Genomic DNA, 72,089 nt, shown 5'->3' on the forward strand with positions numbered 1-72,089 from the left:
CTTCGAAGAAGTTCACTACTGTCGCGCAAAACGGCCCAAGAGCAAAAAAACTCTCGAACACTCAGGGACTGTCTTCGACAGTCAGCTCATCGAGTCGTCAAAAACTCGAAATTGTAAGACCTTGATCAGGCAACCTCGAGCTCATAAGCCCTCACTAAGGCAACATCAAATCTGTAAGTCCTCAACAAGGCATGCTCAAATCTATAAGACCTTAAAAAGGCATAACCCCCGACATCAAGGCCAAGGCTATATATTCGAACTTGTAAGACCCCTAAAAAGGCATATCCTCGGTATAGACGCCAAGGTCACCGCACACGAGGACTAAAGGCAACAGCCAAACATAAAGACTACGGTCGAACTAAAAGGCTACGGCCGAATTAACGCGGCTCAGAGACGTCCGACTGCCGCCATAAAACTAAAGGCCTCCAAATACTTCGAAAGTACTTCGAAAAGAACCGGTTAATCAGGCTACCCTCGGCAAGAGCAAAAGGAGCTTCGATAATATCTGCCCCTGAACAATAAAAAGGCTTCGAAAGCAATCAGCCTTCGATGGAAAAGTTTCGAAAACTCAACCTTGGAGCGGACCTCCCGAGGTGCTCAGCTATCGTCACCTTCATAATTGAGGTTCTCATTTGAGCCGTCAAAGAGTCGGATGAACATAAAACATGCCAAGGCATAATCAAAACTTCAAAAGTCTTTAGCCAAAATGAGGGAAAACCATAGCCATATTAGAGGTCGCATCGACCCAATCAAAAAAAAGCCTAAGGGCCAATGCGTAAGAGCCCAAGGGCCAACCTAAGAGCCTAAGGGCCAATGCGTAAGAGCCCAAGGGCCAGCCTAAAGAGCCTAAGGGCCAATGCGTAAGAGCCCAAGGGCCAGCCTAAAGAGCCTAAGGTCCAATACGTAAGAGCCCAAGGGCCAGCCTAAAGAGCCTAAGGTCCAATACGTAAGAGCCCAAGGGCCAGCTCAAAGAGCCTAAGGGCCGATCTAAAAGGGGGCAGTATGTTCAAAACCCAAGGGGTTTATACTATAAGTCGAATCGACATCAAACCAGGCAAAGGCAAGACAAGAAATGGTGAAAAGCAAAGATCTTTTTATATATATAAAATAAAAGTCCACAAAGATATATTTGCAAGGCTCGTGTCTGGAACCCTCATACAAAAAGGAACGAATAAAAAACCTAATCTACCGTCGGGGTCACTCGACCGGTCGGAGCTCCCTCAGAAAATATGCCTTCAATGGCTTGGTGCTCGACCCCCAGAACATCAACGGCCTCTTCCCCCTCGGGGACTTCGCCTTCATCTTCATCATCCTCCGAGTCGCTGGACGAGCCACCGGCTGAACCATCATTGGAAAAATGCAGGGTTGCCGATTCCTTTAGGGGTGTTCAAAACCGAACCGAAGCCGAAAACCGAATCGAAATCGAAATCGAAGCTTAATGGCTTATTGGTATCGGGTTAACGGTTTAACGGACGGGGAACATATTGAAATTTTTTTATTAACGGCTTATCGGTTTTGGGGGCAGATTATTCAATTTTCTTAACGAATAATCTGTTAACCCGTTAAGAATATTAAATAATCAAAAACCCTTTCCAGTAGTCTATCAAAAATAAATTTCCCACTTCAATATGTATTATAAAGACCATATTGACTCATCTGTAATTTCCTATTTTGAATTTGTACGCTAGGTGGTCAGCAAACAATTAATGCACGCAATATAGATTGAATTAGGCCGATAAACCGCTCGATAACCGCCCGATAAGAGCTAAATCGATACCAATCCGCCCGATATCTTATTGGGTGGCTAGCGGATTAATACATTTAAAAGCCGATAATCGATAAGCCAAACCGTTAAGAGTAAATAACTGCCCAATCCGCCCGATAAGCAGCCCTAGATTCCTCCTCTAGGGCCTTCACCCTCTCTATCTCAGCTGACAAATCGATGCCCCCTGCGTACACATCCTCGAGCGCCTGTCTCCGAGATTTCAATCGGGCATGCTCCAGGGCTCGGGTCCGTCCGAGCTCGGCCTCTTAAGACACCTTCTTGGCCCGAGCATTTGCAGCAGCAACATCTTTTCTGTACGAGGACATGAGCTCATCAGCTTCAGACTTGGATACAGATAGCGCGGCGACCGATTCAGCATAAAGATCCTTATACTTACTACTATCCGCCCTCGCATCTTGAAGATAACTCAGTGGAGATCAACTTCCCCTAAAAGGCGTCTCTCTCGGAGGCTATCTCGTCCACACGCTGCTTGAGTCCGAGAATCTCAATATCCCTGGCTCCAAGTCCCTCCCTCATCAGGATATCTTTCTTCTCAAGCTGCAAAGATCAACCCAAAGGCGTTAAGTGCCGAAGTCGGACAAACACGAAAATAAAAACATACGAAAATTATATTACCTACTCAGCAAAGTCAGTCCCCTCTCGAGACATCACCTCCAAACGAATCCGAAGGTTATGAAGATCTTCCTCCCTTTTAGTTGAAAGGGCTCTGAGCTCGTCAACCTCATATGAGAGCCTCCTACACTCTTCCTCATAGCGGATTGACTCAACGTGGGACTTAGCAACGACCCGATTGTAAAGCACTACAGCCTGAAAGCATAAAAGAACAAAATCAGTAAAGATGAGGATTGAAGCTCGAAGCGCAGTCAACGACGGATCACCTATTTGCATAGCCTCTCGACTTCCTCGAGGATGAGCGACGCGTTAAGTTCGGGATTTTCTTCGACCCCAATAAAGAATCCTTCAAACAAGTCATTCTTCCCGAGGGATGCCCCGGCATCAGAAGTCTTTCTATCATGGACATCCCGTATCTCCCTCGGATATAATGCCGGATCCAACGAAGAACCACCCACGTCAATAACTCCGGTTGGATCGATCGGGGCCTTCTCTTGCCTTCGGGGAGCCTCTGAGCTGGGATCCCTTAACTCATCTACCAAAAGCCCCTCGGCTTGGGGAATGTCTTGGTCATCGAGTGGCTTAGGGGCATTATCTGATCCATCCTCGAGAGCCTCTTCGGCTTGAGGTTGGACAATATCAGCAACTTTTGGTTTGGAAACCTTTGGTTCAACAGCCATTGGCCCAGCAAGACCAGAGGCAGGCACGCTTCCTCTTCCCCCGGGCGCATGCAAGGAGTCATCCTCCTCTTCGCCCCAGCTCGAGGACTCTCTGTTGCTTCCGAAGTTAGGGTCACTGAATCAACCTTAGGCTTTTGAGCTTTTGCCTTCTTTGGTTTCAAGGATTTAGTCGGCGATTTTCTTATTCTGTTCTTCTCCTTGGCAAGATTTGAGGTACCTGCCTCCCCGGAGGAGTTTTCCCTCATCAAAGAGGCATCTCCCAGGCCTACAAAAACACAAAAGGGCGGGTCGAAAATTGAGAATACGGCTAAAGGATACCTCATGTACCGAGCTCAAGTACGATAGAAGGAAAAACTTACCATGGTTTTTAGCTTCCCATCGGGCCCTGGACAGACCGTGCCACACGCGATTAGCATACAGGCAAGTCAAATCAAGCTGGAGAACCCAGCCCGAAAGATCCTTAACTGCACCAGGGTACCACTCAGCAGCTACACCATCGAGGGAAGTTAGTTCAAAAGCGCCGCCTCTAACTCCTCTCTTCTCTCAAATGCTCTCGAGCTCTCTCGAAACCATAATCGCTCTCTGCCACCTCCAACCCCAAATCCACCGGAATCTATGGTTGTTCTAACCATGGACGACCTATCCTCATCCCCTACTGCTCTCACGTGCTTGATACCTGAAGGTTCGAGGCCAGACCTCGAAGGTCCTCGCTCAGACCTTCATCGATTCGAAGTTTCTAGCCATCTCCGGCCTTGCTCCGGCGTGTCTTAGCCTCCTGAGCCTGATTCCGACCTTATCGACTCCGGATCTGATCTTGTCTCTTCCAAGCCTTTCTCGTTTCTAGAGTTCTCAGAAACCCTAGCCTATTCGAGGTTCTTTTTCGTTTATTTGCTCGATCTGTGATATATGTGATGTTTTAAACGTTTTCCCCGATTTTCCTTTTTAAAATCTTTTGATTTCAAACTAGGGTTTCTGAGTCTGTTTGTTAATATTTTGTTCGATTCATTTGTTCATCATCTCTAAGTTTGATTGGTGTTGAAAACCTAATTTTTGGAGATTTGTTTGAGTTTCTGAGTCTATCTGTTTGATTTACTTTGTTTGCACCTGATTAGTGTCGAACACCCTAATTTTGGGGGTTTATTCGAGCTTTTGAGACTGTTCGTTTGTTTTACTCGTTTATCGCCTCTAAACTCGATTGATTTCGAAAAACCCTAGTTTCTTCGGGGTTTACTCAAGTTCCTCAAGTTTACTTGTGCGATTCTCCTATTTGAAATTGTTCTACTTTATTTGAAGGTTCCAGCATCTCTTTGTGTGACTCTTTTGATTCTGCTTTCTTACTATCTGTCAAACTCGATTATGTTTTCAGAAAGGTTTTCACCTAACCTTTTGCATGCTTCTGATCTTTTCTCTCTTACTAAGCCAACGAAATTTGACCTACATGACTATCATGCTATTACTGTATGCTACCTCTCCTTGCCATAGCTTGGCCTCACATGTCTATTACTTGTGCACCTCATTTATATACTGAGTCCCTTCTGTGATTGATTTTCAAATTCGTGATTGATTTTCAAAACTTTTCCTTGTGCAGTTCTGATTTTTTACTCGCCCGTTAAGGGTTAATTGATTCTCCTTCTTTGTTTGGCCTTACCAGATCCTTTCCAAAATAAGTACACTCCTGTATTTAGACTTAATCACCTACTATATGGTTTTACCGCTCCTTTTATGGCAACAATCATTCTGCTTACAAATTGATTTTTTTTCCTTATATTAATCCTGTTAAGTGCCCGTTGAGCAGTAATCCCTTGATTAAAGGGAAAACCTGTGTTAATTGATTTTGACTGTGATTATTTCCATGTTTGTGTTGAAACTGTATTTGTTACCTTGTTTTCTACTCGTTTTCAAAACTATAAATACATGTACTTCTTCCCTTTCAAGGGAGTTGGAACATGAACTAGTCATCACTTCTTCTCTCAAAATACACTCAGATTTTCTTTAAAAAATATTCGAGTTCTCTGTACTCCTAAGCTTAAGGTTCTTTTGATTGTGGCTTGGTTTGAAAGTATCCTGCTTCTCTTTGCTTGCTTCTTCTGCAACTGGTATGTTACCTTTGTTTAATTTCTGCCACTCCCCTATGTGTTTATTCTCCAGTTCATTCTTTATTGGGTTTACTGCTTCCATAATGTAAATTTTGCAAGTTGGTTTGTCTCTTTGCTATGCTCCTACATGAATCCCTATCCCCCAATCCCTTTTGTATGTTGAGTTATGGTTCAGAAACATGACAACACTTGACATTGTTGTTCATGTATATGGACTAGACTCCCTGAGTCCTAAACTCTTTCAATTCCCATTCCCCTTTCCCCTTTATATGTATCTTGAGCTTAAGACCTTGGTCTGGCAGTGTCCTAATCACTGTCTAGACCATAGTCTGACCTTCAATAGGTCTGTGCTCTTATTTGCTGGTTGAACAGGCTTGGTTAGGGGTGTGCCAGCCTACCTCATGGTTAGGTATGACCACCAGCTTGCCTTGGCATTCTCCCCCCCTCTATTGCACTTGCACTCATTCTTAGAATTTAAGTTCTGCCCCTCTCTTGTGAGCCTTGCTTTGGGATCCCTGAGCTCCCTCTGAACTTGGACACCTCAGGGTTGGCTCTTCCACACTGCACTATAACTCATTCTAATTAATATCTTGGGTGTAAGCATTGCCTGGGGTTCCTGAAACTCCTTGGATCTCTGAAACACCCTAGATAAGAGAAGGCTTTGGAAATCTTGATCTCGGAAGTGGTTCAATCTCATATTATTAGACACTAAGTCTGAATTAGGCTGCTCGGATGTAGCTGATAGCTTCTGATGTACTTTTAATTTCAGTCTTGTTCTACTGGTCTGTAATGATTTGTATAAACTCATGGGGATTTAGTGAAATAGGGAGGGGTTACTTTTATGCACAAAGGGTAGAAAATATACCTATAGGATTTTGTCTCTAATTTGTGCAATTTCATACGTAGAAAGCATGTCTATAGGATTTAACTTCTGAATTCTGCAACTACGCATGTAGATACCATGCCTATAGGGGTTTGCATCTCTGCATATAATAGCATCATTAGGCAAACAGATAGGTTTAATAATAAAATGGCATATGTAGATATCTTGGTTTACAAGGCTTCCATTAGTATTTAAAAAGGTATCACGTATAGAAAGCATGCCTATAGGGATTTCGAAACCAAAAATTGTCTCACTTATTCAAAACAGTGTTGATTTTACTAAAGCAAACAACTTTTCTTTCTAAACCTACTCGCATGAACTCTGGTAAACATTTCCCAACCGATCTGCATTCTGGAACTCGTTTAGTTGTTAAACCACGTACCCTTTTCTGAAACTTTTTGTTACTCTGAAATTTTCGTTTAAAATCAGCTTGTGTTTTTAAAATCAGTAGTTCTATCCAACACATTGACAAAAAAGGTTAACTAATCAACTGGATCAGTCCTAGACAACTGCATTCGAGTAAGCCTAATGCAGACTTCCTATCTAAAAATATGTGTTGAACCAGCCCGCTCATCGCTTTAATTTAATTTAAGACTAAACTAGTACGTGCAAGACATGCTAAACTCTATGGCTTTATATGATTTTAGGAGGCTTATGTGAGCCCTACTTGCTTATTTGCTTTCCCCTTTACTTGCATTATGTGTTTTGATTGACGCCTTAGTATTTTGTCCTTTGAAAACTCTCCAAAAGGCCCCAAACTCCTCTCCCATTAGGACTAGTTAGTCCAAATGCCTCCGGGACTGATAGGATTGGGACGGGTAGTAGCATGCAATAAGTAACGAGACATTCCGCGCTTTAATACCTTAATGGGGTGGGAAGGGTAGATATGGATATGATGACCACGCGATAACACCACGTGTATAAACGATTATCGGGTGTTGTGTGGGGTGATCCATATTATTTATAAACATAGGACCCCCCTCCCTTTATCTGTTTATTTTTATTTCGGAAACTACTTTCTTCTCAAATTTCAGCCTCTTTAACTTCGTTTAATTTCAAATCATTTGCAACTATTATATGAAAATCCCCTCGTATTTGTAATTCTTGCTTGTTTACTTGTTGTTTGCACTTAAAGTCACAACTGTAACATGGCCGGAAACCACAATAGTGGATCTTGAGGGGTGCCTAACACCTTCCCCTCGAGATAATTTCTAGCCCTTACCCAAACTCTGGTTCTTCATCTCAAATTCTTTTAAAGTGTCCTAATGCACTATAATCATTAGGTGGCGACTCTTCAATTCTAAAACCCAATTCCCAAACGGGAATAGAGTTGTCTTTTCCAAAAAATGTCGTAAACCTGATTTCTTGGGAAAAAGGGGGCGTCGACAACCGCTCGCGTGACGTAACTGACATAATGATGGATGCATTGAAGAGTTGAAGAATTCAAATCGTTCCTTGATATTTCATTTGGTTATAATTAGGGAAAGCCGATTTTAAGGCTTCGATGGCGTTTTCGAGCTCGGCCTCGGTAGGATCGAAGCACAGTTCAAGGCTCATCCTCAAAGCACTCGCCTTGGCAGAGCACATCGAAGACTCATCGTGACGTACCTCGAGGCAGCATGAAAATCGACGATCGTCATAAAGAGGCAGGAGGCTCCCGAGAGCACATGATGAGGACTGACAGAGTCAGCAAAAAAAAGTATACATCCATACTGAGCCGTTGCACAGCTGTACTAGTAGCATTTATTATTTATTTATTAGATATGTACTATGTTGGGATTCACCCCTCCTATATAAGGGTGACCCTTGTCGTCTTGTAAGGATATGACATATTGAATAACATACAACATTCTCTGTTCTCTTTGCAAAAACAACTATTCTTCACATTTATTGCTTATTCTTACATTGTTCATTTATTGTTCTTCATTAATTGCTCATTATTAATCGTAAAAGGCCATCTTTAAGGCCCTCATTACCATTGATTCTTTATCAATAGTTCATAGTTATTAGCCCCATCTAGACCTTGAGGTCCTGCTTCAGCCAGCTCGAGGCCCAGCTTTGTGACCCCATTGGTTTGCATATCTTATTCTCTTTACTTATACCTAGCATCTATTGCTTAACAACTAGTATTAAAATAAATTACGTATTTTTAGAACCACAAAATCAAATATAATTATAGTTACCATTTTCAAGGTAAACACTACTCAAGGTGTCAAACCACCAAACGAAATGCTAAAACACAAAACAATCAGTCGGATCGTTACACCCATGAGTCATGGAACCCAAATCTGTTATCAAAATTCCATTTTGATGTCATTAGCGTGCTTAACTCAACAATTATTCATTTCTAGGTTTCTTACATTCTCTCTTGACTTGTCCCAAATCCTTGATTTTATATTAAAATAAATGATAGGTCCTTAACTTGATGATAAAGTGAGTTAGAATCACATACCCTAACATGGTTGATAAAGAAATAGGTCAAAAACCCTAACACTGAGCTTCCATGCTCCAGAATTGAAGAAAAATGCCAAAACAACGAAATGGGCTTTATTTATAGTGCGAAAAACCATCTGGCAGTAAAAATGAACTGCCACGGTGCCCCCGACGTTGCCCCTCATATTGCGGTAATGTTGCAACCTGCAACATTCTGTTGACAAAAAAATTACTCTGCAACCCTTCAGTAAAACGATCATAACTTCGTGCTCAAATTTCGGAATATCAAATGGTTTGAACCACAAGAAACTAGACTCAAAGAGCTACAATATCATCAAACCTCATCCTAGAGTTATTTATATATTGGGATATATGCGCTCCGAAGTTAAGCCAACTATAGAAAAGCCCTATTTCAGCAACTCAATTCTACCGAAACTTTCCCCAAATGCGCCAAAACTTACCCGAGCCTCGCAGGACTCCATCTAATCATTCCTAAAAGTCCAAATACGCTATATGAAATTGTCCAAAGGCTCAAAACACCAATGGGAACATCACAACAAAGAATCGGGGCTCAAACCTAATAGAATTTCTCTCAAGTTCTTAATCCACATTCTTTTAAAAGAGTGTCCGAATCACACTTATAGCCTGTTTGGCCAAGTTTTTCCAAATCCAAAAGCACTTTTTTCAAAAGAGGTGCTTTTTTTAAAAAGTTGAAGTGTTAGGCTAAACTTTTAGAAGAAAAAACATGCTTTTGAGTAGAAGCAGAACCAGTTTTGGAGAAGTAGAAAAAAGTAGCTTCTCTCCAAAAGCACTTTTTTAAAAAGCATATTTGAGAAAAATACACTTAAATCACTTTTTAAAAGCTTGAAAAAATATTAATCGCTGCCCAGAAGTGCTTTTCAAATTGATTAGCAAAACATAAACTATTTCTCACCAAAAGTACTTTTGAGAAAAGCACTTTTGAGAAAAAACACTTCTCAAAATAAGCTGATTTTTGCAGCTTGGCCAAACAGGCTATTAGACACTTTGGATTACTTCCAAACTTTGCACACAAGTTCAATTCAACTATATAGACCTATCTGAAGTCTCTGAACATCAAAGTCAACTCTTGGTCAAACATATGAACTTTTAAGTTGTTCAAATTGTCAACTTTCAACAAATGGCGTCGAATTCTTCTAGGAACCCCCAAAATCAAATACGAACATATGTACAAGTCCAAAATCATCATAAGAACCTATTGGAATCATCAAAACCCGATTTCGTGTCCGTTTACCCAAAAGTCAAACCTTGGTCAATTCTTCCAACTTAAAGCTTCGATTTAAGGACTAAGTGTTCCAAATCATTTTCAAACCTCTTGGGACCAAAATCACTCATACCCAAATCACTCATACCCACAAGTCATAAAAACATCAAATGGACCTATAGGAAGTCTCAAATCATGGAACGAGATGCCAGAACTCTAAATAACCGGTTGGATCATTACAATTGTAGTGTGTCGCACAAATATTACTTTGACAACATCATAAGACTAGGATTTAAGTTACATACACTAAAATCATAGTAATGTTTTTATACAGTTGTAATTTAATTTATTATAGAATTTTACTTATCATTTAATCTAGGTTATTAGTGCATGCTATAAATGAACGTCTAAACAATGACAAGGTCTTTTTTGTTAAATAAAAATAAAAATTTTTGACAAAAAAGGATGAAATGAACAATTTTAAAATATTTAGGGGTATATTTGAACTTTTGTCTCTTTAAACAAACCAAACTAGGAAAAAGAGAAGTTACTAGCAAATCTTTCCCTTCCTTGCGTGGAGGTTTGTTTGCAGTCGGCTGTCCAGTCGAATCTGTACTAGGAGAGATGGCGAATCAGCTCTACGGCTATAACCCTAGCAGCAATGCGGGAATAGCAGCAGGGAGCAACCTGTCTAGGACGACGACGAGATCCATGGACGACTATCTCTCTATGGATAATAATAAGACATTACTTGGTTCCTCAAGTTATTTTGGTTCTTCCGGCTATTCCTTCTCTTCACCCACTATGCTATTCAATCAAAGTGATAGTTATAACCCCTCTGCGAGTAAGATTCCAGGTTTGGCGGCTTATCAGTCCTCGTGGACTGCACCTCCTGGAGTCGATGTTGCGCAACCTCCTGCTGCCGACTCTTATTTTTCTAGCTTGAAGCGCTCCTCTTCTGATGGTAAGGGACAATTTTCTCTTTATCTCTCCTTCTATTTATCCATTTTGTGCTTGTACTTCTTAATGAACTATAGCTGCATCTGACTAATATAAACTTTTGATTTTTTCTATTAACTTCTCGAATGCACCATGTATCGGCCGTTTTTATCTGCTATTATCTTGAGATTTAGAAGAATGGAACACTTACTTTTCATTTTCTGTATTAGTTGAGAATATGTTTTAGACATGTTAGCACTTTTACTGGGAGTGGTTTAACCTTTCAGAGATTCATACATTATACTTCTAATACTTTCTAGTTGTATTTGCATAATATTGATGTGTTTAAATGAAGTAATGTGGTTCAGTGACATATAGCTGACCCCAACTTGTTTAGGATTGGGGCATAGTTGTTGCTGCACCTCCTATATTGGCAATTGCAAGGAGGGGAGGTTGTTTTGAGGTAGGGCTTAGTGCGATGATATGAAAGTATCGGTTGGCGGTTTGCCTTTGTTGTGTGAGACTGTGAGGTTGGGGGTTTCGTTCAGCACTTAACTTAACAATTTACTCCAAATAAATAATGCTGCCTCCAGCACAGTGCATTTGAGTTGCTCTCTTGGTATAGCTTTAAGATATTAAGATATATCTCTACTATTTTAACAATTAACAACAAATAATTTTTGTATAAGTCCAGTAATGTTTTCTGCTCTTTATGAGTTAGATATATTCCATGTAATGGGCAAGTTTTGATAAATCTTACTGGTGTTTAAAGCTTTTGTAAACACCACTAGTTTCTATGTCCTTTTTTTATACCAAGATATCTGTTTTCCCATGTGTAATTAGTGCATAAAAGCATTATTTAAGTTTTATTAGTTATTTGAATTCTTGTTGCACATATTTACTAGTACTACCTTATGTAAATATAAAATTGTATACTTCTATGTATAATAACAGACACATCTGTGTTTTTGTGTTTATGTATATATTACGTACCATAGCACTGTATCATCGGACACTTTTGGGTGCACGTAATACAATTGGGCAAGCTGAAGCTTGGTTTTCAGCCAATCCTTTAGCCAAGCGCCCTAGATTCGAGAGTGCAAGCAATTTGTCTATATATCCCCAGAGGCCTGGAGAGAAGGATTGTGCCCATTATATGCAAACAAGAACCTGTAAATTTGGAGATAGCTGCAAGTTTGACCATCCTATTTGGGTTCCGGAGGGTGGAATCCCAGATTGGAAAGAGGTGATCATTTATTGCTATTTATTCTTAATAGAAAAAAACACAATAGGTTATCAAATAAGTCATTCTTATTTCACTTAATGTATTACATTGCTTTCCCGTGTATATCTATATTAAGTCTTTACTTATGAAAATGCTGGGTAAGTTTCCATGTCATTTAAGCAATAGCTTTTATGAAATGTGTAGTTTTAATCTGGATATCTTTTTATTTTAATATGCCACTACAATATCTAGTTAGTATATCTTGCATATATATTTGTTTTACTCCGCGTACTATATCTAGAAAATGCAATGTTGATGTATGTGGAACATTGACGTCTTGATCAGGTCTTTAATCTCTATAATGATGACGTACTTCATAAAAAAAAATCTCTATACTGATGAGCTTGTATCTTGTACAAGTTTCTTTAGCCCTCCATTTGAAGTTATTAAGAGAAAAACTGTACTCCACTATTCCACTTGTTCTGGGAATTTTTTTGAGTGGTATCTATACCCAGGTTTGAATCCTAGCTGCAATACTTAGTTTGAGCCGAACAGGTTGTCCGGTGAATTAGTCTAGCTGTGTGCTAGCGCGGACTGTTGCCGTCAAATGATCTCATGTGGACAGTACTCTTTATTCTGCAACAGAATACACACAATTGCTCCTTACTAGTCCGAATAAAGGTTAACCTTATCTTTCATTTGCTCCTCACTATGATCAATCCTCTTTTAATACCCATTTTCTTGGTTTCTTATAGACAAACCCACATATGATTTCCATTTGTGTAATTACTTTTATTATTCGCTCCCCAAGATTGTTCAAACCTCTCACGTTCCAAGACAATATATTCATATGCATAATAGTTGGTTACTATTGCCTACTCTTCCTTTTCCTCAACTATACTCTCCCCCCAAATTCGTCTTTCTACTTTCATGAAATATATCACACACTCAACCCTGAACCTTGGCTGCCTTTCTTCATGAATAGCTAATTGTAGTGCATGGTGTACCCTATTCCCCTATCTTCTTTTGCTTCCATTTTCTCTCAGCTATTGACAGGACCGTATCCCCCGTTTGAACCACTGGTATAATATTCCAGGTAACTTCCCAAAGGCACTAGGTTTCCCTGTAAACCCATACAGATTAGCCTCTTCCTGACATTCTGAACAGTGTGAGGGAGTCACTTTGACAACTTTCAAGGGAAAGCAAGACACCTAAGTCACTTTGACAGCTTCAACCGATGTGTCTTACTTTCCTTTTAGCCCGTTTCAAATAATATACCTCCTTTCTATGTTAATTCTAACATTCCTATTTTATCCGTAATGACATTCCATTATAGAAATGACATGACATATTGAAGGCCACAAGATTCAAAGTGTACTTTGGGTATGTTAAGTGTGTTTGGTATGAAGGAAAATATTTTTCAATTTTCCCATGTTTGGTTGGCTTAAATACTTTGGAAAACACTTTTCATTTGAACTCATTTTCCTCCAATTGGAAGAATATGATTTCTCTACCAAGAGGAGGAAAAATAATTTTCAAAATTCTCTTTCAACCTTCCCACTCCCACCCCAACCCCTAATCCACATCCTCGCCACCTCGACCCCATAGCCCGACCTACCATCTTGCACCCCGATCTCACCCCGACTTACTCAACCACGCACCCTCCGTCCACCCTCCAAACCCGCCCCGACAAATCTCCCCCTCCCAAACCAACACCCGCCCTAGCACACCACCCACTTCTCCCTCGGCCCCTTTCCTCTGCCCTTGTCCTACCCCCTCACCTCATCTCCCATAGTTTTTGCCTAGATTATATATTTTTCAAAAAATAATTTCTGTTAACCAACCAAACGCTAGAAAATAAATAAGAAAATCACTTAATTTCAAGAAAATATTTTCCAGGAAAACATTTTTCGTGGAACATATTTTACTTTGTACAAAACATATCCTTAGTTTAAAATCACATGATTTAGAAGTTTTGTTTACATTTTTATGCTTCGTAGTTGATTCAAACTAAGACCCATAAAATGAAACACAGGGAGTGCTTTATACTTTAGTAAAGTGTTTTCGCTTTAGTAGCACTAATAAATCCTAGACGCTTGACTTATCACAAATAAAAAATAAAATAAAAATAAAGCCTAGAGGTTTGTCCCAATAATGGCTTTGGCGATACTCCCTTACAAAAATGCCACGACATTTGTAAGACTACAAGATTCAAAGTGTATTTTTGGTATGTTATGCTCACCTTTAGTTTAGAATCACAAGATTTAAAAGTTTTCTTCACATTCTTAAACTTCGTGCCAATTCAAATTAAGACACTTAAAATGAAGAAGGATTAACCTAATTAGCTGTTTATTCACCCAACTGCTTAAACTAAAAATAGCCGGCACATCATATGTATAATTCATGTATAGTAGGTGTATAACCATGTATAATCAATGTACAATATACGTATACCGACGATGAAAAGTAAACAGTGGATTCGGCTGGCTAGTTGTGTAAAGATCCCTAAAATGAAACTAAGGGGGTGCTTTATTTTTCAGTAAAGTGATTTCCCTTTGCTAGCACTAATAAAACCTAGTTGACTTATCAAAAATTTAAAAATAAAAAGAAAAACAAAACACTAGAGGTTTGTCCTAGTAATGGCTTTGGTATCAGTAACACGGGTTAGAGGTATATGAAGGGTGTTCCTTGTTTTATTATGGTGGAAGTTATGCTTTGTTCACATAATGGCTTTAAAAGAACATCAAAGAGATTGAACCCAGCTCTTTGTTTAAGTTTTGTATTACTCAGGAGAGAGGGATATTTGGTCCTCCACCATATTAGTTTATCATTTTATCATTAATTGTTCTCTAAAGAGACTTGGGGGCCCTCTTCATTGAAAGTTTTGTATTACTTGCAAGACAGCAATATCTGGTCCTCCACAATTGTAGTTTATTGTTTTATTGATGAATCGTTTTCTTATTTATAGAACATCAACTTGTTTTCCAGTGGTTTAGTTGGTTGATGAGAATTTCTATGGCCCAAGGTTTTTTGAGTGTCGTTTTTCTGTGCGGGCAGTTTCAATTGACAGAATCTTTCACGTATTGTTACTATCTTTGCTTCAGATAGTCTATGGTATTATTTTGCAAGGATAAATGGGTAAGAGATAATTTACAAAGTAGTTACCGCTCGAGAGAGCTCATATTTTCCAAATTCTTCTGTAATATCTATGTTTTCACGCTTAGACGATAACATAATATTGTGATACACCAATTTTCCAAAGTGTGAATTAACTCCTTTGTCATTTTTGAAATCTGGCTTTCACATTAATATCTTCTTTAAAAACTTGCGGATTTTTGCTTTAGCAAGTACTCAGCTTCGTTTTCTGTATTGTTTTGTCAATTGGTGAAGGACAATTTAAACGTTATGAAAACAGAACTATTGAAATGCTATCCATCTAATTCGTGCTTGTTCCTTGTTGGTGTGGGAGGCATTAGTCATGTATTTGTAAATTCATTTGGTTTTTAGGAGTTGGTATATCTTTCTTTGCTTCCAACTTCGAGGTGGTGTGTTTGGTTGAAAAGGATTTGTTATTACATTGACAAAGATTGGTAGCTATTTGTTTTTTAGGCCTTCATCTATAATTACATGTTCATGTCCTACTCCCTTTGTCCCATTTTATGTGGCACACTTTCCTTTTTACTTTGCCCCAAAAGGATGATACTTTCTATATTTAGAACCAACTCAATTTTAAACTTCTCATTTTATCCTTAATGAGATCATTTATAGCCACACAAATGTTTATAGTTTGTTTTATATCACAAGCTTCGGAAGCGTTTCTCTCATTCTTTAACTCTGTAACCAGTCAAACACCATTATGTAAAATGGGATGGAGGGAGTATTTTTTTGGGTGACCTACATGATAATGTCATACATATAATACTAGTCCCCCCTTTCCATAAACTTGTTGTGATTTCATTTTTTGACATTCTCAAAATACTTTTAATTCTTGAAATGAACTGTTTTTCAACTTCTCTATTTAGTTATTTATATACCTTAATACCTTTTATACTTTCTTACACTTAAAGATGCTAGATGTACAAGGTAGCTGAAATTCTCTTTCCCACTAGTTTCAAAATTCATGCTTGATACTCATGCTCATCATTTACAAATTGAATTATGATAATGTAAAGCATTTTAGGGTTTTCACAGTCCCCGATTAATTCTAAACTCTCACTTACAAAAAAAATCCTAGACTAGCACTTGCAGCTTGCTAATTGCTAAAGATTCAGAGGCAAAATGTCTATTCCTTCTAGCTGGTATATAGTCGAGCTCTTGGCCTCACGCAGGCTGGTTCATGCATTGCACTTTTGACAGTTCTTAACATTAATTACATTATCATGGACGCTCATTCCCTGTGGAAAGTTGGAGGCATCGCCCTTTTGTCTGGTGGAAGATCCTTTTAAACTGTTTCATATTTGCATCCACTTGTCTGTAAAATCTGTCACCACATCTTATGTTTCAAGCTGTTTTCCTCCACTTCATCTATGCAGGTTCCAGTTATAACTGAATCTCTTCCTGAAAGACCTGGAGAGCCTGATTGTCCAGTAAGAAAAACTCTTTGACGTGTTTGCAGCTATGTGTGTTGTTAATATGCCTAATTGTATGTTGACATGTTTCCAGTATTTTATGAAGACTCAAAAATGCAAGTTCGGTAATAGATGCAAATTCAACCACCCCAAAGATAATACAGCTCATTTGGTAGGTTCACAGGCTCAACTTCTATATTCTTATTATGAAGATAAAGTTTCATTTATTTCAACTGTTAATTTGGCTTCGGTCTCAGGGTTCTGTACAAAATTCTGATGTTCCTGTCTTGCCTGAGAGACCTTCTGAACCCTCATGCGCGGTATGCGAATATTTGTGCTCATTTTAGCACTACGTATTACCTAAGATTGTGTGAGTATGCATGTAATGTGTTGCTGGTTCATAGTTACTTAAAATCATACTGTGGCAGTTTTACATGAAGACGGGGACATGTAAATTTGGTGCTACCTGCAAATTTCACCATCCAAGAGATATACAATTGCCATCTCCAAAGCAAGAAAGTGGCTCTGCGGAAAACCCTGGATCTGCTAATAATGAGATGACTGAGGATGTGAATCTCGTCAAGCCGCTTTCTGTTCCAGCTTTATTGCACAACTCCAAAGGCCTTCCTATTAGACCGGTACTTCATATATTTTATCGTTTATCTTCATTGAGTAAGAATGTATTACATGCTTTTTTCTTGTTTTGTTTACTTTTTGGTTTGTCTTTTTCTTTTCCTTTTGTGCTGTCACAGGATAGCTATTAATAGACTGCAGTTTTTGTCTACTTCATTTGACAATTGTTAACATGATTTTACTATAGCAAAAGAATTATGATATTGTGATACTTCGATCCTGGCACCGCAATTTGACTTTGAGGATTTATTGTGATGAAGAGCGTGTTGTTCTTAAGACAATCTAGCTAACTAATTTTTCACCTACTGCTGACCCAAGGATCTTAAAGCATCTCATGTCTTTTCATTACCTGAGTAATGGGTGCCACTGCCATCGTAGTGATGCTAGGCTACATTGAAGTTTGATTCTTTTCTTCAGGTATTTGTCTACAGTATGTTTCCATTTTGTAGATCCAGGTACTTCCTATTTGGAGAAATTAGCAAATAGAAATTTTTAAGAAGAAAATTAGCAAATAGAGATTTTAACCTCTAGAAAGAGAAAGCAGAAGAGAATATGAGTATTCATCCGTAAGGACCATGGCTTTTCTTTTTGATAAAATAACCATAACTTAGCTACTTGAAGCTGGCTGTTTTTGTTAAGCTTAATTAGATATGCTAAGAGGTGTATTTTCAGAGACCCACAGGAAGTAGTTCATTCGTCTGGTTTTTATCTTTTACAGGGTGAAGTTGATTGTCCTTTCTACCTAAAAACTGGCAGGTTAGTCTGTTTTTGTTGGTAAACATGGGAGTTTTTCTACTTTTTGTTCTTCTGCTAACAGTTTAAATACTCAAAAAGTTGGACTACTCATTGGTTTACAACGCATCTTTTTTTTTTTGTTTGTTTTTGGGGGTAAATATCAAACAGCTGCAAGTATGGAGGCACTTGCCGTTACAACCATCCTGAAAGAAGTAAGGATATTAATAAGTTCTGTTGGATCATTGCTAAAATATTTTTCTCGGTCTTAAGCTTCTTGTTTGCCATACCTATTAAAAAAAGGTTCTTGTTTGCCTTCTGTTTGTTTTGAATTTTATAGGTTTTGGTCTGATATGTAATTATGTGTGAAACACATCTCTGTTGAATCTAATCTAGTGTCAGCATACTTCATGTGAATTTTTAGGATTAGAAAATGTGTTATGTTCTCAGATTTTTTTTTAATAAATGTCAATATATCTTGCAAATTATTAAATAACGGGATTGCTGGGACAAAAGTTATCAAGTAGTACTTGCGCCCAGTGTCCCTTGGGTATGTTCTAAAGGTTGATGAAGTTGGAATGTAGACAGTATGAGACTAGGGTTCGAATACCGGTAGAGTCAAAAAGTTAGGTGATTGCTTCTCATATTTTTGGGTCTTGGTAGTTAGAGCTAACCAGTACTTGCAGGCATCTGATGGAATAGTCGAGGTGCTTGCAAGCAGGCCATGACACCACCATTGTAAAAAAGTGATAAAGTAGTACTCATCAGTGTCATTGGATTTAAAGACGCTCACTAGATTTCAGTTTAATCTGAACAGTTGAGAAAAGACCTATAAACGAAATTTCAGCTGGGGGCATTATTCAAATATACTTTAACATAAAACTTTAATGCCTAGAGTCAACTACTGATTCTCTTCACTCGGTACATTTTCATCCTCCAGCAGCTGCTATTGGTCCTGCCCTTGTAGCCTCTCCTGCAACACATTTGAACATTGGAATGGTTAATCCAGCTGCCTCTCTCTTGCAAAATTTAGATCCAAGACTGACTCAGACAATGGTATAAGCAGTGTTCAGTTTGTATTTCCTATAGAAAGCTTTGGAACATGTTACTGAATGTATCGTTTATTTCAATGCTGCAGCTTGGGTTGCTTCCACCTGTCTATCCACAACGACCTGGACAAATTGAATGCGATGTGCGTACCTACTTTGTCCTAAGACATACTTGAAAGAGATGTGAATTACTACTCTCAAGCTGGATGCATGTGACATTCTTTTGGGTCCTGGACTATGAACTATATTTTGTTACTTATCAGTTAGAAGGCATTTTTATGCTGTCCCCCAATCAAAAGGTGCCGCTTAATTGGCATTAGATCTGTATATCTTAGGACCCGAGGAGCATCTTTTGCAGCCTTGTTGTCGGGTGCTTGCATGATTGCTCTTTTTCCTTGAACCTGTCACTTGTCTTGACTGTTGAATTCACCTACCTTTGCCAAAAGACCAGAAGTACATTGTATCAATCTTGAAAAGAACATGGTAAACCTTTCAAAACATGAACATAGTTTGCAGTACCACCTATATCAGATACTATCTGGAGTCTAGTAAATGTAGCATTGTTCTTACCTCTTGTTGACTTTTAAATTTATTACTTCTAAGGACAAGTGCATGTTATTAGGCCCTCATCTATGCTTTTTAAGAGTTGACTTACAGTATGCATACATATACACATAACGTATACACAGTAGATACTATAGGGAGCTACCTGTCTTGTTGCTATACTATTATCTAAATCAGCCATGAATTTCTCTTCTGATGTTCTTAGTCTAATTGGATCTAGTCATTCACTATCTTTCTTTTGCACATCTTGCTTGGTCTGTCATGTTGTCCATCAGTTCTATATGAAAACTGGGGAATGCAAGTTTGGTGAAAGATGCAAGTTTCATCACCCTCTTGATCGTTCAGCACCAGTAGTGTCAGCAAAGGATGTGCAGCAGCCAAATGTTAAGCTTACTCTTGCTGGTCTACCAAGGAGGGAGGTACTTTGTTAACCTTTTACTTTCTAAACCCTAAATATGACATGTTCATTTTCTAGTGGGCGAAGTATTTCAAGGCATTATATAAATTTTCTGATAACCTGATTCTTCTTAGGGGTGTTTAACATCCCCAAAAAAATGTGTTGGTTAGATCTTCACAAGCATTGGCAAATAACACGATAACACCGTACATTGGATAACTCTTTATAATAAACTATGACAGATGTATGACTACCGCTAAAAAAAATACAGACTTCCACATAATTCCTACTAGTGCATCTTGTTACAGGTATTACATTGCACCCAATGGTTGTGTGTTTGAATATCTTCTGATCAGTGAAAACCCCTCGCAGAATACTAAATTTCTGTACTGATATGTACATTTGCAATTTATTTCCATCCCCCATCCATTCTTAACAGGGCATATAAACTTAACTCCTCAACTTTAGTTGATGGCTGTTATTCTTTGAATTGTATCTAAACCTTTTCTCATTTACTTGGTCAGTTGGAAATGCAAGTAAAAGATTTTTTTCCTCTAATCTTTTGCGATGATACTGGCAGGGTGCTGTACACTGTCCATACTATATGAAGACTGGAATGTGCAAGTATGGGGCGACATGCAAGTTTGACCATCCACCACCCGGAGAGGTCTTGGGTATGGCAACATCGCAAGGAGCATCCTTATCTGTTGAGGGAGAAGATACGCTTGATGTGAAAGAGCAGCAGCAGTAAGGTTATGGCTGAAAGGCCTTTCTTGTAGTCGCAGTCTATTTCAATTACTACTTCTGTTTCCCTTTTATAGCAAACTTAAGATTTGTGAGGCATAATTTTTCTTGATGAGAACCTGACATTTTTAGAGTTCGAACAGTTTCTCGTCCACACCAGATGATGAACGTTTTTATAGCTATAATATGCTTTTTAATTCTGCACAAAACCTATTTCCAAAACCCGAAAAAGTGAAATAAAACCCATTGTGAAGTAGCATGTGCACATTTAGATTTATTAATTTAGCCCTCTTGGAAAGATAGAAAAGCACCTAAAGACTAAAATCGCTATGAGTTGAGTCAAAGGACGAAGAAGGATAAGAAGCTACCAATCACAATTTAATACGACACTGGTCGCAAAGACTTCGAAAGATAGGGAACTGAATGAAAAAGAACTCAAGAACAAGAAGGTAAAGAGAAAAATCAAAGATGGAACGCTGTAGTGGCAGAAATTACCACATCACATATGGCTTTAGGTGACAAAGATTAACGAAAAGATACCATCATAAAATAATGTATGATGAACATCGGATTCGATTACACCTATATTCATGAGAATGAGATATAATTATAGTTACGTTCTTGCCTATTACCATATAACGATTAACGGAACATATGAGTAAAAATAACGATAAATTCTTTTGCTCTTATATGCCTCGTCGGAACAAGAGATGTGTATCTTACCATTAAGAACAATTACGAAACTATAGCCAATCCCAACTGATTGACAGAACAATCTTAAGCAAATGTTGTTTTAATATATTTTGCAGCATTTCAGGCCAGAGATCCAACTTATGATCTCTCGTCTCTTGTTGGAAGTCAAAAAGTGACACTTAATAGACAAACGAAAGCTATAAGGGTATAAGAAACTGGCTAAAAATCTTTACACGTGAGTCAGTTCTCAAAGCTTTACTTATGATTCGGCTTAATTAAAAGAATAAAAGACGAAGTAGCGAAGACATGGAAAAGAAAGTTAACGACAAAGGGGAGATGAACTACGAAAAATGGATTAGCCAGGTATGAGAAAAAACACAACCTCATATGAAGTTGTTTAAGCAAAATAAAAAGCAGTAGCTGTATTGGTAAAATATAACTCTGTCACGTGGATAGTTTATGTGGCGATACGATGCTGCCTGGGTAAGTGTCATTCCAGGGGATGAATGAACAATAGAAGTTTGCCCTCACAAGAAATATCAATTGACTCGAAGCTCTGGTTGTTTGTTCTCATTAAAAGGCTTGTCTCTAATTTGTCAATTTTCTTTCTTTTTTGTAACTCAGAATGACTGGAAAGAACGCTTAGCCAACTAATCAAGCATGACACCACAACTTGGTGGACAACTGAAGGACTCTCTCAATCCTCAAGAAAAGCAGGTCCCACCTACGGGTAAGGAGGTACCAGTTAGGAAAGATGGAACATCACTAAACAAGGACAAGTCACAACACAAAGATCCGTCCTTCAATACGGACTTGCCGACCCACAGCTTCGCCAAATAGAGTGGCGAATCCTCACGACAGGATTTTTGAGGGGCATCACCTCGAAGGAATTCCTTGGATCAACCTAGTTTAGAGAAAATTTTGAAGTCTTTCACGGCTCAACAACAGAGTTTGAATACTCAGATAGGTCTAATGTTCAATATATTGATTGGGGGTAACAACCGTAGCAGTACACCAACCCCCCAAATAGGAACGACTCTGGCCACGGATACCCCTAACTCATGCTGAAGGCTTTCGGAATTTCTAACAATTCCAATGCTGGAAGGTCAGGTACATCCAAGAATGCCAAATTATAAAGTTTAATACTAACCCTGCAACAACAACTTATGGAACATAGCAAGTGGATCAAGCAGATCCCGGGAGTTCCACCCATTATCAAGGGAATCGGCATAAACAAGTATTCTCAGTAACCATGGAAATCAAGCGCAATCCCACTACCAATCCTTGAGAAGTTCAAAATGCCAGACATTTTGAAATATGAAAGAACCTGAGACCCGTGCGACCACGTCATTACTTACACGATCGGAATCAAAGGGAATAATCCCACAAAGGAAGAAATCGGATTAGTGCTCCTCAAGAAGTTCGGAGAAACCCTAACAAAGGGAGCTTTAACCTGGTACTCCTATTTACCTGAAAATTACATTAGTTCTATTTCTGAACTTGCAAATGCCTTCATCCAAGCATTCTCTAGAGGATAAAAGGTGGGGAAACAAGTGAAAGACATCTTCAAAGTCCTACAAGGAAGAACAGAGTCGCTCCGAGACTTCATCGATCGATTTCAAAGGGAGAGTGTGCTGCTTCCCGAGGTTCCAAATAATTGGGCCGCTGTGGCTTTCATAAGAAACTTGAACCCAAACATTTTAGAAGCCTTAAAGAAATTAAAGGAGAGCCTACAAGAATTTCTGCCAAAACATGGAATGATATGTACCATAAGTACATCACTAAGTTTCGAATAGAAGATGATATTTCAGCACTCCCAAGATTTGAAGGAAAGGAGATGACCGGATACAATTGCCGGCCCAAAGTATTTCGTAGACGAGACGAGCCCAAGCACGAGACTCCAAGATCCGGTATGAACCTTATTCCAAATCCATGCGTGGACAAAATGATCAAAGGCTAAGATCAGGTTGCTGTGATAGAAACTTCGGGTGGAGGAACGATGTGGTACCTCATTGAGCAAGAAAGGAACCGAAAACATATTAAATCAATGAACATTAACCTAGACTGTAGGTGGTCGACTAAAACTTAAATTTCAACACCACAAAATTAGTAGAAGTACTCCGAGACATGGGAGACAAAGTGAGGTGGCCGAAGAAAATGAGGACAGATCCCCGCAAGAGAAGTTAGGCCTGTTGGTGTGAATTCAACGGCTATCATGGACATAAAATCACATAATGAAAGGAGCTACAGGGCAAGGTGGATCGAATCCACAAAAGGGGTTACCTTATAGAACTTTGCAATGTAAATGACAAGAAATCCTATGTGAAGAACAAGAATAATGAAGAACCGCTCTAGGCTTCGTCCCTGAAATGGGTGGTTAATATAATCTTCGGTGGTAAAGCGGTGAACGGTGTTACATATACAACCTCGAAGGATCTTTAAAAAATATCAATTACCCACGAAAAGCGCATCCGGCAGATCCTGGCTGGAGAAGAAATCACTTTCAATGATTAAGATGCAGATGGGCTGATCATGCTGCATAACGATGGCCTTATAATTATTACGCGAATTGTTGATACTGATGTTAGACATGTTTTAATAGATCCAGGTAGTTCGGCCAACATCATCCAAATGTGAGTGCTTGAGAAGATGCAGTCGGATCATCCCAAAAGCACTACTACTCTCTGAATTCAATAACTCTAGAGATGACTAAAGGTGAGATCACTCTGATGACCTTTGAGGAAAGGGTAACCAAGGATACCCTATTCCAAATGGTGGCCGGAGATATGGTCTACAACACAATCTTAGAAAAACCATGGATACATGACATGGATGTGTACCATCAACACTACACCAAGTAATAAAATTTCATTTCATCATGGGGAATTAAAGAGATCTAGCGAGAGAAAAAAACTACCAGGAAGTTAATTCAATTGTAGCTGCCAATACCCTTCCCAAAGGGTAAGCAGACAAATAGCAGCTATGATGTGCCGTAGAATTTCAGCACATTTGATACCGATTACATAGACTATAGTTCGTCTTTCAATGCATTTGTAGTTTAATCTTATAAAGTTTTGGTGTTTTGTAGTGCATGGCACTTGAAGACCCAAACACATGGAAAAGAAGTCAAAAAGCCACAATAGAGTAGGAATGCTGCAAGTATGCGATCGTAGAAGTGGTATGCAGACCGCATAACCACCGCAAACTGAAGCAGCTGTTTTGCCAACTGAAGAGAAGATTGTGCGATCCATTATGTGGTCGTATAACACTTCTGCGAGCCACATAATAACCGCATAATTGCAATTGAAGCAGCTGCCTAGCACTTCTGCGATGGGAAATGCGACTGCATAACTGATATGCAGACCGCATAATGCAAATGCGGTGGATTTTTGGGATTGAAGATCTGCAAATCTGCGATGACAATGATGATTATGCGGAACACATACATAGTCTGCGACCATTATGCGGTCGCAGAAGGTGTCTGCAGGGGCATTTTTGTCCAGTTTGACCCCGACTTTTAGTCCACTATAAATAGTTTTACTAGGGTTTTTGTGGGTCATTAAGTCTGAAAAATGGACAACATTGAAGGCATTGAATGCACAATTAATTTGGAAGCTTGTGAAGAGAGAACCTTGCACTTTTGTAAGCTTTATGACTCTATTTATTGCTTTGCTTTTGTATTTTAGTATGAGTAACTAGTTTTAAATACTAAGGTTGTGGACCCTAAATGGGTGTAATATTAATGTGTGTTTGACATTGAATATATATGTAATGGTTGGTTGATATTTATTCAATTCTTGTGCTTTATTTATTGTTGGTGGTTGCAAACATTAACTTATTCCATTTTACTCTTTCTTTACTTGGAAAAGTGGGTTAGGGTTTTCGTAGAAGTGAATATCAAGAACTCAAGAACTTAACCCTTGTTTAATAGAATCTCTTAGGAATAAGTGGATTCTACTTGGCATAAATTGGTTGTTCTTAATTGCAACTCTTTTAAATTTGGGAAAATCATAAAGAGAAATACTACCCAACCATTGAAAAATATTGGGTAGTCATTTAGAAACCATTTGCATATCAAAGGACTTTCTATTAGAAATATATCATATTAACACCGATAGCATTACATTTCATTGATGGGGACACACCCTTGGTTTCCTTAATCAAATTAATCACATTCTCATAACAAAATAGTTATCTTGTTAAATCACAATTATATCATTCTCTTGTTAAGCTAAAGGAATAGAATTCACACTACTCAAGTAACCTTTTCACACCTATTCCCTGTGGGATTCGACCCCAACCTTGTTGGGTTATTATATTTGACACCGACCGCCTTACACTATTTATTTAAAGTGTAATTTGAGCGCATCAAGCTACAACGGTATGTTCTGGATCAAAACTGTCACGACCCTAAAACCGACCCGGTCGTGATGGCGCCTATCGTGAAACTAGGCCAGCCGACACAACTCCCGAATTACCCATGTAATCAATAACAATCATTTTTAAGCCTTCAATTAATCAGGTATATATTGTAATGTAAGTCTAAATGAACAGTGCGGAATAAATACACAAGCCCAACATCGGGGTGTCACCAGTCACGAGCATCTACTAAGGTCTGAATACAACTAAGAGTCTAAAAATGTACTAAATACAGTCTAAGGAAGACAAGAGGGAGAAAAGCAGTGCTGCGAACGCCGGGCAGCTACCTTGCTAACTCCGATGACTCTGCCACTGAGCAATCAACACCCATTACCGGGTTCAAAATAATACCTGAATCTGCACACAAGGTTCAAGGAGTAATGTGAGTACGCCAACTCAGTAAGTAATAAAAGTAAATGAAAGTTGAGCAGTAAGAAAACATGTAAGCCACGTCATAACGCTACAGCAAATACAGTACATTTCCAAAACAGTACAGAAATCATTTACGTCATAAATCAAGCTCTGTTTCAGTAAAACCTTTTAAAAACAACTTTCAATAGTTTCAAACGAGTGATAAAGTAGTGAGTAAAAATGATAGAAACGCAAACAGCCCCTCGGGCAAAACATGTACCATAAACCGCCCTCGGGCATAATATCAATAGAACCAGCCCCTCGGGCTACCTCATAATCACTCGTAATCAGCCCCTCGGGCATAACATGAATCAAGAACCGCCCCTCGGGCAACATGGATCAAGAACAGCCCCTCGGGCTTCAACATGAAACAACAACAGTCCCTCGGGCTACAACACATCACACACACTGGGTACCTGCGCTCACTGGGGGTGTACAGACTCCGGGAGGGTCCCCTTAAGGCCCAAGTGCAATATCAAGCCATCTCGTGGCATAATCAAACAGGCTCTCGGCCTCATATCAATCACAAGCCACCTCGTGGCATAATAAATCAGGCCCTCGGCCTCTCATATATCACAATTCGGTACCACATGCTGCGGCGCGCAGCCCGATCCCATGATATTCTCACAACACAGGCCCTCGGCCTCACTCAGTCAGATCTCACTCAAGCCCCTCGGGCTAACCGTAAAAAAACAAGTACTCGGCATAAAATCATTTATGAAATCAAAAGGAGTGAATAAATTAAATGACCAGATACAGCATCACATTTGACAACCGACTTATGAAAACAGTAAGAACATAGCATGGCTGTAAACATTAAACCAAAAACAGTGAGGTAAAACAGTAGTAAAAGCCCCTAAGGTTCCAAACAATCGGCACAAGGCCCAGACACGACATTTAGCCCCAAACACAATAATATTTTCCAAAATATAGCAATATCAATAGTTTTCAAGTAAAATACGCGACTTAATAGTCGTACGGGATGGACCAAGTCACAATCTCCAATTGTGCACGACCCCACGCTCGCCATCTAGCGTGTGCGTCACCTCAAAGTAGCACAACGATATGAAATCCGGGGTTTCATACCCTTAGAACAGTATTTACAATCATTACTTACCTCTATTCGGTCCAAACTCTAGCCCGCGATGCCTTTGCCTCTCGAATCGGCCTCCTGATGCTCCAAATCTATCCAAAAACAGGTTTATACCATCAAAATATGCTAAGGGAATAAAGCCCACTCGAAAATATCCAATTTATACCAAAAATCTCGAAATTGGCCAAACCCGGCCCCGGGCCCACGTCTCGGAATCCGATAAAAATCACACCAATAAAATCCTTATCCTCTCACGAGTTCGTACATAGCAAGAACATCAAAATCGGACCTCAAATGGCCCCTCAAATCCTCAATTTACACTCTCAAAATTCAAGCCCTAATTCCCCAATTTTTGGCTTTAAATTCTACATATATCATGTTTAAACAAGTAAGAATCAACATAGGATCAAGTATTAAGTCCGAAATTCTTACCTCCAAGAAGTTCTCTTTAATTCCCTCTTCAATATCCCTCAACAAGCTCCAAAACCGAGTCAAAAATGGTGAACTTAAGCCAAAAGTCGCGAAAATGGCCTTTTAAACATTCTGCCCAGCGATTTGAAATCCTTCTTCGCAAACGCGGTCAAAGCCTCGCGTTCGCGAAGCACAAAATTCTGTTGACCAAAAACCCTCTTACGCGAACGCGACATCCAGCTCGCGAACGCGAAGCTTCAGCTTACCAGACCATCGCGAACGCGTCTCCTAGCTCGCGAACGCGAAGCACGAACAAACCTGGACCCAGCTGCTCCCATTTACTCTATGCGAACGTGGGAGACACATTGCGTTCGCGGTGAACACTGGACCAAACCCTTCGCGAACGCGGGACCATCATCGCGAATGCAAAGGCCAAATTTCTGCAACACACACAACAAAAAATCTGCAACTTCTCCAAACAAGATTTGATCCATTTAACCACCCGAAACTCACCCGAGGCACTCGGGACCTCAACCAAACATGCCAACATATCCCATATCATCATTCAAACTTGTTCCAACCTTCGGAACGCTCAAAACCAACATCAAAGCACCAAGATCACATCGGATTCAAGCCTAGAAATTCCAAAAACTTCCAAATTCCGCTTTCGATCATAAAGTCTATCAAACCTCGTCCGAATGACCTGAAATTTTGCACACACGTCACAAATGACACAACGGACCTACTCCATCTTCCGGAATTCCATTCCGACCCTTATATCAAAATCTCACCTATCAATTGGAAATCGCCAAAATTCCAATTTCGCCAATTCAAGCCTAAATCAACTCCGGACCTCCAAAACACATTCCGATCACGCTCCTAAGTCCCAAATCACCTAACAGAGCTAACCAAATCATAAAAATTCCAATTCGAGATGATATACTAACAAGTTAAAACTTGGTCAAATCTTTCAAACTTTAAGCTTCAAGCTGAGAATCATCCTTCCATATCTATTCCGATTAACCTGAAATCCAAAACCGACGATTTACATAAGTCACAATACATAATACGGGGCTAGTCATGCCCGAGAACTGGCGAGTGGAGTGCAAAAGCTCAAAACGACCGGTCGGGTCGTTACATCCTCCCCCACTTAAACATACGTTCGTCCTCGAACGTGCCCATAGTTGTTCCAAAAGCCAACAAGTCGCTGTATAACCTTACCATGCAGATACCCAGGGGTGATCCCACGTCACCCTATCTCATAAAGGTCCGATAACACAATGTAACTGAAATTTCGCAATCCAACCTAGCCCATGAACCTTAGAACAACATTTCCACTTCTAAAATCATCTACAAGATTAGAATCTCACATTTTTACTCTGAATAAGCCCGAACAAGATGTAATAACCCATACTTGCAACCTCAGGTGCAATTACATGACACACCACATAACTCAAACACTTGTAGCGATAACTTCTAATCACAGCAGTTGCTTAAAACATCCGAATTTGGATAAACCTTTTATCAAATAAAGCCTCATTCCAATACTTCCGTATACTGCCAATGAAAATGATACACATACGATGTCATAACCACTCCCTAGATCAACCATTCGTGAAGCCACTTCTCCTTTGGCAAGGACCATAGCAAATTTCTGAGACGAACATCGATATTCTCCTTCCAACACGCTGAAACCGAATTTGTTTGTATTCGTTATAGATCCCAACGATCTCATCTAATTCAACACAACTGCTCTGGTGACATGACATATTAATACAATCTAAAGCCACAACTCGTGCAATCCACGCACCAATAAGCAACAACCCGAACATGCTCAAATCATGAAAAAAATGACTCAAATGAGAGGGTTGTACCGCAAGCTCTCCAGTACCCCCCCCCCCACAATGCTGAGAACCCGTCACACATCGTAGAAACTGAACATACGAATCCAACCCGAAGGATCATACCTCCACATAACTTCGCTCCAATGCGCGACCTCATCCAAACACCAGGCCACATGAAACACCTCAAGTCACTATGTTCAAATCGACAACCACGCGCAATTTGATGTCTAGAACCAAAGCAAATCATCATACCCACGACGAAGCAATTGACATAACATTACACAAACCCGAAAGGACACAACCGATACGCCATCCGGCGAGCACTACCCAATACTCTTCCCGCTCGAATTCCACTAAGAGGCCCCAATAAAACCGCAGCACATGTGCCTATAACCAACAAATCCTAACACCTCGCATCACGGAAAGATAACTCATAGATCTCCCCAGATCACTAATAAGCTCAATAACAATCAAATCAACACATCCCTCAACGATACAACTCGGAGTCAACCAAACCGACTCGATGTAGAACACACCTCCATATTGGCCTACTAATGAATCCCTTATCAAGAAGTTCCTGAAGTTGCTCCTTCAACTCTTTTAACTCCGCCGGTGCCATACGATACGGTGCCCGACACCAAATCAATACCGAAATCAACAACCCCGTCCAGCGGCATGCCCGACAGCAGGAAACACATCCGAAAAATCCCTCACCACCGGAACTGAATCAATGGTAGGAGTCTCTGCACTCCATCACGAAGGCCAAACAAGAAATACAACCCTTCCCAGCCATCCGCTGGGTCTTCAAAATGAAACCACTCTACTGGGAACATAAATCCGTCGAACCTCGCCACTCAGCCCGTGGCATCCGCGGCATAGCCAACGTCGCTGACTTAGCGCAATAGTCTAGAATGACGCAACGCGGAGACAACCAGTCCATACCTAATATCATCTCAAAATCCAACATACTATGTAACAAAGATCCACTTGGGTCTCCAAACCTCATATAGTTACCACACAAGACGATATACGCGGTCCACAACCACGACCTAGCCTGTTTATGAGAACTCCCACTCCTCAAATCCATACAGCACGCGAATCACCATATCCGATCCCAAATCCACCGTCCGAATATACAACACACCTCTAATACCCAATCATTCCACGAGAGGTACTCCTATAATTCTTCTATGCCACCAAGCAAACCCGAATATCAGCAGTCGATCCAATAAGAGAGTGCCGCAATACTAATGAAGTATCCTCAACTCAAACACATCGCCCTTTATAAATGTGTACCCTCATCAAGCCACACCAATCAGTGATCTCATTTATCTAGTCATCTGAAACTGTCCATGCTACCTAAGAATTTGTGATCTTCCTTTCAAAACTGAGCCGTGACCTTACACATGCAAATCTCAATCCTACATAACATACTGAATATACCATACCATCCTAGGATAAAAATGAGAACTTCATATCCCTTCTGAGCCACAGGCAACTACGTACTCAACTAGCCGAGAACTTTCCATTGATTCTATCTAGAAGAAAATCACTATACATTCCATGCTCCTCATGCTCGTAGCAAATATACATCTCTAACCGTGGTAGAAACCATCAAGAACTCTCCGAATTCCATTTGCATAAACCTAAACCGTCAGGACTGATTCCTTCTAACTCAACCAAGCTGCACAGGCCACTAAAACCCAAGAGCATTGCCGCGAAACACCTGTAGAAACTCATTACCTCGTAAGCACCCAAAGAACTAATCATATCCTTACCATGCCGATCCGGCCTACTATCAAGCTATCCCATCTATCCAAGTTCCTTCTGATTCACCTTCAACTTGATACTTCCCCTCGCTATAACACCACAATCCTCGACCCAGACTCGCCACACGAGACCCAAGCATAAAGCCACACCGTCCTATGGTTCATAATCCGCCAACTACTCTCTTAAATATCCCAAAAAGCACCACATTCGAAATACTTTCCCTGAAAAGACTTCCTGCGAATCTAAAGCCATTACCTTCACCTTCCAGATACTGATGTGTAGAATCCATAATGATATAGAAATACCACGAGTCTTGAAACCCTCCAATGCAAACCTCAGTTTCTAGCCAAATATACAACTTGAAAATCTCCAATTATTACTTGTAAATTCTTGAACCCACTAGGGCCATTCTCGAGAGTTATCCACTCTACTCAAACCACAATTAGACCGATCAATAGACCGGACGACCTGTGCTCCAATAGCACTCCAACACCACAGAGCGTAACCTCACCTTAATGCAACCAAGCAACTTCCTGTTCTATGCTCTGTACATCCCTTACCAATAACAACTCAAGTCATTCCATGATTCTCATACACCCATAAAGCATAACATATCCTTTATTAAAATTTCCTTTACTTGAACCATCCTTGACCTCAACCTCCGTAAGCCATCACTGATTCACCAGTACGCCTCAAACTGGAACCAACATAGCACATAACCGTGAACTCAACTAATCAATAGCAGACTCCCCCAGTTGGCTCAAAGCCATAGAGCAAAACACACAATAAGTCATAATGCATATACTCTATTACTGCCATAATACCGTGGTGAGATTAAACTAAATCCTTCATAAGCTTGTGCAACACAATCCATCTAGGACTTCAAATCTTCTGCAAATCTCGCATTCACCCTCGTAACAGTTAAGCCTACTTTTTGAAGCGATCCAAATTCAAATTGCAACACATATATTTCACTGGTACAAGAGGTCTTCCAACAAGCAGCAAAAGGATCACACAAACTTCAGAACACTCCGCAGGAGATAACCCACCTGCTTTGCCTCAAACTAACATCTCTTATAACCTTCCACCGTCATAAACATTATGCAGTCACTTAATCTTCCTGAGTTTGAACTTATATCACAACATGAAATCTACTTTGCTTCCCAACGAGGCAACATGAAAAGATCCTTCATCACACCCACAACTCGGGGCTATACATCAAATCACGATGGAGGTCAAACACCAAATAGTTCTTGCTGCCCCAAAGCAGACCTTTCTCGTCTCATTCAGTTCATATGAACACATCTCACAGTCACATCACACTCATCACGTAACTATCCAGTCATCACTTTCCTTAATAGGGACACAATCGAACATGTAGATCCAGAAACACGCGCTCGCATAATCAACAGCTCAGGGCTCAATCTATAGGCAAAATTCCGGCCTCAAGTCTTCCAGACGGGCCCAACATCAACACACAGAGATCACATCTCGCCCCTCGATCAGGGGGTCACAAGCCATCGATGCACATCTAGTATTGAGCGCTCATGCGCGCATATGAATGCGTGGAAGGAATTCAAAGAGTTACATTTCAAGCTGAATCAAGGACGCACGATAAGTATTTAAGAATGTGGAATTTCCTAAAGGTTCTGCCGCCTCCCGAGGATAAGTACAGACGTCTCCGTACCGATCCGCGAGACTCTACTAAACCTGCTCATGACTCGTGAGACCTATGTAACCTAGTCTCTGATACCAACTTGTCACGACCCTAAAACTGACCCGGTCGTTATGGCGCCTATCGTGAAACTAGGTTAGCCGACACAACTCCCGAATTAACCATTTAATCAATAACAATCACTTTTAAGCCTTTAATTAATCAGGTATATATCGTAATGTAAGTCTAAATGAATAGTGCGGAATAAATACACAAGCCCGACATCGAGGTGTCACCAGTCACGAGTATCTACTAAGGTCTGAATACAATTAAGAGTCTAAAAATGTACTAAATACAGTCTAAGGAAGACAAGAGGGAGAAATGCAGTACTGCGAACGCAGGGTAGCAACCTTGCTAACTCCGATGACTCTGCCATTGAGCAATCAACACCCGCTATCGGGTTTAAAATAATACCTGAATCTGCACACAAGGTGTAGGGAGTAATGTAAGTACGCCAACTCAGTAAGTAATAGAAGTAAATGAAAGTTGAGCAGTAAGAAAACACGTAAGCCACGTCATAATGCTACAACAAATACAGTACATTTCCAAAACAGTACAGAAATCATTTACTTCGTAAATCAAGCTCTGTTTCAGTAAAACCTTTTAAAAACAACTTTCAATAGTTTCAAACGAGTGATAAAACAGTGAGTAAAAATGATAGAAACGTAAACAGCCCCTCGGGCAAAACATGTACCATAAACCGCCCCTCGGGCATAATATCAACAGAACCAGCCCCTCGGGCTACCTCACAATCACTCGTAATCAGCCCCTCTAGCATAACATGAATCAAGAACCGTCCCTCGGGCAACATGGATCAAGAACAGCCCCTCGGGCTTCAACATGAAACAACAACAGCCCCTCGGGCTACAACACATCACACACACTGGGTACCCGCACTCACTGGGGGTGTTCAGACTCCGGGAGGCCCAAGCGCAATATCAAGCCATCTCGTGGCATAATCAAATAGGCTCTCGGCCTCATATCAATCACAAGCCACCTCGTGGCATAATAAATCAGGCCCTCGGCCTCTCATATATCTCAATTCGTTACAACATGCTTCGGAGCGCAGCCCGATCCCATGATATTCTCACAACACAGGCCCTCGGTCTCACTCAGTCAGATCTCACTCAATCCCCTCGGGCTAACCGTAAAAAAACAAGTACTCGGCTCTAAATCATTTATGAAATCAAAAGGAGTGAATAAAACCGAGTTATGAAAACAGTAAGAACATAGCCTGACTGAGTGTCAACATTAAACCAAAAATAGTGAGGTAAAACAGTAGTAAAAGCCCCTAAGGGTCCAAACAATCGGCACAAGGCCCAGACACGGCATTTAGCCCCAAACACAATAATATTTTCCAAAATATAGCAATATCAATAGTTTTCAAGTAAAATACGCGACTTAATAGTCGTACGGGATGGACCAAGTCACAATCCCCAACGGTGCACGACCCCACGCTCGCCATCTAGCGTGTGCGTCACCTCAAAGTAGCACAACGATGTGAAATCCGGGGTTTCATACCCTCAGAACAGTATTTACAATCATTACTTACCTATATCCGGTCCAAACTCTTGACCGCGATGCCTTTGCCACTCGAATCGGCCTCCAGATGCTCCAAATCTATCCAAAAACAAGTTTATACCATCAAAATATACTAAGGAAACAAAGCCCACTCGAAAATATCCAATTTATACCAAAAATCCAGAAATTGGCCAACCCCGGCCCCCAGGTCCACGTCTTGGAATCCAATAAAAATCACACCAGTGAAATCCTTATCCTCTCATAAGTTCGTACATACCAAGAACATCAAAATCGGACATCAAATGGCCCCTCAAATCCTCAATTTACACTCTCAAAATTCAAGCAATAATTCCCCAATTTTAGGCTTTAAATTCCACATATTTCATGTTTAAGCAAGTAAGAATCAACATAAGATCGAGTATTAAGTCCGAAATTCTTACCTCCAAGAAGTTCTCTTTGATTCCCTCTTCAATCTCCCTCAACAAGCTCCAAAACCGAGTCAAAAATGGTGAACTTAAGCCAAAAGTCGCGAAAATGTTCTTTTAAACATTCTGCCCAGCGATTTGAAATCCTTCTTTTCGAACGCGGTCAAAGCCTCGTGTTCGCGAAGCACAAAATTCCATTGACCAAAAATCCTCTTACGCGAACGCGACATCCAGCTCGCGAACACGAAGCTTAAGCTTCCCAGACCATCGAGAACGCGTCTCCTAGCTCGCGAACGCGAAGCACAAACGAACCTGGACCCAGCTGCTCCCATTTACTCTACGCGAATGCGGGAGACACATCGCGTTCCGGTGAACACTGGACCAAACCCTTTGCGAACGCGGGACCAACATCGCGAACGCGAAGGCCAAATTTCTGCAACACACACTGCAGAAAATCTCCATCTTCTCCAAACAAGATTTGATCCGTTTAACCACCCGAATCTCACCCGAGGCCCTCGGGACCTCAACCAAACATGCCAACTTATCCCATATTATCATTCAAACTTTTTCCAACCTTCGGAACGCTCAAAACCAACATCAATACACCAAGATCACATCGGATTCAATCCTAGAAATTCCAAAAACTTCCAAATTCCGCTTTCGATCATAAAGTCTATCAAACCTCGTCCGAATGACCTGAAATTTTTGCAAACACGTCACAAATGACACAACGGACCTACTCTAACTTCCGGAATTCCATTCCGACCCTTATATCAAAATCTCACCTATCAACCGAAAATCTCCAAAATTCCAATTTCGCCAATTCAAGCCTAAATCTTCTCCGGACCTCCAAAATACATTCCGATCACGCTTCTAAATCCCAAATCACCTAACGGAGCTAACCAAATCATAAAAATTCCAATCCGAGATCATATACTAACAAGTCAAAACTTGGTCATTCAAACTTTAAGCTTCAAGCTGAGAATCATCCTTCCATATCTATTCCGATTAACCTGAAATCCAAAACCAACGATTTACATAAGTTGCTGTCAAGTGGAGTGCAAAAGCTCAAAACGACCGGGTGGGTCGTTACAAAAAAGAACCGGCTCTCGAGCATCGAATCGTCGAACCAGAAAAGACTAATTTTGCATATTCGACTACCAAAGAGTTGAAGGAAATGATTTTATTCATCCAATGGCCGGAAAGGAAGGTCTATATTGGTTTAGGGCTGACTCCCAAACAAAAATGTAAGTTAATTGAGTTTTTACATGATAATTCTGATTGTTTTACTTAGTCTCATGTAGACATGAAAGGGATGAAACCTGAGGTAATGACACAGAAATTGAATATCAACCTGAATTGCCGCCTGGTCAAACAGAAAAAACATCGGACCAGAACAGAATAAAACTTTATAGAAAGAGGTAGCCAAATTGCTGAATAATGGATTCATTCAGGAATCAAAATATCCATATCGGGCTAGCCAATATCGTGATGGTACCTAAAAAGAATGGTAAATAGAGGGTATGCCTCGAATCCAAGGACCTCAATAAGGCCAACCCGAATGATTCCTTCCCTATGCTAAGTATTGACCAACTTATTGACTCCACTGCTATACTCAGCTGTTGAACTAGTCGATGCTATTCCGAATATAACCGGATAAAAATGAGCTGGGGAATAAGGAGAAAACATCTTTCATAACTGACCGGAGAACATATTGCTATAATATCATGATGTTCGAGTTAAAGAATGCTGAGGCAACATATAAAAGGCTCATCACCCAAATGTTTGCAGATTAAATTGGAAAGTCCATAGAAGTCTACATCAACAACATGCTGGCCAAATCGATCCAAGATGACGATCATCTGGATCTCCTAAGGAAGCATTCGCTATCTTATGAAAGTACAATATGAAGCTGAACCCGGAGAAATGCACCTTAGAAGTGGGCTCTGATAAGTTTCTTGGTTTCGTGGTCTCAAATAGAGGTATATAAGCTAAGAATGTGCAAATAAAAGCCATTAAGGAAATACCGAAAGCACTAATAGATAGAAATAGGCAATGAGGCTGACTCGAAAATAGCAGCACTCGATCGGATCATATCCCGTTCCTCGAAAAGGTGCCGCAAAATCTTCACAGCACTAAAGAGGAACAAAGACATCGTCTAGACCTCGAGTGTCAACAAGCGCTACAGGACCTGAAGAAGTACCTATCAAACCCACCACTTTTGTCCAAGCCCTAGCGGGGAGAACAATTACTGGTGTTTTAGCCGTATATAAACCATTGTAAGTACTGTTCTGATGCGATAGGATAAAGGTACTCAATTTCTAATTTATTATGTTAGTAAGGCACCAGATGCCGAAACCAGGTACACCTGAAACAGTTGGCTTTAACCCTCATAATGGCCTCCTAGAAACTAAGGCCTTATTTTCAGTGTCATTCTTTTTCCGCGGTGATCACCTTCTCACGACGAAATATTATTCATATGCCGAAACTCTCCGAATGGCTTGCTAAATGTGTAGTCGGAGTAAGTGTACTTTATATAATCTATCAACCCCGCACCGCTATTAAGTCACAAGTCGTAACCAACTTTGTTGTTGACTTTAGTGTGAGTTTAACTATAGCTTTCAAGACAGCCCCGTGATTCTAGACCTTATACACAATATGGCTCCTCAAGCACAAAAGGGTTCGAGTTAGACATCGTAGTTATCACTCCCACTAAAGAAACGGTACGTCAACCTATTAAATTTTATTTTATTACAAATAACGTAGTAGAATATGAGGATATAATCATAGGTCATGAACTAGCCAAGGAGCTAGGAGCAGAACATATTAAATTGAAAAGCGACTCGAAGCTGGTGGTTAATCAAGTTTGGAGACCTATGAGGCGCGAGACTCTTGGATGATATGGTACTGAACAAAGTTACTTCTCTTCTTGGTCAATTGAGAATAAAAGTTCATTCAGATTCCCCGAGAGGAAAATGTCAAAGCTGATGCCTTGGCCACCCTTGGGGCAGCTTCAAATCACTGAATTCGTGTTGGTAGTTCATCTGTTTTACTCCACCATCGGCCAACATTAGAACAAGGTGAGCACGACACATTAGTTCGTGATTGGCACAGTGAAATCATCAGCTACCTACCAAATAGGACACTACCGGAAGATAAGCAAAAATCATGGAAGCTTAGAAACCAAGCCTCCAGATATTCCTCGTGTCAAATGTACCCTAGAACGTACAATGGTCCATTAACCAAATGTTTGGGCCCCGGGGGACACTGATCATGTGATGCGGATTGTTCACAAGGGCCATTGCGAAAATCATTCTGGGAATAGATCCTTGGTCCAAAAATTATTACGAGCTGGGTAATTCTGGCCTCAAATGAATATGACGTAGTAGATTTTATCAAAAAAATAAGAAATGCCTACGGTTCGGCCGATAGTTGCATCAATCGGCTAAACCCTTATATTTAGTACTTTCTCGGTGGCCCTTCATAAAATGAGGAATGGACATTGTGTGGCCATTACCATAGGCTCCCGGAAAAGTAAAATCCCTTCTAGTTATAACAGATTACTTCTCCAAAAGAGTAAAAACAGGCACATTTGCCCATGTTCGAGGAAAGTAAGTTATAAACTTCATCTGAAAAAGTATTATTTGCAGATTCGGACCAAAAGAAGTAACATGGGAAAATGGGACACAGTTTGTCGGAAACAAGATAAACTTTGAAGAATGGAAAATCAAGAGGATTACCTCCACATCTTACCATCCGAGGGCAAATGGACAAGAAGAGTCATCCAACAAGGTTTGCTGAATTCATTAAAGAAGAGGTTGTAAGCGGCTAAGGAAAACTGGCTGAATGAACTACCCGGAGTACTTTGAGCTTAGAGAACGACAATGAAATCTAGCACCGGGGAAACCCCTTTTTCCCTGCTATATGGGTCTTAAGAACTTATTCCGATTAAAATAGGGAACCCAGCCTAAGGTTCGCCCATGCTACGGAATAAAACAATAATAAAGAACTTGCGGCGAAATTGGATTTGCTCGAAGGACCACAAGAATTGGCCCTAGTCCGAATGACCGCTCAAAAGCAGAAGATCGAGAAATATTATAACAAAAGAGCCAACCTACCACACTTTAAGATTGGGGACTACGTTCCCCAGAGTGTGTTCTCAGCAACACAAGAATCAAATGTACGTCATCTAAATGTAGCATCCCTCGTCCCTTTCACTTCCGTTTACAGGAACATGACCGTTAGTGGGTGAGATCACAAAAGCCCTAACGCCCCGCAGGAAACATCAGTTCATTGATCTAGTGCCAGCATATCCGACCCACACACTAGGAGACTATGTTATGCAGGGGTAAAAATGATAAGTACAAGCTCGAGACCTAGAACAATTATTAGAAGGCCACTCTGAAGCAGAATTATAACAGGAATCTGGCTCAGTAACAAGAGGTCAAGAATAAATATGCAATGTATAGAAGGACAAGATGACTCTATCTCCTAGCATTGGTTTATATAAATTATTTCTAAAGAGTTGTATACGGGCAACATCGCCCTGTAAACTAGGTCTCTGTATTTTGGTCATGCCACCCCATCATACAGTCTATGTACTTCGGCTCCAAGGCCCCTGCAAATTTATTACAATGAAATTATATTCCTTTGAGAATTATATTCATTTTACGTTGTGCCTAAAGCAAGGATGCTACATAACCCTCCCATGTGATACTTTTCAATTACGAGTTAGATACGATGAAGTACGCTCACATTTTCAAGAGACTAAAATACTTCCACGGATTAGATAAGACAAAAGAATAATTCAAATTACACATTATTCCAAGCACGAAGGCTTAGAGCATTCGGTATCCCAGGACACACACGGGATTTCCAAAAATAAACAAGTATCCCGGAACGCTTACGTGATTTAAAAGAAAATGAGCAAACTTCTAAACCCAAAAACAAAAGAAGTACTCAACCAAATTGTTCACTGCAACTTTTGTCAACAACCACTAGAAGGAGAGTCCGGCATGGTAGTCCGGGCATCCGGTGAAAGAGAGATAACTGAAGAGTTTAAAGGAGAAACAAGAGAAACTAGGGGAATGCCCGAGTTCCGATCTGATTCAACCCTAGAGGAGTAATTGTCAATATCATCCTAATCCAATTCCAGCTGGTCAGCCTTCTAGGCTTGTTTGGCATCTTTTATCTCTTCATCCAACTCCAGATCACCATCTAGCAGCCTTCAGCATCTTGAATCGGACAGAGATGCGGTATGTTGAGAAAGCTCGAAATGAATCTCGAAATACCTCAAATTGGAGGCTATGTTATTTTTTTCATGTTTGAGCTTCTCCTCCCCAGCCTTCAAAACTCCAAACTATGTCTCGAGGGCCCTTCCTCTTTCCTCCACATTGCGAAGGTTAGACGCTAGAATGTAATGCTCCCTGGTAACCTGACCTAGTTGGAGTACCTTCTCGCTGAGCATGGCTTCGATTTGGAAAACTCTCTCAGCAGACTGGGCAAGCTCAAACTTTATCCACTCTAACTCCTCCATCGCCATCTTGGATCGAGATTCCTGAGCTGCCTTCTCGGAAATCTCTTTCGCAACCTCGATTCGTTCAGCCTCGCAAGAGGTCCTTTAGCTCCGTAATTTCCCCCTCATAGTAATGGTCCTCTCTGTAAGCTGGGAAGACATAAAATTGGCATGCGTAGACAGAAGGAAGACTATTTAAATATCAAAATCAAAGATAAATATAATGTAGGACACAATATAAAAATTTACTCGGAGAGTGCAATTTAATACGTCATTCACAAGATACGAGGTGGGCTTCTCCTCCAACTTCTATAAGTCAACCCCTCGGGAACCTCCACCATAATATAGTGCTTATGGAGGGATCAACTTGGGAGGAAATTGGGGCTGCTGGGGTTGTGATCGAAGTAAGACCAAATGGAGGAATCTCCGAAATGACCTCCGCTTCCGCTGCAAGGGGACCATCATACACCAACTCCTTGGAATCTCATACTGGGGACTCCATCTCCTCAATTCATATCGTGGAACTAAGGATGAACATTAGACTTTGGCTATAAATACTTCTGGTTCCCTCATTTGTATGTTCAGTTTGATTCCATTCTACTTACTCGTTATTCTAAATTACTGCATTTCTATTTTGTCCTATTGTGCAGTTGATCCTTACTTTTAAACATTGTGGCTTACGACAATAAATTACTGTGATCGCATTATTATCATTATTTATTGCTTACTTAGTCTAACCATGCAATTCACTCAATTAAGCTATAATTTGAAATAGTATTTTAAAAGGCGTGGGCGAGGGACAAGGCATTTTATCTAACACAGGGCGAGGCAAAAGCCCTGAACCGCGGGCCGTAAGCCTTGTGGGTATTTAATTTTTTATATTTTACAAATCAATTAAATTATTATATATATAAGAAAATACATTAAAATCATAAAAAATTCAAGAAAATAATATATATATATATATATATATATATATATATATATATATATATATATATATATATATATATATAATTTTAAACATGCTAAATGTGCATGAACCATACAAAAAAAAATTACTTGACAAATAAAAGACGTAAAGATCCATCACACCTATCTCATGAAAACATTATCCAAATAAGCGTGACACCAAAAATAATTCTTAATTCGAAAAATAACTTCAAATTAATGAATTAAAGAATAAAAAAAAATTGAAGAAAAAAGATAAAGAAAGAAACGCACGCATGGAAGCAGAGTAAAAATTGGAGGGCAAAACTCTTTGGTTTGTAATTTGCACTTTGCAGACAAAGTCTAAAGTGTATTTGTTTCTCAATAGTAAACGACATTGAGTAAAAATTATGATATTCGGATAAACAATTAGATAAAATCTCTAGCTTATGAGATCTTTAGTTTGAAAATTTATTATGAGTTAACTGTTGGATGTTTAATTTTTATAAAAAAGATTTATTAAGCAGCTTGGCCCAAATTTAGAAAAGTTCTTGGGGCTTGCGCTCAAATAAATGCCTAGAATATTGGGACTTATGCTAAGGAGATCGCCTAGAATTCAGGGCTTACGCCCACGATAGTTACGCGCCGCCAGTATGCCTCGATGAATTTCTCGTACTCCTCGTCCCAGGGTTCGCCTAGAAAATGCCTTTTTAAATACTGATTTGAACCAATTTTTAGTGAATTCATAAATCTAATATTTTTATCCTGAAACTATTTTTGGATTAAACAGTAGCCAATGAAAAAATGCCTGCTCGGAGCTTCAACAAATTTAGGAAAGCACAAACATAGCCAATGATAGAATCACCAATAGGAGGTGGAAAAAAACAATATTTCGACGGACTAAATGATATTTCAATCCTTATAGATTAGGTGTGTCAAAACTATTTTAAAACCGACTGAACAGATCGAACCGGACCTAGGCGAACCGATATTTTTAACGAAAACGTAGGTTTTTAAGGTAAACTTATAATCCTACCGAATATTTAGGTTATTTTTATTTTATTTTATAAAAGTATCAAAAAAATACTAAACCATACCGAATATATATATATATATATATATATATATGTGTGTGTGTGTGTGTGTGTGTGTGTGTGTGTGTGTGTGTGTGTGTGTGTGTGTGTGTGTTTGTGTTTGTGTGTGTGTGTTTACCGTAAAAATGGTAACAACAATTAAATTTGATTTATGGGACTCTAAAAATATGTGATCTATTTTTATGCCGGTTGTTAAGCAGTTGTGCTATGTATGTGAGACTTAGAAGCGAAATAAGAGTTAATGATGAAATGATAATCAAATCGATAGGTTGACGATCGGGGCCTCGAGCTTGTTGATCCGGGGGCCTCGAGGTTGATTTCGGGGCTCGACTGTGAGCTATCTAAGGTGATCGAAATATGATTAACAGTTATAATAAAAACTAAGAAGGATCTTTATGGCCAATGATAAGAAATAAATGATGAACAACAATGAAGATAATAAATGGAAGCAATAATATCAAGGGAATATGTTAGAAAGCAGAGAGAATGTTCTTGTATATTTTGTGTGGAGCAGTTGAAGCAACAGGCCCTTAGAAAATGACAAGGGTTCCCTTTATATAGGAGGGAAATTCCAGCATAGTACAAAATACATTAATTACATAGATATGGGGATGTGACTGCTGAATGACACCCTGATTTGGGTTCAGAATAGCCCACTAGACTTTGTAGCCCTAGCCGTGTGCCTTGGGAACTCCCAATTTCTACCATTACCGTGATCATTACCACCCTGAGGTCGAGTGTCGACGACCCTCGAGGGAGGATACTCGGCCGCGGCTTCGAATCTTCGAGATGATCTTCTGAGGCGCCTCGATGACAAGAAATTGGACCCTCCGATTTCACCGTATACAGATAGTCCCCGCGTTTCTTAGAGAGGTGCGATAAGAAACTATTTTGACACTCAACTCTTCAGATTTTCCGTGATGGCATTACGTTGATGATATCACGCTTGTGACGTAAGCCTTCACAATAACTATGACATCCCACAGACTTGTATTTTACTATATGTGTACCCCTTTGCTTCTTTATTTCTGTGTAAGGACCCCTCGTGGGCTTTTGTAATCATGTGTAAGGACCGCTCGTGGGATTTTGTAATAAAGTGTTTATGAATACAAAGATGTTTCCCCAATTTTGTCTCTGATGTTTGCTATGTTACCTTTTACTTGCGCTTATGGAAACTCTAAATGCATGATCCCACCGGTCGGTGTCGATATTGAGCCTAGGTAGAAGTATATTTCTCTAACCTTTGATTGATTAATACGGCTCCCCATGGAATCCTTTGTGTTCCCTTGGATCGAGCCTGTATTGGGCCGATAAACCCGGGTCGTCGGGACCTTTACTTCGAGTTGAAAGAAAGTACTTTTTTGAGCCTTGAGACCGTGATTTATCACTTAGACCTCGCAATAATCTTTGAGGGGAAATTTGCTCGGAGGTCCGAGGATAGGGACTGCCTTTAAGCTTTCGAGGGCAGTCCCTGAGCGGGGTTCGTTCAAACCTGAGCCACCCGGAAACCTGCTTTGAACTTAGCGTAGATAGCCCCAAGGCATTTTAGGTAGATCGATAACGAGGTTTTACCCGAATTTAGATGGTACCCCGTGATCAAGCCCATATGGGTGAAGCTTAAATGCTTGTTTCCTTGGAGCCTAACTCCTTTTTTCTGGAAGTCCTCGAAGTCGGGTACCACCTCGAGGCTTGTAATGGTGTCATCAGCTTCCTGGAGCTTGACTTCTTTTTTATGGAGGTCCTCGAGGTCGGGTACCACCTTGGGGCTTGCGGCGATGCCGTTGGCTCATTAGAGCCTAACTTTTTTTTGATGGATGTCCTCGAGGTCGGGTACCACCTCGGGACTGGCGATGATTACGTTGGCCCCTTAGAGCCTAACTTCTTTTTGATGGAGGTCCTCGAGGTCGGGTACCACCTCGGGACTTGTGGCAATGCTGTTGGCTCATTAGAGCCTAACTTCTTTTTTTTATGGAGGTCCTCGAGGTCGGGTACCACCTCGGGACTGGCGATGATTACATTGTCCTTTTTGGTAGGCGGATCGTTGCTGTTTTTTCCATATATAGGGTCGCTTTCGTTCCTTTGGAGACCCAACCATTTTAGGTAGTTACCCTTCTTCATCTATACTAAGCCTTTCATCACTTCAGTACTAATGCGCTTTCACGAATTCCTGCTCCAGTTCTCTGGTTTTGCCACTGCCATAACTGCCAGATCGGGGTCTGTCCGGCAGAGAGGGGGGAGTTCCGCCTCCGGTATGCAGGACCAACGAGAGCGTACTTTGGAGATTACTTCTTTGATAGGAGAAGAGCATCTTGGGTTAGTGAGAAAAGACTGCGGATGGGGGGAGGAAGTAGTGTTACAGATATTTTCCTCGGATGAGGGCATCACGGATCGTGCCGATGGATTTTTGAATGTGTACATATATCCCTTCGCACTGGGCCCCCTTGATAGGGTTGTGCTAGATTTCTGTTTAAAGTATCGGGTTACCTTGGCGCAGATCCATCCATCATTTTGGCGGATAGTGTTGCTGATGAGATTTTTCGCGGAGAAGGCGGGGCTTGACTTCATGCTCAGTCATCTTATCAGGCTGTACCTACCCTTTCACCATCGGAGTCTGCTAACCTTGCGATGATGGTCGACCACGCCCTTCATTATTGATGATGATGAAGATGGAGATCGGGAGTGGATGAGTCGATTCCGCCAAGTCCGGACCGCTGACATTATCCCTGCGGAGCTTATGCTATTCCCTGAGGAATGGAATTATACGCGTAAGTGGTACATTCTGTGCCTTCTCAATTTCGTTTATGGCGAAGGCTGATTTCGTAACTGTGCCTTCTTTTCTTTTTCTGCAACGGTTGCATGGGCGCCGGGCGACATTCCCGATCTGCCGAATTGGGTTCGGAAGTTTGCAACCCATTCGACTTGTGATGAGCGCAAGTGGCAAGCTTTTTCCCGGGGCAGATGGGGAGCAAAACATCATGGTGTGTGTTGTGCTATTTTTTCCTTTTCCTTCTTTCATTTGGAGAGGTAATTTCCCTTTCTACGTATTAATCTTGCTGTTGTAGGAATCGGAGAGCCTTCCGAGGCGAGGCCGCGCTTCTTTGGAGAGGGGGAAGGGTCGCTAGCCTCCGGGCTAAAGAATGACAACAATAAGCGGGAGATGCCTTTACAGGGCAATGGCGCTCAAAGCCGGGCGAGTTTGGACTGGGGCTCCAGAGCGGAGGCATCATCTGAGCCTGCTGCGCCCCTGGTTCCTGGCTCTGGATAGGTGGTTTCCCCGTTGCTGTCGCCTTCCCTTTCTGTCGATAGTACTTCAAGGGATACTAGAAAATCGGGGTCGCACACTCCGAGCGACCGTGCCTCGATCAGAGTCAACTCTTTCAGAGCTGAGGGAGCTAGGTTGACAGATGCACGTTCGGCTTTCGAGGAAGCCCAGCGGCTTCACTTCGTGGTGAGTTTTGACATAGGCCTTTTGTGTTTCACATCTTGCCTTTCTTATTGGGTTTTCTTTTGTAGGCCTTCGACAGGCTTAAGTCCGGGCTGCTTTATCGTGAAGCCAAGCTGCAGAAAGCTCTGGATGAGGAGAGATCCATTAGGCTCCTTTACAATGAAAAGGAAGTCGATCTGGAACACTTGCGGTATGAGGTGAGCCGAAGCTTGAATTATGAGAGTTACCTGAAGGAGCAGGTAGTTTTCCGTCCCGGGTGAGTATGTGTCCCGCCTTCTGGCTTCTGAGGCTAACATTTTGTTCATCTCAGTTGCAGAAAAAGACGCACGCCCTGGAGCGTCTTCGGGATGAAGCTAGCCGAGCCTAGAGTGAATATGATGAGCTAAGAGCTCAGGCGGAGGTTCAGGCTCTAGAGGAGAAGGGTGCCCTGGCTAAAGTTCCCGCTTTTGAGTCCCAACTCCGCTTAGCTCGTGACAATGCTTTGGTTCAAGCAGATGTGATTACGAAGCTCGAGTCCGAGCTTTCGAAGGTAAGGGTCGAGATCGTTGATGCCCGGGCTGAAGCTGTAACGAGCCAAACTAAGGTTGACCAGGAGATGGCAATCTATTTAAAGGATGCTGCCGATGCTCAAGCTGTGCCCTCGATCGTGAAGACAGGATCAAGGAATATGCTCGCTGTAAGTCTCGGAGGAAAACTCTCGAGGAGGTCCGTGCTAGAGGATTTGTTCTCTCAGAAGAGTTGGCGCGAACGAGGGCGGACGAGCATGATGCTCGATTAATTTTGTATGGCACCGATGATAGCGAAGATGAGGCCGGTGGGCCATAGCCCCTAGAAAAGGGGTGGGGGGGGGGGGGCGTTGATTCTGCCATCTGTAAGTAGCATTTTCAACGCATGTTTTGTAAAAGGAAATTGCGATTTTTCTTATATGTATATAAAGGAAACCTCATGGCTTTACTTCTTCTGTATCCCCTTCTGTCTCGAGTTTGGTCGAGTGAACTGGTCTTTTCAGTCGATAGGAATCCTTGGATTCGCGATATGGCCCTGAGGCTCATCGGGCTGGCCCGTAGGTTTTTATGTAATCGGCCGGTGCGAGCCTTTAGTATAAGCTGGAGTTTGAGCTCTTATGCTCTTGTCTTTAGACATATTTTGATCAACTGTTTTGGGTTTTGCCTCCGAGTCGGGTTCCGACTCGAGCTCATTTGACCCTCAAGTTTTTGTATTTGCATGGGCTGGCGATAATGGCTCTTATGCCTCGAGTCGAAGTGACCTTTTAGTGTAAGCTGGCGTTTGAGCTCTTATACTTTTCGCCCTGGGCCATTTTGAGTTAACTGTTTTGGGTTCAGTCTCCGAATCAGGCTATGACTCGAGCCCATTCGACCCTCAAGTTTTTGATCTGTGTGGCTGGCGATAATGGCTCTTACGCCTTGGGTCGAAGCGGCCTTTTATGTGGGCTGGCGACAATGGCTCTTACGCCTTGGGTGGATGCGACCTGGCGACAATGTCTCTTACGCCTTGGGTCGAAGCGACCTTTTATAGGCTTTGGTTTTCCCTCGCTAAGGACTTTTGAAATAGTTTTTGCCTGACTCTTCGACGGTTCGAGAAGAACCTCGATTACCAGTCGTTATGTGGCGATGATCGAGCACCTCGGGGGGTTTGGCTCGGGGGCTGAGTCTCTCGAAGCCTGTGATTTGGAGCTGACATGGTCGAAGCTCTTTTGCCTATGTCGAGGGTAGCCTGTTTAACCGGTTCTTTTCGAATTAGATTCGAAGTAATTGAAGGCCTGTGATTTTGTAGCGACGGTCGGGCATCCCCGAGTTGCGTTAGTTTGGCTGGTACAGCCTTATGGCCGTAGTCATTTGTGCTTGGCCGGAGCCATTTTTGATCCCGAGTGAAGTAGTTTGGGAGTCTAAATCGAGGGTATGTCTTTTAGGAGTCTTACAAGTTCGATATATAGCCTAAACTTTGAGATTGGGTTTATGCCTTTAGCAAGGTCTTACAAAATTATCATGCTTTTGAGGTCTTACAGTTTATAGATACTTGGTACAAGTATGGTTCATGCCTTGCTTGAAGTCTTACAGATATTGCCACTTGGTACAAGTGTGGTTCATGCCTTGCTTGAGGTCTTACAGATGTTGTTGCTGCCTTATGTAGGTCTTACGAGACTGAGTCTTCCCGCTCGGGGTCTTACGGCCTCGGGTTTTTTAATGAATGGTGATTGGCGACAGTCCCCGAGTTATCTAGGGTCTTTCGGCTCGGGAGCCATTGTGATGGAGATGACGATTTGACGGCAGTCCCCGAGCTTATCGAGGATTTCTCGGCTCAAGAGCCATTACTTGCAAACTTGGTGCTGCCTTGTTCGAGGACTTACGATTCCGGAGTCTCCGGCCCGGAGTTCATGTGGCTTTGAGTTTTCGATGCCAGTCCCCGAGTGTTCGGGGCATTTTTGGCTTTGGAGCCATTTCATGATTTTGATGTTGCCTCGTTGAGGGCTTATGAGTTTGGAGCTCCGACCCGGAGGTCGCATTGTTTTGAGTTGTCGATGCCAGTCCCCGAGTGTTCGGGACGTTTCTGACAGAGGAGCCATTTTTTCAAAAAATACCGAGTTTCTCTTGAAGCATGAAAAACTTTGATGTAAAGTATTCTTCAATCACTTGGTACAAGAATACATGCCTTTGCTGTTAGGAGCTTGGTTGTTCTATGCGGACACAGTTTGTTTGACCGTTTGGTCCGGTACATTATTTTCCTATCGGGACCCTGTTCAGCATGTCTGAGCTTCTCCGAGAAGGTGATCTTCCGGGGGGATGCCCCCCAGTATTCGAGGTTGATTGCAAAATAAGCCTTGAATACTTTTTGAGTTTTCTTTAGGTAGCATATAGGTGTTGCCTCGTTAAAAACCTTGCCGGTAAAACCCTTTTTGGGATGAAAACCCGGTCGAAGAAAAAGAATGCAACGCATGCTTTTGAAACTTAAGGCCTTTGAATTGGAGAGTGCTTTGGCCGTTTTGATTGAATACCTACACTTAGGTCAGCGTAGAATGTAATTGAAAGAGAAAAACGACGATCATACCTTAGTGTGGAATGCGCCGACGATGTTTCGAGGTCCGATATGTCCTAGTCGCTTGTGATGAGGACGCGGTACGGTCCTTCGCTTCGTTTGGTTTGGACTTAGCCGAGGGCGTAGCTTGCTATAGCTATTTTACTATTTGATTATCCTTTGTCTCCTTCGAGGGTGGATGCAATGGTGTTGGTGTTACATCGTGCACCGCAAACATTTCCTTTGCCACATGCTGTTCCCCGTAGACGGTATTAATCCCATCCTTTGTCAGGAATTTCATCATTTGGTGGAGGGTGGACGGTAGTGCTCTCATGTAGTGTATCCACGGCCTCCCGAACAAGGCGTTGTACCTCATGTCTCCTTCAATGACATGGAATTTGACATTTTGGGTTACACCGGCCACGTTGACTGGGAGAGTGATTTCTCCTTTCGTTGTTTCAATCGCCCTGTTGAATCCGTTGAGGACTCGAGTGGCGGGCACGATTTGGTCAAGCAGTCCGAGCTGCTCTGTTACCCTCGACCTGATAATGTTGGCCGAGCTACCTGGATCCACGAGTACACATTTTATTTGAAATGTATTTACGAGGAAAGAGATTACCAGTGCATCATTGTGAGGTTGAGATAAGGTCTCAGTGTCCTCTTCGCTGAACGTGAGGGCATCTTCGGGTATGTACCCTCGGGTTTTCTTTTCTCTTGTGATGGATATTTTCGTCTTTCTCATCACGGGTTCCTGTGGAGCATCGATGCCTCCCAAGATCATGTGGACGACATGTTGTAGCTCATTCGCTTCGTTCTTCTTGGCCGCCTCTCTTTCTCGGAACTGATTTTTGGGCCGATCACTTAAGAATTCTCGGAGGTGACCTTTATTGAGTAGTCTGGCTACTTCTTCTCGGAGCTGGTGGCAATCCTCGGTCCTGTGGCCATGTGTGTTGTGAAACTCACACATTAAGTTATGATTCCTTTGCGAAGGATCCGATTGCACAGGCCTGGGCCACTTGGCATCTCTGATTTTGCTGATGGCGAACACGATGTCTGATACATCGACGTTGAAGTTGTATTTTGATAGGTGAGGTGCCTCTGCTGGCCCCGTGTGCCTGTCAAACCCGGACCTGTTGATGATTCCCCGAGGATTCTATCCTCGATCCATCCTTCGATCGTTGCGGGGTACGTTGCGCCTCGGGTCATTCCTCCTGTCTTCGATGTATGGCTGGTACCTTTCTTTGTTTGGTTTTGATTCTTTTGCCAGAAGCCTGCTTGGGTATACTAAGCCCGAGTGGTCCCCCAGCTGGTCGTCCCCGACCCTAATTTTCGACTGGTATCGGTTATGAACATCCGACCAAGTCACGGCCGGGTAATCGACTAGGTTCTGCTTCAGCTGTTTCGAAGCCATCGAGCTTCATTCGTTCAGACCTTGAGTGAAGGCCTGCACCGCCCAGTCGTCAGAGATTGGTGGTAGTTCCATTCGTTCCATTTGGAAGCGAGATACGAACTCTCGTAGCATCTCATTATACTTTGGGAGGTCGGGCATTCTGAAATTTTTTGGAATGGGTTTCGGGGCCGCTTCCTGTGGGAACGGCTTCTGTACGAACTTCTTTGAGTCAACACCTTTCAAGATCGGGGGTGCTCCTGGAATTTGGTCGACCCTGGAGTTGTATGTCTCGACCTTCTTATCGTTGGCTTCTATCATTTTCTCACCCGATTCGATCCTTCTGGTGAGGTCCTCGAGCATCTTTACCATGACGGCATTAGCCGTCGACCTGTTATTGCTCGATCTCACCGGTACCTGTTCGGCCGGGGGAGCCGTCCCCGGTGCTACTGTGCTAGGAGTTTTCTGGTGGCTTTGCAGCTGAGCAGTAGCCAGCTGTTGTGCCTGCAATATTTCAAAAATATCACGAAGGCTAACCTCCCGTTCTTCCCGGGCGGGGGTTTTCTGGGCTTCTTGTTGGTCGCCTTGGCGTATGCTCCTATTAGTGTGGGAGCTTATTTCGACGTGTTGAGCGTCGCGCCAGACTTCGTCCACCAGAATTGGTCCTGGTGCGTTCTCAAGGTTTCGTGGTGTCTCACCAACACCTGGAACAGCCACACCATTCTCTCCGTGGTTCTCAAGGTTATTGTTTACTGATTAGACATTCCGACCTGAAATCAAAGATCTTTGGACAAGAAAAGCGTGAAAGATAACTTGCGTTGTGTAATGGAACCAACAAGAAAATAATCACTATTATTTTTAGCCCCACGGTTGGCGCCAAACTGTTTACCATGAAAATGGTAACAACAATTAGATTTGATTTATGGGACTCTAAAAATACGTGATATATTTTTATGCCGGTTGTTAAGCAGTTGATGCTATGTATGTGAGACTTAGAAGCGAAATAAGAGTTAAGGATGAAATGATAATCAAACCGATAGGTTGATGATCGGGGCCTCGAGCTTGTTGATCCGGGGGCCTCGAGGTCGATTTCGGGGCTCGACTGTGAGCTATCGAAGGTGATCGAAATATGATTAACAGTTATAATAAAATCTAAGAAGGCTCTTTATGGCCAATGATAAGCAATAAATGATGAACAACGATGAAGATAATAAATGGAAGCAATAATATCAAGCGAATATGTTACAAAGCAGAGAGAATGTTCTTGTATATTTCGTGTGGAGCAGCTGAAGCAACATGCCCTTACAAAATGACAAGGGTTCCCTTTATATAGGAGCGAAATCCCAGCATAGTACAAAATACATTAATTACATAGATATGGGGACGGGACAAGTGAATGACACCCTGATTTGGGTTCAGAGTAGCCCACTAGACTTTGTCAGCCCTAGCCGTGTGCCATACGAACTCCCCATTTCTACCATTACCGTGATCATTACCACCCTGAGGTCGAGTGTCGACGACCCTCGAGGGAGGATACTCGGCCTCAGCTTCGAATCTTCGAGATGATCTTCTGAGGCGCCTTGATGACGAGAAATTGGACCCTCCGATTTCACCGTATACAATATATATATATTAATTTAGAATACAAAGCATTAAGAAAATTTACCTTGGGCCTTGGGATGGACTAAAAATATAACAAAACCTACCACACTATTGTAAAATAAAGGAATTACACGTCATTTGTGATTTTGTGCTTGCTGCTCAGAGTTTGACATTAATACTATTGGTATTGAAACAGAAATGGCAGCGATTGCACGAAGTGACGAAGATAGGTTTGTAGTTTTTACTATTCTTTAAATCAAATCATATCTTTATGTGCAATTGATTTAGAACTAGGCAACAACAAAACCAAGCTAATAATCTCGTATTGTGCAAAACAGATAGAGAAGGCAAAAGTGAGTTTTTGGTGTTCAATGTTAAGGGTAGTCAGAGAGGTGATATTGGAGAATACATAATATCTACACATTATATGCTTTTATTCTTTTCTTAGAACCTATATATAATGACCCGATCAGTCGTTTTGCGCATTTGAAACCCCTTTCATTATTTGATGCTTTCCGTATGTGTATTTGATGTGTTATGACTTGTGGAGATTGGTAGTTTTTTTTTTAGGATTCTACAGTGATTTGGAATACTTGGTTTCATTTAGAAGCCTTAAGTTGGAAGAGTTGACCAATGTTTAACTTTTACTTAAACGACCTCGGATTGGTGATTTGATGGGTTCAATAGGTTTATATGGTGATTTTGGACTTAGGCGTATGTTCGAAATTGGTTTTAGGCGTTACTAGAGGATTTTGAGCCTATTTGCCAAAATTTGACAATTTGAAGAATTGGAGAGTTCTTGAGTTTGACCGATAGTTGACTTTGATGACATCAGATTCAAATTATTGTTTCAGAACTTGGAACAGATTCTTTTTGTAGAATGGAACTGGTGTGCAAAGTTTGGTGGTGATCCTAAGTGTTTAGGCATGAATCAGACGCATGGTTAGAAGTTTAGAAGTTCTTGAGTTTAAGAGAAGTGCAATGTGTGGTTTGACCTTCGATTCATTATTGTAATGATCTCGTATGTATTGGACGCTTTGGATAGGTTTGGGTACTATTCACGGACTTGTTGATATATTTGGACGGGGTCCCAGGTTGCTCAGGAGCTTTTTGGCCACCCAGACCAGATTCGGAGTTGGCTGATGTGCTGGTGTTTGGTGTTCTTCGTGTTCACGTGGGAAGCATCATGTTCGCGATGAAGGATTTTGGGCTCGAGGAGTTTTGTTCTTTGCGTTCGCTCTTGGAGGGTGTCTTTCGCGATGGAGGAGCTAGGACGTGGAGGATTGACCTTCGCATTTGCAAAGGCCTATCGTGCTCGCGTAGTCGAGGCAGGATTGGCATCGCATTCGCGAGGTTGGTTCCGCGAATGCGAAGTTTTATTTTTGGAAGATGCATTTTCGTGCTTCGCGAACGTGAGCCTTGAAGGGGGTTCGCGAAGAGTACCCCTGGGCAGACTATTTCAAGTTTGAGTTTTTGGATTTTACCCATTGTCTAATATTTTGACCTTAGACTTCGAGAGGAGAAGATTTTGAAGAGAAATCTCATTACTACTTTGGAGGTCAGGATTTTTCACTTGAATTTGTCTTTATATCATGATTGGCTATGGATTTATACACCTAAAATGTAGATTTTAAAAGTAAAATTTTAGATTGTTTGCCACGACCCCAATTTTCCACCTTAGGATGTTGTGTTAGCACCTAGTCTCTCAGAATAGGGAGCCTAACAAACAAGATAATAAGAAAGGAAATATCGAACAAAACATGATATAAACCGATAAGTCTCATAAACATCTCTATACCGAACTACAATAAAATATTTTCCAAAATCCGGTGAGACTGAGTTATAAACTCTAAAGGAAAGTACTAAAATCTCAATATACATCTTTGTCTGAATAAAGGATAAACAGTAATAAGAGATAGCAGAAGGTGACTCTGAGGCCTTCGGACGTCGAGTAGGTATACCTTGAACTTTCCAAAAGTAGCAAATCAATCACTAGCGTCCGGCATGGGCGGATGTACCTTGATCTGCATAAAAAATGTGCAGAAGCATAGTATGAGTACACCATAATGGTATCCCAGTAAGTATACAGCCTAATCTCGGTAGAGTAGTGACGTGGCCAGGTCAAGACACCTACTAGACAAGATAAATGGAACAAGATATAATAAAGACAAATTACGGAAATCAGAGAATTGAATAGCGATAGAGTAGTTTAATGACGTAAGCTAATGACAAAATTTAAAGTAAATAGGCAACAAGAAGAGGACACATAATGAGAAACACAAGTAATCAACTACGGACAAAAAACATGTAAGAGAAGGAAGAAAGCAACAAGAATTGTTCAACCAATAAACCTTCTACACATGGAATGAACAACAAGAATCACAACCGAGGTAGCGCCTCCTATTCACATTTCACAATTCAAATCACAATCTTTCCTTATATCATCACGTGAGCCTAACATTTTAGTTTTCAAAATAATTTTTCCCGAAATAGCTACACGCATTTTAGCACACCTTATCTCACCGCATGACTTCAAGTAATTCCCTTACTAGAAACACGAGTATCAAGCCCACCTTATCACACCGCATGCGTATCAGCCCATATCCTTATACCACCGCATGCATATCATTATTACAACACAATAACAATTCGCACCATAGGTGCCCACATGCCACAACTTGCGAAAAATCAACAATACCAATGATCCCACAATAAATAGCCCATGGCTCAACCGCAATGTGTAAGAGAATCTCAATAAGGACATAATGAATGAGAAATACTCAACAAGGAAAGATATCTCAATAATCAACTTAAACCTCAATGTAATAATAGCCTTTACAACTTCAAGGTCAATAACTGTCACGACCCAAAATCAACCGTCGTGAGGGCGTCTATCGTGGAACTAGGCCAGCCATTACTCAACATCTCAATACAGTAAAAACTTTGAAAAATAAAGATGGAAGCAATTAATATTTAAGAAAAGTCTTTGAAAATAGAGATAATGCAAAATTCGATACAATCCATCCCAAAACCGGGGCGTCACAAAGTACATGAGTGTCTATACCAGAATATAGTCTACTACAGTGTCTAGGGAATAAAACTGAAACACATATAGAGATAATGAAGGAGAGTCAAGGCCTGCGAACGCCATGCAGCTACCTCGATAGTCTCCGGGATCTGACTCCTCAATGAGCAGCCGCCGTGACCAGAAGCGCATGGATCTGCACACGAGGTGCATGGAGTAACGTGAGTACAACCAACTCAGTAAGTAACAAGTCCAACCTTTGGAATAAAAGGTAGTGACGAACTCAACCGGCATAGTTAAAAATCGAAATAACAGTGTAGAAACATAGGCACGCTTTCAAGTTAAATAGATAGCTCAAAACAGTGAAATAGATCGGATCTGAACAATGTGAAGAATATAATTCTTCTATCTCTACATGCCAATGCACATGCTGTATGTGATGCACCATACTGACAACCTCAAGTGCTCACACTCTCAAATGCTCAACCGCTCGGAACTGTATATGGCCCATACGGCCCTGGGAAGATCCATCCCGGATTATATACATCACTGACCATCAGCCACCCAGTGCCGAGGAAGGCCAATCCAGCCCTGTGGAGAAGATCCATCTCCAAGTATCAATTACTTCGGACAAGATCCATGTCCAGGGAATATCCATCCCTCAATAATATCAACCGCGCTCACTGGGGGTGTGTACAGACTCCGGAGGGGTACCTACAGCCCAAGCGCTATCATAAAATTAGTATAACCGTTGCAGTGTGCAGCCTGATCCCACAACTGTCACTCATAATCAGGCTCTCGCCCTGACTTAGTCATCAATCTCTCCAGTCTCACTCACGGGCTCAAAATGTCATGAAAACTAGCCCGAAACAATGATATAATGTATCAATAAATAACAACTGAAGCTGAGATATGATATGAAATGAATGAATATGAGTGAGTACGAAATATCAATGAAATCAATAAGGTGACAGGATGAAATGAACACTATGGGTCCTAACAGTACCGGCATATAGCCTAAACATGATATCTAGCATGATTGACAGTTCAATTACTTTATCACATGATGAAAACACGGACATCAACAAGGTAGAATCACTATACAGTGGCATGGAATCAACCAGGTCACACTTCTCACGGTGCATGCCTGCACGCCCTTCACTTGGCATGTGCATTACCTCAATACCAATCACATATCACATAATTCGGGGTCTCACCCTCAGAACCAAGTTTCAAAGTGTTACTTACCTCAATCCGGCGAAACTCTACTCCAAAATGCCTTTGCCTCTCAAATCGGTCTCCAAACATCCCCGAATCTATCCACAAGTAGTACAGTATAATTAATATAGGCTAAATGGATCAATTCTACAATAAAAATACTAAATTATAGTCAAAATCCGAAATCGGCTCAAACCCGACCCTCACGCCCACATCTCAAAATCCAGCAAAAGTCACAAAATCGAAACCCATTCACTCACGAGTCTAACCATACCAAATTTACTCAAAACCGATAACAAAATCCCATTCAAAACCTCAAAAATCTACTTAAGAACTCTTCCTCATTTTCCCCAATTTTCCATCCCAAATCACAAATTAGATGATGGAATTAAAGGCATAATCATGGAATTTGACCAAAATTAGATAGGAATCACTTACCCTAAACACCCACGCAAGAATCTCTCCAAAAATCGCCTTCTACCGAGCTCCCACTTCATTTTTTGTGTTATGAGCTCAAACCCTCATTTTGAAATATTTAATGTCTATCCCAGATGCACCTTCATCACGAATGCAACCTACCTCTCGCGTTCGCGTAGACCATCCTGCATGCCTCTCAAATTAACACTTCACGAACGCTACCATAGCTTCGCGAACGCAAAGCTTTGCCAACTCCACTCTTTGAGAACGCGACCCCTACCCCGCGAATGCGTAGACCAAGGGCCTGAGGCCCCCAACTCCTTCAACATCTCTTCGCAAACACGTTACCCTTCTCACGTTCACGATGCCTCCACTAGCCAAACCTTCACGAACGCGGGCTCCTCTTCGCGAATGCAAAGAACAAACTTCCATCAGCCTCCAGGTACACTTCGTGAACGCGAGACCTCCCTCGCGAACGCATAAGAGGAAACCAGATGAGTAAAACCAGCAATTTCAGCTATTTCACCAACTCAAAAACCAAGTCCATTAACCACCCGAAACTCACCCGAGGCCCCTAGGACCTCAACCAAACATACCATTAAGTCCCAAAACATCATACAAACTTAGTCAAACCCTCAAATCACCTGAAACAACATCAAAAACATGAATTACACGCCGATTAAAGCCTAAAGAACTTTGAAATTTCCAAATTCTACAAATGATGTCGAAACCTATCAAATCACGTTTGATTGACCTCAAATTTTGCACAAAAGTCACAGATGACCCCACGGACATACTCCAACTTCCAAAAATCCAATCTGACCCCAATATCAAAATGTCCACTCCAGTCAAACTTTCCAAAATTCCAATTTTCGCCATTTCAAGCCTAATTCTACTACGGACCTCCAAATCATAATCTGGATGCGCTCATGAGTCCAAAATCACCTAACGGAGCTAACGGAACCATCAAAACTTGAATCCGAGGTCGTTTACACATAAGTAGACATCCAATCAACTTTTCTAACTTAAGCTTTCAATTAAGAGACAAAGTGTCTCAATTCACTCTGAAACCTCTCCGGACCTGAACCAACTAATCCGATAAGTCATATAATAGTTATAGAAAATAAATGAAGCAGTAAATGGGGCAACGGGGCTACAACTCTCAAAACGACCGGCCGGATCGTTATAATAACGGAACAAGAAGATAATTTTCACAAAAGAACAACTTCAAGTAAGAGTAATGCATCAATAAAGAGGTAACAAAGTAATAAGGAAGGTAACAACTTCAACTAAAGCATATGAGAGCAAATATGACAAGTAAGAGATTGAAAAAGTACTAACAACGTCAAATAAAGCATGTAAGAGTATATTAACAATGAATGACATGACATTTTATGACAATTCAATTAAAAGGCATGAAAATAGTCTAAATAACCTAACCCGGTCAAATACCACAAATAGCCCGTGTACACACTCATCACCTCGCGTATGCGTCTTCCACATAACATAGATAGCACAATCAACTCAAAACCTAAAGGGTAGTTCCCCCACACAGAGTTAGACAAGATACTTACCTCAAAAAAGCTAAATCAGTTCCCTAGTAACCCTTTCCCGTGAATATCTAACTCCGGATGGGTCGAATCTAGCCAAAATATCTTATACCATAAATACAAAACATAGTTAACGATTCCGGATAATAAAGTTGCAATCTTTAAAGAAAATCAAAAAGTCAACTCAAAAAAGTCAACCCCGGGCCCGCACCTCGGAACCCGACAAAATTTATAAAATCCAAACACCCATTCAATTACGATTCCACCCATACCAAAACCATCCAATTCCAACCACAAACCGACCCTAAAATTCACAAATATCACTCTCTTATAACATAGTCCAAAAATCCCCAAATTCTAACTTAGATTCATGAATATTAGGTGTAGAAATCAATGGGTCTTAAATATTCATGGATTAAAGTGATTAAAAGTCACTTACCTCTTCAATATAGGTGGCAAGCTCTCCAAAACGTGCCCTAGTCCTAGCTCTAAAATCCCCAAAATGAAAGAAAAACTCAAAAACCTTTGATTTTAAAAACAACTGCCTAGTGATCCCCCTTCTGCGGCCCAGAAGTCCTCTTTTGCAGTCAGAAATGCGCACCTGCGCAAACCACTTCGGTCCTGATCCTCCGCTTCTGCGTTCAGGCTTCCGCATCTACGCATGCGTGTTTGCAGGGAAAAATTCTGCACGTTCGATCCTTCCGCTTCTGCGTAGGCATCCTCGCACCTGCGGTCCTCCCAGACTCCTCTTCTTTACGCACCTGTGACCATAACACCACACCTGCAATGTTGCATCTGCGGCCATTTCCATCGCAGGTGCGAACGCACCAGATGCCTAAAACTTCACCACTTCTCCAAAGTGCAACCATGCTCTGCCAACCATCCGAATCATATCCGAGGCACTGGGGCCCCATCCGAACGTACCAAAAGGTGGTAAAACACGATACGAACTCAGTTGAAGCCAAAAATCATATCAAACAACATCAAAATCACAAATCGCACCCCAATTCAAACCTAATGAACTAATGAACTTCCAACTTCTAAAACTAATGCTGAATCATACCAAACCAATTCCGAATGACCTCAAATTTTTCATACAAGTCATAAACAACACAACAGACCTATTTCAACTCCCAGAACCAAAATCTGAGACCGGTATCAATAAAGTCAACTGTCAGTCAAACTTCTCAACCTTCCAAACCTTTAACTTTCCAACTTTCTTCAATTCAACCCAACGTGTCATATAGACCTCCAATTCAATATCCGGACATACGCGTAAGTAAAACATCACCATACAAAGCTATCGGAACCATCAAAACTCCATTCCGGAGTCATCTACACAGAAGTCAAACTCCGGTCATCTCTTTCAACTTAAGCTTCCAACCTTGGGACTAAGTATCCCAGTTCACTCCGAAACTCACTCAAAACCAAACCAACCACCCCAGCAAGTCACATAACCATAATTGAAAATAGAGGAAGAAATAAATAGGGGAACGTGAATAAAATACTCAAAACGACTGGCTGAGTCGTTACATTTTTGTCTAAATTTAAGAGGGTGTATTTTGGGGATTTGAGGGTTGATTTGGTCTTTTTTTTTGAAATCTAAACACATATTTGGACTCGTGGGATTATGGATAGTTGGGATCTACCCCTTGACTTGGGTTTTGACCATGTGGGCTCAGGTTGACCTTTTTTGACTTTTTGGGAACTGATTAAAGATTGAAAATTTATTGTTTGGAATTAATTCCTATGATTTTGTTTAACATTATCGAGTATATTTTGGTTATATTCGAGCCGATTGGAGGTGGTTTCTTAGAGAAAGGCGATTATGGGAGATTGTTTTGGCTTGCTAAGGTAAGTATCTTTCCTAACCTTGTTGTGAGGGAATGACCCTTTGGATTTTACCTTATATGTCTAATTGAAATGTGTGGGAAGTGACATATATGCAAGGTGGCCAGTGCTTTTACGGGTGATATGTATGACATGAGACCGGATTAAAGGCTTCTATTATGCTCATTCGGATTATCTGCTTCTATGATTCATGTTTTAATTATTTGTATGACTACGTGAGCTTATCATTCCATGCTAGAGACCATGTTTAGGATTATAATCTCTTATAAGAGGAGCTATTTTTGAAACTAAAATTACACTTGATCTAGCCGTAGTTATATTTTGCATATCATGCACACATCCGCACTGTTGTTGTTATTATTATTATTATTATTATTATTAGTATTATTATTATTATGTCCTTATGCACTTTATTGAATAATATTGAGCATATGCCTCTTTTATGATGAAATATTATTTCAGATTGTTTTGATGATGGCACATTTGGACATATTAAGTGGATAAATTTATGGCACGAGGTCTTTGCCGTGCGATTATGAGAATGCTGTTATTGTTGTGGCACAAGGTCTTTGCTGTGCAGTTATGATAATATTGTTACTATTTTGCAAGAGTATTAGATTGTGTAGCGTGTGGATTTGGATCCATCCCCTTAGGGTCACCATCTCATGTTTCTCTCTTGATGGCGTACACATGCACGATTTTTGGTAAATTAAAAGATATTGGTGGATTATGACCTAGAATCTTTTGATAGTAAGTTTTGAGCATAAAGGTGGAAGACACTTTATACCTTGTTATGCATTCTATATGCTTTCTATGTTAAATTCTAACATGCTACTCTATGCCTCTGTTACATGTTGATGACTTGTTAGTTAATGTTAAATTGTTATCTCTTGACATGAAATTTTATAATATTGCATCTATATTCTAAGGTCTTATTGCGAATATTTATGAACTACACAGGTTTATTTGATTAGTGAGTCTAATAAGACTCGAACCTCGTCACTGCTTCAGAGAGGTTAGTTTTGATACTTAGTAAATACACGTTATCATGCACTCATACTACACTTTGGCACATTTGTACAGATTTGGGCATTGGGAGTAGCACACATCAGGAGTGATCATTGTAGCTATTGCAAAGTGATCTGAGGTAGTGATGCATGTTCGTTTGCAGACCCTTGGGGTCCCCTTCCCTTATCTTTCATACTATTATTTATACATTCTGACAACATTGTATTATTGAGACATTTTACTTGTATCCAGTTTTATACATCATAACTCTATACTACTAGGTTTTAGAGATTTTTGTAGTATTTCTCATGTTATCTATTGTTGGAGGTTTATCCCGCTTTTTGTACTATTCTAGCTTTAGTAGATTTCGTTTTATTGATTTGTTTTTGATATATGTTGGCTTACCTAGTCTTAGTGGTTAGGTGTCATCACGACTGTTGGTGGAATTTTGGGTCATGACAAAGTTGGTATTAGAGTCCTAGGTTCATAGGTTCTACAGGTCATGAGCATGTCTAGTAGAGTCTTGTGGATCAGTGGAGACTTCAAGGTATACCTGTCGTTGCATTCGCAGACCTCGGAGTCACCTTTGGAAGTTATTTTTATACAATTTATTTTTATTTCGGGACAGTTGTATTTGGAAATTTTCTAGTGAACTTAGTAGAGATTGTGACTTGTACTACCGATTTTAGGATTGTTGGCTTTGTATTGAAATTTGTGTTTCATATTTAATAGTTGTGGGTTAAATTTTGCCTTTGATTCAGTAAGTGTTAGGTTTACCTAGTCTTAAAGACTAGGTTCCATCACGACATCCTACAGAGAGAAATTGGGGTCGTGACAAGTTTGTATCAGAGCTCTAGGTTCATAGGTTCTATGAGTCATAAGCGAGTTTAGTGGAGTCTTGCGGATCGATAAGGAGACGTCTGTACTTATCTTCGAGAGGCTACGAAACTATTAGGAAAAATCTCCACTTCTTTCATTCCCTTCGTGCAGATTTGTTGGTTTCAAAGTTTGAGCCTTTGTATCTCTATTCTCTCACAGATGGTATGGACACACACTACCAAATCAGCTGAGCAGACACCCACGCCCCTACTAGAGCCGTGAGAGGCCAGGGACGAGGTAGAGGCCGAGAAGGGGCACGCGCCGTAGCTAGAGCACCTGTTAGAGCAGCAGTTAAGGAACTGCCAGTAGCTCCGATTGGGGCACAGGCAGTGGAGGTGCATGTTGTTACCCCAGTATTTTCGGAGACTTTAGCGCAGTTCCGAAGCATGTTTGGTACATTGCTCAGGCAGGATTGATCTCCGTTGCACCAATTACTTCACAGATTGGGGGAGGAGCTCAGACCCCCACTGCCTGTACTCTAGAGCAGTGGGCTCATATTGGTTTGTTTTGGGTGTGGTACCGGTACAGACGGTTATCCTGGTTCAGCCTAAGGTTAGGCTTGGGGCATCAGAGGAGGAGCAGCTTAGACTTGCGAGGTTCAAGAAGTATCACCCTCATACTTTCAGTGGTTTGGCTTCAGAGGATGCACATGATTTTATAGAGGAGTGCCATCGTATTCTCCGCACCATGGGTATTGTGGAGGTGAGCGGAGTTTCTTTTACTACATTCCAACTGTCAGGGGCAGCGTATCAGTGGTGGCGGGTTTACGAGGAGGGTAGCCCAGTCGATGCAAATTCACTTTCATGGACTTAGTTTTCAGAGATGTTCTTTAGAGAGTTTGTTCCCCAAACCCTTCGGGATACATGGCATGTAGAGTTTGAGCAGCTGCATTAGGGCACCATGACGGTGTCAGAGTATGCCATCAGGTTCAGTGAGTTATCCTGTCATGCACCTACTTTGATTCCTACAGTCAGAGAGCGAGTCTGCAGATTCATTTAGGGGCTCAGTTATGATCTTACATTCTGCATGGCTCGGGAGTTGTAGACTGATACTCTATTTTAGTAGGTGTAGTTTTCATTTTTCTTGTACTATAATAAAGTAAAAGCGTCAAAATTAATTGAAATAGCGCTATTAGGCCTAAATCAAATATTTACATGCTAAAATATGAAAAATCTTGGGGAGGGTCAAAAATTACATGTCTACAGCTGCCCCTCTTTGACTGGAAACACGAAGAGTTTTCAGACAAAGAACGACTAGACAGGTTTTTTGACCCGACCCTTATTTGGAGGGACCGAAACTGAAAGAAAAGGAGAATGTGACCGAGCCCTGGTATCCGAGCTGCCTACATATCCTTGGCTATAAAGGAATCAGGCCACGTGTAGTTCAGAGGTGAGTGAGATGATGGAGTATGCCGAGGTGGAGAGCCAGTCGAGGTGCCGTTCCGCCGAGGTTCCGGTCCGCTATCCTGTTATTAAAACTCAAAACATGAAAAAGACTAGCTAAGCCTATCAACTACAAGTTACAAGATTCCTCTCTATAAGTCTTCTGAAGCTTGATCTTGAGTCTTGAATGGTTCTTCATGCATACTTTGGATCTGAACCTTGATGCTTGCTAGTTGCAGGTGCTAATTCATTCTTCCTCAGCTTTTTGGACCAATCTCGGACACCACACCAAGCTTGTGACTCCAATCATGTCTCAAGCAATTCACATTTTTCTCTACTTCTGCATTTGGATTCACTTTTGCCTTCTTTTATTTCTCCTCTTCTTTTATTATTTTGGATTGTGACAACCTTTCGCTGGTCGTCTCGGACTGTTGACTCGCATTCTTTCCGCAAGCCTCCTTTGTTGCTGAATTGAACTGCATTCTGAAGTGTTTTCCCTTTCTCCAGGTAGCTTGACTGCTAAAACTTTGAAATACATGCCTCTGTTCTCCAGGCGGGCTCCTGACTGCTAAAACTTTGAAATACATGCCTATGTTCTCCAGGCGGGCTCTTGACTGCTAAAACTTGAAATAAATGCCTCTGTTCTCCAGGCGGGCTCCTGATTGCTAAAAACTTGAAAATAAAAGCCACTGTTCTCCAGGCGGACCCTGATTGCTAAAACATGAAAATAAATGCCTCTGTTAAATATTTACATGCTAAAATATGAGAATTCTTGGGGAGGGTCAAAAATTACATGTCTACAGTGGTAAACTTCACGTGGTTGATTGCTGGTTTGTCGCCTCCGCCGATGATCATTTGGATGCTGCGGGCGGGGGAGGGTGGCTTTGGAGGGCCTTAGTTTTGTTCTCGTTCGCGACCGAAGTTGACTCTTCCTCGGTCGCTCATCAACTCCCTTAGGTGTCCTTGGTGAAGCATGTTCACCACTTCTTGTCGTAGGGCTATGTAGTCTTCGGTCTTGTGACCCTGCTCCCGATGAAACTCACAAAGGACGTTCGACTTTCTAGTGCTTGGTCGCTCTTCCTCTTCTGTGGCCATTTCACCTTCAGGCCGAGTTTCTCTAGTGCTTACACTATTTCTGAAGGGGAAACACAAAAATTGTGAGCAGATAAGAGTGGTGGCATACCTCTTTCGTTTTGCTGAGTCCCTGTATGTGGCGTGGACGGCCCTTCTATGTGGCAAGGAGATGGAGGATGGCCGTTCTGACATATGGTTGGTGCTTGTCCCAGTTGAGGCGTGGACCTGAATGGTCTCTTCGGTTGTCATTACGGCGGTCTTTCCTCGGCTCCGTTTGGACTGACGTTAGTCGTTGGGTTGGACCGTTGATGTCATCCTCCTCTGCTCTCACCTCGGTGAAATAGGCGTTGTGAATTTCTTCCCAAGTGGTGGGAGGGTATTTCATGAGTCTGCTTAACAACTCTCTGGTCGCCGTCGACCCATTCCTGTTTAACCCATTTTGGAAAGCTGCCACCGCCATCCCTTCTGATACGTTTGGCAAGCTCATTCTTACTCTATAGAACCGAGCGATGAAGTCCCTGAGTCCCTCGCCAGGCGTTTGCCTAACAGCGAATATATCATCCACCCTGGCCTCCGCCTACTTAGCCCCGGCGTGGGCGGTGACAAACTTGTTGGCCATTTCCTCGAACATTGTTATTGAGCGTGCTCGTAATTGTGAGTACCATGTTAAGGCTTCCCCTGTTAGGGTTTCACCAAACTTCTTTAGCAACACTGATGGTACCTGCTCCTTTGAGAGGTCGTCGCCTTTTACCGCTGTGACGTAATGAATGATGTGATCTTTGGGGTCTATTATGCGATCATATATCTTCAAATATGGTGGCATTTTAAAGGTCTTGGGTATGGCATATGGGGCTGCCTCCTCGCTGTACGGTTGTTCGATGAAGCGGCCGACGTCCCGTTTTGGTAGCAGTTTCGGGGCTCCTGGTATCTTATCAACCCTTTCTTGGTGTTCCCTCATTTTGGTCGCGGAGCGCTTTATTCTCGTTCTTCATTTCTTCCATTTTATTTAGGATGGCTGCCAGTGCGTCGTTATCTGCATCAACAGCGGTGTGATTGTTACCTGTTGGAGCGGGAGCAGGTTGCTCTTCAGTGGTTGCTGTGGTATCCGCTTGTGCGGCGTTTCTATTCGCCCTTTGAACGGGTTTGTCGAGTATGTTGTTAGGGTACTTATCAACCATTTCTCCAATAGTTTTTTCACTGCTGGTGGTGCTTCCTTAGCTGTGGACGTGGAGGCTCCCCTTTCGCGTGAAGCAGTTACACTTCCATCAGGGGGAGGTGAGTCACTTCGCCTGGGTGTAGCACTCGGCGTCACATTTCCCTCGTTTTCCCTGTCATCCTTGTTGATGGTGTTCAAGAGGTTGGTAGTGATGGCCACTACAGCTTTCTGTCTTTCATCTCCTTTTCCTGCCATTGTTAGTTCGTGCAAACGAGAAAAAGATGGTTGTCCTTTCTTATGATCTAGAAGAAACTAAAATTTTAACTAGAACCTCCCAAGAGACGGTGCCAAATTATTTGACCAAAAAGTATTAAGCTTTTTGTTAAACTAACTAATGAGGAAATAGAGGGTGAATACTAGTTAAACGTAATAAATTCTAGATCTGAAATTGGGGAATATCAGTGGTATGGAACCATGTTCAAGAATGACAAATATCAAGTATATGTTCAATGATTGTCAATGAATGTAGTGATAGAAGCATGCAATAAATGTAGATAATGGCAATAAATGTAATGAGGAATTTATCACCCAAATGTTAGGTTACTTGGATGATTCTCCTTCCTGACAATAACGTGAGGTGGTAGAAAGTGAAGATAGACAAGGAATCTTTGGATTTATTTATTGCTTGCATTCATTGTGTTCTATTTATTGTTCATCATTTATTATTTATCATTAGCCATAAAGAGCCGTCATTAATTTTATTTCAACTGTTAGTCACCCATCTATTACCCCCGATAGCTCCCAGCTGAGCTTTAGATTCGACCCCGAGGCCCCCGAATAGGCGAGCTTGAGGCCCCGATTGACAGTTATTCGGTTTAATCAACATCACGTTCTTAAGCTCTTATCTCGCTTCTTAGTCTTTCACATAGCATCAACTGCTTAACAACTGACATAAAAATAGATCACGTATTTTTAGAACCTCACAAAATCAAATTTAATTGTTATTTTTAGAACTTCACGTTATTTTTGAAATGTTGCAGGCACAACAGCTGGCTATTGCTCAGCTGCAAAGTCACCAGAAGACTCCTAGCACGGTAGCACCGGGGACGGCTCCCCCAGCCGAGCAGGTACTAGAGAGATCAAGCAATAATGGGTCGGCAACCGACCCTGCCATCGTAAAGATGCTCGAGGACTTCACGAGGAGGATCGAATCGAGCGAGAAAAAGATAGAGGCCAACGATAAAAAGGTCGAGACCTACAATTCCAGGGTCGACTAGATTTCGGGAGCACCCCCGATCCTATAAGGTGTGGATTCAAAGAAGTTCGTGCAAAAGCCGTTCCTACAGGAAGCGGCTCCGAAACCCATTCTGAAGAAGTTCAGAATGCCAGACCTCCCGAAGTACAACGGAACCTCGGACCCCAATGAGCACGTTACTAGTTACACCTGTGCGGTAAAAGGCAACGACTTGAGGGACGATGAGATCGAATCCGTCCTGCTGAAGAAGTTCGGGGAAATGATTTCTAAAGGGGCAATGATGTGGTATCACAACCTGGCCCCAAACTCGATAGATTCGTTTGCCATGCTGGCGGATTCTTTCATTAAGGCACATGCCGGTGCCATCAAAGTAGCAACAAGGAAGTCCGACGTCTTCAAAATTAAGTAGAGGGAGAATGAGATGCTGCGAGAGTTCGTATCTCTCTTTCAAATAGAACAAATGGAACTACCCCCAGTCTTTGATGACTGGGCAGTGCAAGCCTTCACTCAAGGTCTGAATGAGCGAAGCTCGGTGGCTTCGAAGCAGTTGAAACAGAATCTGGTTAAATATCCCGTCGTGACCTGTTCGGACATTCACAACCGATACCAGTCGAAAATCAGGGTCGAGGACGACCAACTGGGGGCCCCCTCGGACTCAGTATACCCTAGCAGGCTTCTGGCAAAGGAGCCAAAACCAAACAAAGAAAGGTACCAGCCATACATCATCAACAGAGCCGGATTTGATAGGCACACAGGGCCAACGGAGGCACCTCGCTTGTAAGAATATAACTTCAATGTTGACGTATCAGACATCGTGTTCGCTATCAATAAAATCAGAGACGCCAGGTGGCCCAGGCCCGTACAATCAGATCCTTCACAAAGAAATCATAACTTAGTATGTGAACTTCACAACACGCACAGCCACAGAACCGAAGATTGCCACCATCTCCGGGAAGAAGTAGCCCGACTACTAAGCAAAGGTCACCTCCGAGAATTCTTCAGCGACCGGGCCAAAAACCAGTTCCAGGAAAGAGAGACGAAAAAAAGAACGAAGCAAATGAGCTGCAACATGTTATCCATACGATCTTTTGAGGTATTGGCGCCTTGTAGGAACCCTCGGCCAGGAAAGCAAAAACATTCCTCAACAGGGAAAAGCAAACTTGAGGCCCTATCTCGGCTCCGCTACAGTGCAATGGTAACTTCTTTTCTTGTAAACACATTTCGAATCAGACATATGCTTGTGAATCCAGGTAGCTCTGCCTATATTATCAGGTCGAAGGTGACAGAGCAGCTCGGACTGCTTGACCAAATTATGCCCGCCTTTCGAAGTCCTGAACGGACCCAACTGGGCGAACAAAACAACGAAAGCAGAAACAGCCATACCGGTCAATATGGTCTGCACTGCCCGAAACACCAGTATCTCCACCGTCAAGGGGGCTGAAGGATAAACAAACAGTGAAATAGCGATAGCAAACTACATCTTCGGTTAAGCCCGACTAAACAAAGCAGAAGACCGTACCGCATCCTCATCACAAGCGACTGAAACGTATCAGGGCTCGAAACATCGCCGACACATTCTATACTAAGGTATGACCTTCTCCTTTCTCTTTCATTACATTCTACACTGACCTAAGTGTAGATATTCGATGGAAACGGCCAAAGCACTCTCCAACTCGAAGGCCTTAGGTTTCAAAAGTATGCGTTGCACTCTTTTCCTTCGATAGGGTTTTCATCCCAAAAAGGGTTTTAACGGCAAGGTTTTTAACGAGGCAACATCCATATGCTACCTAAGGAAGACTCAACGAAGTATTCAAGGCTACTTTTGCAATCAACCTCGAATACTGGGGGGGGGGGTATCCTACCCCCTGGAAGGTCACCTACTCGGAGAAGCCAATATACGCCGAATGGGGTCGCGATAGGAAAATGATGTACCGGGCTAAACGGCCGAACGAACCGTGTCCGTATAGAATAACCAGGCCCCTGACAACAAAAACATGTATACTTGTACAAAGTAATCGAAGAATACTTTCCATCAAAGCATTTCACGCTTCAAATGAGACTCAGTATTTTTGCAAAAATGGCTCCTCTGCCAAAAATGTCCCGAACGCTCGGGGACTGGAGTCAAAATCGCAAAAATCGCACGACCTCCGGGGCGGAACTCCTAACTCATATTCCCTAAATGAGGTGACATCTAGATCACAATGGCTCCCGAGCCGAGAAATCATCGATAACTCGGGGACTACCGTCAATCGCCATCTCCATCACAATGGCTCCTGAGCTGAGAAATCCTCGATAACTCGGGGACTGCTGTCAATCGCCATCTCCATCGACTTATCAAAAATTCGAGGCCATAAGACCCCAAATGGGCAGACTCGGTCTCGTCAGACCTGTATAAGGCAACAACAGTATCTGTAAGACCTTAAGAAAGGCATGAACCACACTTGTACCAAGTGACAATATCTGTAAGACCTCGAGCAAGGCATGAACCATTCTTGTACCAAGTATCCAAAACTATAAGACCTCAAAGGAAAGTAGAACTTGTAAGACCTTACTAAAGTCATAAACCCAATCTTAAAGTTAAGGCTATATATCAAACTTGTAAGACCCCTAAAGTCATACCCTCGATATAGACGCTGAAACTACTTCACTCGGGACTAAATGTCTCCGGGCAAACACAAATGACTATGGTCACAAGGCTGTACCAGCCAAACTAACGCGACTCGGGGACGCCCGACCGTCGCTACAAAATCATAGGCCTTCAATTACTTCGAATCTACTTCAAAAAGAACCGATTAAACAGGCTACCCTCGACATAGGCAAAAGAGCTTCGACCATGTCAGCTCCTAAACACCGGCTTCGAGATACTCAGCCTCTGAGCCAAACCTCCCGAGTTGCTTGATCATCGCCATATAACGACTCGCAATCGAGGTTTTTCTATTAAACCATCGATGAGTAAGGAAAACACTTTCAAAAATCCTTATCGAGGGAAAAATAAAGCCTACATAAAAGGTCGCATCGACCCAAGGCGTAAGAGCCATTGCCGCCAGCCCACATAAGAGGTTGCATCGACCCAAGGTGTAAGAGCCATTGTCGCCAGCCCATATAAAAGGTCGCATCGACCCAAGGCGTAAGAGCCATTGTCGCCAGCCCACATAAAAGGTCGCATCGACCCAAGGCGTAAGAGCCATTCTCGCCAGCTCACATAAAAGGTCGCATCGACCCAAGGCGTAAGAGCCATTGTCGCCAGCCCGCATAAAAGGTCGTACTGACCCAGCGCGTAAGAGCCTAAGGGCCAGCTTTAAATTCAAAAACTTGAGGGTCGATTGAGCTCGAGTCGAAACCCGATTCGGAGACCGAACCCAAAACAGTTAACTAAATCTGCCTAAGAGCAAAAGCATAAGAGCCATTGTCACCGGCTTATACCAAAGGTCGCATCGACCGAGCGCGTAAGAGCCTACGGGCCAGCCTAATGAGCCCCAGGGCCATACCACGAATCTAAGGATTCCTCTCAACTCATAGACCATTTCATCTGGCTAGAATCAAGGCAAAAAGAAATGCAGGAGAAACAAAACCGCGAGGTCTCCTCTTTATACATACATGCAAAAAAATACAAGCTCCATTTACAACATACTTTAAAAGTACTATGTACAGAACTAGAAAAGGAAATCTACGTCCCCCTTTGGGACCATGGCCCGACGGCCCCATCCTCGCCATCCTCGGCATCGAATAGAAGGAATTTAGCATCGTATTCTTTCATCTTTGCCTGCTTGATCTCTTCCGAGAGGTCGAAGCCCCTGCATGAATTTCCTCGAGGGTTTCCCTCCAAGATCTGCACCTCATGTACTCTTGAGTACTGCTCTCACGGTTGAGAGCCTTCCTCAGCTCAGCTCGAGCATCAACAACGCCCTTCAAATAGGCCTCCACTTTCTGGTCAGCCTTAGCGCGGCTCATTACAGCCTCAGCTCGGGCATTCTCAAAAGCTCGGACTTGTGATCATATTCGCTTGGACTGAATCGTTTGCATGAGCATTCTGAATTTGCACCTCGAGGGCAGAAGCCTTAGCCAAAGCACCCTTCTCGGTCGCAACTTGGGCATCTACCTGAGCCTTCAACTCGTTAAACTCACGTTTGACCCAGCCAACTTCGCCCCAAAGTCATTCCAGCTCCTCCGTTTTGTTCTCTAACTGAAATGTCAAAGTATTAATCTCCGAAAGTGGAAGAGGGAGCATGCATCAACACGAAATGCAGGAATACCTGTCTTTCGAGACGGATTTCAAAGTTCCTACTTCGATCTGCCTCGCTCCGCAAGTATACCAGCTCGGCCTCCTTTTTCGCACAAAGGAGCCTAAGGGATTTCTCCCTATCCAAAGCTTTGTGCAGCCTGGCTTCATGGCGAAGGAGCTCGGACTTAAGATTGTCAAAGGCCTGCGAAAGAAAACTCAATAAGAAAGGGAGGGCGCGGAACTAAAAGAAGCCTATACCGACTACCAAAGCTTACCATAAAGCTAAGCTGCTGAGCCTCACCAAAGGCCGAGCATACATCTGACGGCCTAGTTTCCCCCGGAGTGCCTTCGGTATGAGAAGAGGAAAGCACAGGATGACCCTCGTTCCTCGAAGTACCTTTGATGGGGACATGGAATGTTCTTTCGAGAATAGAAAGCTTCGAAGCTGGAAGCTCGAATGACTCATCTCTTTTGAACCTCAAAGGAGGACTCGCCCCAACACGAGCTTCCTAGCACATCAAAGACTCCTTGCATTTATGATCAATTCTCGGCCTCGAGGCTGGCGATCTCTCCTGTTCCCTCGGGGGACACGACCTCATCTCGGGAAAATCTCTAACACCTGCGGCGGCAGAATTAGTGTGCTAAAAGAACCTTTTCTGAAGAAATGAGCCACCGAACACCTTCCATGATGCTTTGCGTCCCACTTCCCCTTGGACATGTCTTGCCATTTGCACTTATCGTAAGTCGAGCAAGCTGCCAGCTTACGAGACCATCCAGCCAGGTCAGGAATCTCGTCCGGCAGCCAAGAATCGCTAAAGAAAATGAAATGAAAAAACATTTTCACGGAGCCCGCCTCCCCTATGGACAAAGCTACAAAAATACAAGTATATCACTTACGTGTGAGATTCCATTTCTCAAGAAATGGCAAAAACTCTCCAGGGACAATATCGACTGTTCGTGCTCGAACAAACCGGCTCATCCACCCTCGGTCCTTGTCCTCTTCGTCGTTAGCGGCGGGGTACCGGGTGGATCGACGTCGCAGAGTAATTAAGCCACGGTAATGCAGAGGCCGATATAGCCTAACGAGATGGCTAAGGGTGAATTCGAGCCCGGCCTTATCCGCAAAATACCTTATCGTCAGCACTATCTTCCAAAGGGATG

At 41.8% G+C, this 72,089-nt stretch overlaps 1 protein-coding gene across 2 annotated transcripts; it reads left to right on the forward strand.

Moving 5' to 3' along the window:
- Positions 1-10,267: 10,267 nt before the first annotated feature.
- LOC109241143 (zinc finger CCCH domain-containing protein 37) lies at positions 10,268-20,784 on the forward strand. 2 transcript variants are annotated; one of them, XM_019407866.1, is made up of 12 exons: positions 10,268-10,697; positions 11,671-11,918; positions 16,430-16,483; positions 16,560-16,637; positions 16,723-16,785; positions 16,894-17,103; positions 17,817-17,854; positions 18,002-18,045; positions 18,771-18,886; positions 18,969-19,022; positions 19,719-19,862; positions 20,421-20,784. In XM_019407866.1, the coding sequence occupies exons 1-12, from the start codon at positions 10,358-10,360 to the stop codon at positions 20,589-20,591; spliced, it is 1,560 nt and encodes a 519-aa protein (XP_019263411.1). In that variant the 5' UTR covers positions 10,268-10,357; the 3' UTR covers positions 20,592-20,784. The 2 variants fall into 2 exon arrangements, with proteins under 2 accessions (XP_019263411.1, XP_019263412.1); XM_019407867.1 differs by having other exon boundaries at positions 18,774-18,886.
- Positions 20,785-72,089: the final 51,305 nt, after the last annotated feature.

The sequence above is a fragment of the Nicotiana attenuata genome, unplaced genomic scaffold, assembly GCF_001879085.1.
Source record: "Nicotiana attenuata strain UT unplaced genomic scaffold, NIATTr2, whole genome shotgun sequence".
NCBI classification, from domain to species: domain Eukaryota; kingdom Viridiplantae; phylum Streptophyta; class Magnoliopsida; order Solanales; family Solanaceae; genus Nicotiana; species Nicotiana attenuata.

Excerpts from the sequence above, each read along its gene's own strand:
- LOC109241143 (XM_019407866.1), top strand. The coding sequence starts at position 10,358 with ATGGCGAATCAGCTCTACGGCTATAACCCTAGCAGCAATGCGGGAATA. Across the intron at positions 11,919-16,429 it reads GAATCCCAGATTGGAAAGAG|GTTCCAGTTATAACTGAATC; the intron begins GTGATCATTTAT and ends TCATCTATGCAG. Across the intron at positions 17,104-17,816 it reads AAGGCCTTCCTATTAGACCG|GGTGAAGTTGATTGTCCTTT; the intron begins GTACTTCATATA and ends TATCTTTTACAG.